We start from the raw sequence: 72089 nt of genomic DNA, 5'->3' as shown, positions 1-72089 counted from the left end.
TATTCCAGTCAACATTGTCAAAAGCTTTCTCTAAGTCTACAGATGCTAGAAACGTAGGTTTGCCTTTCCTTAATCTTTCTTCTAAGATAAGTCGTAAGGTCAGTATTGCCTCACGTGTTCCGATATTTCTACGGAATCCAAACTGATCTTCCCCGAGGTCGGCTTCTACTAGTTTTTCCATTCGTCTGTAAAGAATTCGCGTTAGTATTTTGCAGCAGTGACTTATTAAACTAAGACTCTTTAAAATTATTCGCTACACATTACACTGAAATACGCAATATAGATCTAAGTCTAAGACAAGTAGCTCAAAAAATACTTTCTCCATAACTTTCTATACCAATGCCTTCCACACAAATACATGTTCAGCCTGTTTTAGTCAAAACAGCTTCCCTGAGAAACGAAAATATTTTGGTAATCATATCCACGTCTTATAAAACTTTACGATTTATACTTCCTTCAATCAGTTTCTTGACTTACAGTTAACCATTTACTCATCTCTCATTGTCCTAGTGCATAATAGATACGTATTTAATTCTTGAAATCTGCTTTCTACTAGAAATCTTTCTTAAATGTAAGAAAATCTGTCCGTGTTTTGTCATTGATCTTTCGTTGCTACCATATTTAGCCTTCAATAATTATCTTTATTTGCGGCTTTGAGGCCTCTTCTCTCCTTCCAGTGTACTATACTATCTACCAGTCAAGTGAGTATCTTACCATTATATTTTCTGTCCTTTACTTTTTTATACTTAACAAATTGCGTATTTTTGTTACCTAATCTTTCCAAAAGAGCCTTATGACTTACTGTTGTGCATTATTCACTTAGCTATAGCGGTATATATAATTTTCTTGCAATTCTCTTGGTGTGATTGATTAGCAGTGTGCTTCCGGGTGTTGTGCCGACTAGATTGTTCCATTTTATGAACAATATTTCGACCACTAACCCAGACATCTTCTTTAGGTGCAGCGAGCTTTGATGTAACATGTACTTGCTGCCGCGACTGCAATGACATTGGTTAAGCAACGGTTATGCTTTGAAACACCGGAAGAAAGTACTTGAGGACTAAAGTAGTAGGTCAGGAGTAAGTAAAATTTTCAACACTGTCGAAGTATGTATACTGAACAGACGGGAAGACAGTTCCCGGCAGGCTATAAAGAACGTTCCAAGCATACAACATTAGATGAGCTCTTGAAGACAAGCTGTAACCTCTCCACAAAAATGTAGATAAATAAAATAATGAAAATGGAACCAAGCGTAACCTCCCCACACAATAAATTAAGGAATGAAAATTGACCAAAAACCAATAACAATAATATTAATTAGATAATGAACCATGAACTGAATGAAACATCTGAACAGAAATAATTAAACCTGTTAAACCTGACAAATTTTATAACGGCAGCAGCGCTGACCTTCGGCCCTGTATTCTGAATAAAAAAGCAAAATTCTTACCTCAATAAAAACTGCTTCTATATCTGCTCTTATCGATCGACACAGCTTCGTGCAATGCTGGCCCATATATTTAATTTAGATTCTTGGAGGAAATGCATAGGAAATATTTTTTAAAAAAATTGAATTGAATATTTTTCTTTAAAAGAGTTACTCTATAAAAAAATAATTATTGGGGCATTTTTTTGAACAAATTGATTACAATTAACGTACATTACTAGATGTGCTCAGTGCTGCTTCATTACCTTCTACAACAATACTCATCGTCCACCACAATCCTGACCAGAGTCACGGGCAGAGCACACCGCGGACGCGTGCCTACTCCCGCTAAGTACAACCGTCCACTCGCTACTACTGTCGACTGACAACTACTGCAGACGGAGTACAACTCTCCTGCCGACTCGCTACATGGTACTGACACAATACAACTGTTCCTGCCGACTCGCTACACGCAGCTACTACCGTCGTCTCGCGCGGTCAAGCGCAGACTAGCAACGATAATTACCTCTCTGGTCAGAGATTATGTCATGCCTCGCCATCGCTGGTAATGAATACGTACGTGTTTCATAACCCTCCACTGGGGGGGCAAAAATTTGGCAGCGATGGTGAGTCATTTGGACTTGCCATAAGCAACAAATTTTTGTTAACTAACTTTGCAATCACATAATATACAGATATATATATATATATAGGTATAGAACATGAAATATATATAGTGCACATGCACCGAGTACAGAACATATCAGGTAATGACAAAATATCTGTCATGCCTCGCCATCGCTGGTAATGAATACATACGTGTTTCATAACCCTCCACTGGGGGGAGCAAACATTTGGCAGTGATGGTGAGTCATTTGGACTTCCCATAAGCAACAAATTTTTGTTAACTAACTTTGCAATCACATAATATACAGATATATATAGGTAAATATATATAGTGCACATGCACCGAGTACAGAACATATCAGGTAATGACAAAATATATATACAATGAGTACAAAACAAATTAACAAATGACATAAGTGCACATGCACTGTAGTTCAGAACATATCAGCAAATCAAGAAATGTATGGGTCATGAATACAAATCATGTTAGCAAAAATGATTTTCACTATGTTACAAGAATTAGGATAGGAAAGGGAAGGATTGCCTCATGGTTGTAGCACTTTAGGTTGCACGCAGCTGCACTGGAAGTCCATATCTTTCTACAGAAGCACAACACCAAGTGAGACAATCTGAAGTTCTTTTCCCAGATGTATTAATCAGCGTAGCCAAGACACTGAAATGTCGTAGTAATATTCCATGTTGTCTTTTTGTTAGTACATTAGGTACACCAAACAGTGGGACCATAATAGCATCTCCATCGCTCACGGTGGTGGACAGCATGTCGTGTCAACACCACGTTCTTGTAAGGTACGCCAACGTAGAATTAGTCCAAAAACCAAATATAGCGCTCCATGATCATGAGGATATACAGGACAAATGGATATTGCAGTAATTCCAGATAATTAGGTCAGAAGGTGAAGGACATTAAGTCACATACTAGTCTTCATTGAGAATTACACTAGTAGTTGGTGGCACTCATTGCCCAGTTATTGAACATTTCTGTACCATGTATGTAGTATTACAGAATAGTGTTCATGTGTTGTTTTACAGAGAGCATTGGCACTCATTGCCTAATTTTAAACCATCAGAAGTCATCATTGAAAACCAGAGCTAATAAATGACATAGTATTACAGAAAAATGTTCATGAGTCGTTTTACAGAGAACATTGGCACTCATTGCCTAATTATAAACCATCAGAATCATCATTGAAAACAGGAGCTAATAAATGACATAGTGTTACAGAATAATGTACATAAATCGTTTTACAGAGGACATTGGCACTCATTGCCTAATTATAAACCATCAGAAGTCATCATTGAAAACAAGAGCTAATAAATGACATAGTATTACAGAATAATGTACATAAATTGTTTTACGGAGGACATTGGCACTCACTGCCTAATTATAAACCATCAGAAGTCATCATTGAAAACAAGTGCTAATAAATGACATCGTTTTACAGAGAACATTGGCACTCATTGCCTAATTATAAACCATCAGAAGTCATCATTAAAAACAAGAGCTAATAAATGACATAGTATTACAGAGTAATGTACATAAATCGTTTTACAGAGAACATTGGCACTCATTGCCTAATTATAAACCGTCAGAGGTCATCATTGAAAACAGGAGCTAATAAATGACATAGTATTACAGAATAATGTACATAAATTGTTTTACAGAGAACATTGGCACTCATTGCCTAATTACAAACCATCAGAAGTCATCATTGAAAACAAGAGCTAATAAATGACATAGTATTACATAAATTTTTTAAGCAATGCATTGCGTTGGGTAATTACTGAAAAATGAAAATATTTGCTTTTGAGTTGTTGCTGCAAATGAAGAAGTGTAACGTCATTCGTCATGAGTCAGCTGTAGCAAGATTATGAAACAAGTAGAGTATATGTAATCACATTCATAAATGACATAGGTTTAATGAACAACTGCTTATAGCACATTAATTTCATAAATAATTTCTCCTGCAAAATACAAAAATGGATTATTAAACTGAAAGAAGAAACGCATTTTATGCTGAAATGTAGTGAACTTCGACTTAACAGGTAGTGAAATGTGTATAAACAAAATGTGTTCCCTAGCTGTCCTTTCCAAAACCTTCAGTCATCATACTACGCAATATAACACATACTGTCAAAACGAACTGCAACAAATACTAAAATAACTACATAGCATAAATACATAACTTCAACATTATCCTCATCTGTAAAGAAAAAAAAACTTCATTATCCATCAATTCATAATCTATATTGTCATAACTCCATTATTATCATCACCTGTAAAGATAAACTTCATTATCCATAGTAGCATATTCTTCATCATTATTCATGATTATTCATTATCACCTGCAAAAAAAATCACTTCATTATTCATTATACAATTATTCCTTATTTCTATCATATTTCATCACCAAAACTAAGATGTGTAGTTCTGTCTGACAGCCTGCATCAATCGCCTTGTATTCTGAAAGAAAAAATTAGTTAAGACTGCTATTCTATGATGTGTATAGTATATTCTTGTTAATGCTTGTTAATCCTGATCCATTTACTCTTCCTTATGAGTTTTTTTTTTTTTTTTTTTTTTTTTTGCATCTTCTTTCGTTCATTCCGAACGTGAAATTTCCATTTCTGTTTAGTTTATTTCTTTTATACGTTATTTCTTTCTGAAAATGATGAACAAAGATTAATGTCTTGCATTTAATTCATATACCCATTAGATAAAAACTGGTTTATAGTAACATAATTGAGCATACAGCATGACAGAAAACGTACTATGTCAAAAACATAGATAGTGTTCAGAGGCAAAAATGTACCCAGTGTATCACAATGTAGCAGCAAAAAGAAAAAAAGAAGTAAAGTAGTCACGATGTTGAGATATCATAAGGCAAAAATGTCAAAGTCAACTGGTGTTTGCTATATCTTAACTATTTCATAGTGCTTACAAAAAAAACAGGAAAACATTCGTACATACATAAAAATGGAAAATATGCACGGTCTGATGTGTAACGACAAGAAGAGCGACCTGCTAACCTTACCTTGCCGGGCACTTGCCAAGAAAAAATACGACAATCATCAGTAAGTATTCATGAGAATATAATTGCATAAGTGGTCATAAAAATTCGCAAATGGCATTACAGCATGTTAAATCATAAAGTATCTTCATTCAATAAAAGGTTTGATATTCGATATGTGGTGGTTTCCTTTGGTTTTTCTGGTTCTCAAAGTTTCGACGTGTACAACATTGGGGTGAGGAATGCTGCGAATCCGATATGGACCTGCGTATAGAAGTTCAAATTTACTGCACCTACCTTTTCCGCTATTGGATAAATAGCGTGTACGTACTAATATCTTCTGTCCAATGTGAAAGTCACGGCGTCTACAAACCTGGTTTTGCTGTCTTCTCCGGCGCTCTGCGGCACGTTTCATGTTGTTCAGCGCAATGTCAATTATTTCATGGTGTCGTAGTCGACGAGATGTGGGAAATGTTACTAATTCTTTAATTTTGTTAGGTGGTTCAACATTTTTCAGTATAACAGACGGAGATAGCATAGTGGATTCATATGGTATGGAATTAATTACATCTTGGAATGAGAGTATGTGTGTGTCCCAATCAATATGTCCTTTGTGGCAGTATATTCTACACAGTTTACCATTTTCTTTCATTAATCGTTCACAAGGGTTCGAAGAAGCATGGTACCTGGATATATAGATCGGAGAAATGTTTCTAGCCCGTAACATACGTGTCCATATAACAGATAGAAACTGTGATCCATTGTCGGAAATTACTTTCAACACATGCCCTACATGAAATAGAAAATGTTTTACAAATGCTTTCGAAACAGTTTTAGCAGTAGCTTTGCGTAACGGAGTGAAGGTAACAAATTTTGAAGTGAGTTCAACAGCGACAAAGGTGTAGCAAAAACCTCTATTAGTTCTGGGAATCGGACCAAAAGTGTCTACAGCGGCCATATGTCTCAATTTAACAGGTACAATGGGATGTAATGGAGGAATATGTGAAGTCGTATCTGATTTAGCTTTCTGGCAGATTTTACATGACGCTAAAACTCGTCGAATACGTTTCTCCATGTTCGTAAAATAACAGTTCTGTCTCAGTATAAGAAAACATTTTCTAGCTCCGTAACTTAAATGAGTATACCAGATGAATTTGTTAACAAGTTCGTCAGGAATGCATAATAACCAATTGTTGCTGTCAGGATGAGAGGGGCGAAACAGAATGTCATTGCGTACAGTGTAATGGTTTCTAATCGTAACATTATTTCTATCTTGCCAAAGGTGTTTAATCTCTTTCCATACGTTGTCTTTACTCTGCTCTTTTGCTATGTTTTGTAATGACGACGAAATGAAATTTTCGAATTCAACTTGTTGAATGTACATGACGCTGAAATTTGCTTTGCAGAAGTTGGTTGCGATGTCTTGCTGATTGTTGCTAAGAGAACGAGATAGTGCGTCTGCTACAACATTTTGTGTGCCGGGAATGTGAACAATTGTGAAATTAAATTCCTGCAAGTAAAGTTTCCATCTGCTTAATCTGTCGTGTGTAAATTTAGCCGAAAGTAAAAATTGCATCGCTCTGTGGTCTGTGTAAACGGTGGTATGTCTTCCATAAAGAAAATGCCGAAATCTCGTAAAAGCCCATACAACACATAATGTTTCTAGTTCTGTAACGGAATAATTTCGTTCAGCAGGTGACAAAATGCGACTTGCAAATGCGATGTTTTTAATTACTGTACAACCATCTTCTTCAATCTCCTGAGAAGCATGTACGCCCAAAGCGGTGTTAGAACTGTCGGTGGCAATAGAAAAATTTCTAGTAAGATCTGGGTGCGATAAAAGTGGTGCATTCAACAAAGCATGTTTCAGGTTCATAAATTCAGAATGTGCTTGCTTATCCCAGGACCAAATAGTGTTTTTACCTGTCAATTGAGATAATCTAGGGGTGTCTAAAGCAGAGTAATGAATAAATTAACGAAAAAAGTTAATTAAACCCAAAAAGCTGGTAGTTGTTTCTTCGTCATAGGAACAGTAATGTCACGTACCGCTTGAAGTTTTTCCGGGTCAGGCGTAGTGCCCTCTGCTGAAATTACATGTCCAAGAAATTTTATAGAAGTTTTGCCAAAGTGCGATTTACTGAGATTAACTGTGAGTCCTTGTGCACGAAAAGTTTGCAACAGTTGTTCAAGAATCAGATTGTGTTCAGACCAGTTAGCTTCTGCAATAAGAAGGTCGTCTACGTACGTTGTGATTCTGTCTTTAAGTTCTGTCGGTTGTATTCAAACCGCGAATAAAAGCTGCAGAAGAAATAGTTAAACCGAATGGTAATTTACAAAATTGATAACAGTCACCAAAACAGAGAAATGCTGTGTACTTTCTGCAGTTCGGATGGAGCTGAATTTGCCAAAATCCCATTTTGAGATCTAATGTAATAGTGTCTGTGGGCGATCTGTTTCATTAATAATAATGTCATTGATGTGACGCGAATCAAGTACGAGACGAAGTGAGCCATCCTTTTTCTTAACAATATGGAGCGGGTTTATGTACGGACTAACTGCCGGTTCAATAATTCCTTTGTCAAGCATAGCTTGCAATTCTTCCTTAACCTGTTCTCTATGAATATACGGAATGGGATAATGCTTGGCTGTAAATGTGTCGTGCTGTTTGACTTGAAATTCATACATAAAACCGGACATCGTACCAGGAACATTGTCAAAAACTGGAGCTTGCTGTAAAAGAATTTTGTGTAGTTGAGTGCGTTCGTCGTCTGTATTTGCACTACTCTGTTTAACTTTATCAGAAATCGTCTGTATTACGTCATAGTCGGCTTCGTCTGAAGTATTATAGTTGTGTACGTACGTATCTGTGAACAATGTGGAATTACAATCTATGCTACGTGATACGGAAATGACCTCTGTGCGATTAATTGTTTGTTCTTCTGCAGATAATGAGTGCTGAAATTCTAAAGCCAGTTGTACATTTTCATCCTTTAACATTAAATAAGAATTTTGAAAGTCAATAATGGCATCGTGTTGTACCAGAAAATTCGTACCTAAAATAATGTCTGTCGTCAATAAGGGAACAATCCAAAAATTTGAGTGGAACGTATGACCTGCAATACAAAATGATAAATGTGTCTGTAATTTAACATCCACTCCTTTACTCGATACTGCTCCTTTCACTTTCGTTTTGCCTAATGGTAACGTAGGATAGGTATTCTCTTTGTTACACTCGTTGAAAGTTTCTTCATTTATAACTGACATAGGTGATCCAGAATCGATTACTGCCGAAAATTTCGATGATCCAATTTTAATTTCGATGACAGGGTGTGAAATGGTTTTTTGAACAATTGGTCTTTCCTGCAAAAGAGTGTCTCGGATGTCGTCAAAAGTAATAACATTTTCGTGAACAACATTCTGCGTGTCTAAAGTAGTGGTTGTGTTACTGGAAGATGCAACCTGCACAGTATCTAGTCAAATTCTATCTGACGTATTATTATTATCAGGAGCATTTCGACTATTTGAACTGTTCTGTTATTTCTGCCTGACGTATTACGTTCTGGATGATATCTACTGTCTGGTCCATTCATGAGAATATGTTCTTGCGGATGATTTTGCTGTTGGTAAGACCGACTGTTATTAAATGTACGCTGAAAATTGTGCTCATTGTTTCTACGTCTATCGTGATAGTCATTTCTATACGGTGCATTGTGATAAGAATTGAAGTAGTGTGTTTTCTGTACATACTTATTCCCTTGTTGCTGTGCGTTACTATTTGTTGGGGCCGACGCTATACGCGTACGCGGCGAAACATTAAAGCTTGGTTGACCTTGTGCATTACATTGTTGGTTAGGTATGCTAACCGGTTGGTTTTGTTGCTGTTGTTGGGAAAAACCTCTATTGTTATCAAAACGTGGTTCCTGTTGCTGATAATTCTGACGATACTGATAATTAAAATTTTGTCTGTTATTAAAGTTCTGGTAGATTTCGTTCCTGAAGCGCCTATTGGCTTTGCCATTGAAATTGCGTGGCTGGTCGTAATTGCTGTATGTTTGTTGACCTTGGTTATTATATTAAAAATTTTTGTTTATAAAGGAATAATCTGATTGCTGCACTTCCAAAAACCGTAACAGATCACTGAATGCAGAAATATTTTCCTTCTGCTGACCCGTTAAAAGTGACACTCTTAATGACCGTGGTAATTTAAAAATGCATAATTTTATAACTGCAGATTCACTGTATGGTTCACTTAGGTACTGGTTTTGTTGTACCATGTGTTCAAAAAACCAATAAAAATAATATTAATTAGATAATGAACCATGAACTGAATGAAACATCTGAACAGAAGTAATTAAACCTGTTAAACCTGATAAATTTTATAAGGGCAGCAGCGCTGACCTTCGGCCCTGTATTCTGAATAAAAAAGCAAAATTCTTACCGCAATAAAAACTGCATCTATATCTGCTCTTACTTATCGACACAGCTTCGTGCAATGCTGGCCCATATATTTAATTTTGATTCTTGGAGGAAATGCATAGGAAATATTTTTTTTTAATTGAAATGAATGTATTTCTTTAAAAGAGTTACTTTATAAAAAATAATTATTGGGGCATTTTTTGAACAAATTGATTACAATTAACATACATTACTAGATGTGCGCAGTGCTGCTTCATTACCTTCTACAACAATACCCATCGTCCACCACAATCCTGACCAGAGTCGCGGGCAGAGCACACCGCGGACGCATGCCTACTCCCGCTAAGTACAACCGTCCACTCGCTACTACTGTCGACTGACAACTACCGCAGACGGAGTACAACTCTCCTGCCGACTCGCTACATGGTACTGACAGAATACAACTGTTCCTGCCGACTCGCTACACGCAGCTACTACCGTCGTCTCGCGTGGTCAAGCGTAGACTAGCAACGATAATGAACTCTCTGGTCAGAGATTATGTCATGTCTCGCCATCGCTGGTAATGAATACATTCGTGTTTCAAAGCAACCCTCAAGCTCCAGATAAAGGCCAAACGTAGGATGCGTTGGAGGAATTAGAAACCTTGACAGAAAAGAAGAGAAACAAAAAAATATCAAACAAACAAATCGAGTTTAATACGAATAACTCTATCAGGGGTTGTACCATGATGTAGTATAGACAAGTGGCTCTGACTTAGTTGTTAGCTAAACTTGCAGTAGGCTACAGCTGAAGTAGTTATACAATGTTGTAAGAATGCATCTTGACCATCACTATGTTCAGTCCACAGTGAATGACTTTTAAATCCCTGTCATTTCAGCCATAATGTCCGACATAATACACCTTAATCTGATTTATGTCAGTACCCACATGCATCAAATGTCTATACAAGTAGACGTAGATTATATGTAAACAAAAGGAGTTTCAAAGGAACTTAAGTTTAAATTCTGTATCGTTTGCAATGCATTAATTCACAAATAGTTACATACAGTGATCACGAGGGAAGTAAGACGCTTTATTACTCTGTCACTGGTACCATGCATGTTCTTGGCACCTGCCATTCACTATTAGATACTAGATAAAGCATTTGTCTGTCAAGGACGTTCAGATTTCCACAGTATTTGATATTTCAGAACTGCGATGCTGTACAGTGTCGTTATGGGAAGTAGTTATTTCGCTTTGTGTAACTGCTATCAAACAATTATACTAGATTACATCCATGAAGAGAAAGGCTGTCAGTGAAACTATGCCTTGTAGTAACACTGGCAGTCTTGCTTGGATATCAACGTTTAACGCTGTAAGTAGGCTGTTTATGTTTTCTCTATGTAAGTAGGCTGTTTATGTTTTCTTATTGGCAACGTTACGTAGCGCTCAATATGAAAATCACTGGCTGTGCTGTGTGCAGTCTGTGGCTAGTTTGCATTGTTGTCTACCATTGTAGTGTTGGGCAGCGGCAGCTGGATGTGAACAGCACGTAGCGTTGCGCAGTTGGAGGTGAGCCGCCAGCAGTGGTGGATGTGGGGAGAGAGATGGCGGAGGTTTGTAATTTGTCATGAACTGATATATATATTATGACCTGTGATGATATTAAGGTAAATACATTGTTTGTTCTCTATTAATATCTTTCATTTGCTAACTATCCCTATCAGTAGTTAGTGCCTTCCATAGTTTGAATCTTTTATTTAGCTGGCAGTAGTGGCGCTCTCTCTATTGCAGTAGCTTGAGCAGCGAAGATTTTTGTGAGGTAAGTGATTTGTGAAAGGTATAGTTTAATGTTAGTCAGGGCCATTCTTTTGTAGGGAATTTTGAAAGTCAGATTGCGTTGCGCTAAGAAAATATTGTGTGTCAGTTTAAGCACAGTCATGTATAATTGATCAAAGGGGACGTTTCATATGTCGACCCTTAGCCGAGGATACCTCACTGGAATCTTCTGATTTTTTTCTTGTAGTTTGTGTAATTAGTGTAGCTATTGTTTATTGCTAGCGCGTAATTGTAGAGAAAATCTCCTTTGTAGTTGCAGTCTTTCATTGTTGTACAGTGAAACAGTTGTCGCATGCATGTAGATTTGCACCAAGTATTTCGCAGCTGCAATTAACTAGATATTATTTTCAGTGCTATGTTAATGTGTTCTCTTATTTTTGATCTTCAAATTGTGTTTTTCTGTGTTGTCGTGTGAAATACTGTGACAATAATGGCGTGTAAAAAACGTAATACTAGGCTCCAAAGTAAACTGAGAAATGACAGTGAAAATGAAAGCAGTGTGTTAGCGCCACCGAGTAATGAATTAACTGATGTTCAAAGTAGTAATTTGGTAATTGTGCATATGGAAATGGAGCGGGCTGCAAACAATGGTGTAGACAGTGAAACAGGTAGTGAACAGGGAAACATTATCGATCGATCGGTCGGCAACAGCTCGCCTCAGGAATCCGAAATGACAGGACACAATTTCGCAAATACTGTAGATTCAGGTTTTGGGTCATCACCGTTTTCTCAAATAAGTCAAGACACATTTTCTGCTTGTCAAAATGTGAATGTTGCCGGTGCAAATGCACTGCCGAAAAGCGTAGAGAAACAGATTCCAGACACTAATACATTATTATTGCAATTAATGCAACAAATGGAACAAAATCAGAGACAAACACAGCAAAAGCTTCAAAAGTTAGACACAATGGAACAAAATCTTAAAAAGTTAGACTCATTGGAACAAACACTTGAACAAACACGGGAAGATTTAACTACTGAGTTACATAACATTGAATCGAAATGTCAAAAAGTCTGTAATGATGTAAAAACATAAATTTGTGAGCATTTTCAACCTATTTTTTCGCGGCATGAAAATGCATTACAGAATCACGAAGCAGCCATAAAAGAACTGCAAACCATTGATCATGAAAATCATGAGACCTTGTGGGCTAGAATTGACTCAGTTGCATCTACCGATTCGGTTACCCAACTTGCAAAAACTCAGGAAAACTTAAAGGACACAGTAGATTCGATTTCAACACAAATGGACACTCTGAAACTTGGTTCAGAAAAACACACTGAGGAAATGTGTTCACTATCGGAGAAAGTAGCCGAACTTTCGGATCAGGTCACTAACTTATCTACAAAGGTAGATGATGATCTGAATGACACAAGACCTGTAGCCTTCACTGACATAGAAGAGTATGAACAAATTAGAAAATTCAAACAGAATCAAAATCAAATCAATACACAGTACAAAAGAAAAATCCGGGAAGTAGAAGATCAGCTGACACAGGTAATACAAGAATTACGTATTTCAGAGGATACTCGCGCCCCAATACGGGAAGAGGGACACAGAAATACGGAACAGCTACAAAATAATAACACAGGGCATTTCGGAAGTTATGAAAGAAATTGGCAATGTGCACCGAATTTTGAGATGGAACGGCCGACACGACCTAACAATGACCGATATGCGACTCGGCGACATGATGATTTTGACTATAAGCTGTTCATTACTACACGTAAATTCAAAACATTTAAGAATTCTGGCAACGACATTCATCCACAAGCATGGCTCCATCAATTCTCGCATTGTTTTCCTCCCAACTGGTTGTTAGAACACAGATTAGAATTTATGTGTGGCTACTTGGAGAATGGACCAGCTGTAAGAATGCGATCGGTAATTCACGATTGCCACAGTGAAGGAGAGTTTTACCATGCCTTCCTCTCAGCATATTGGTGTCAAGCCACACAAGACCGAGTAAAACATAGCATCATAATGATGAAACGTTTCGAACAATCTGAATTTTCCAGTCTTATGAAATATTTTGAAGACATGTTGCATAAGAATCAGTATCTTTCAAACCCATACAGCCCCTCAGAACTCATCCGCATTTGCTTAATCAAACTGCCTGAACATTTACGACATATTATTTTGGCAGGACGTTGCAAAGACGACATTGAAGCATTTCAGGGACTCTTACAAGAATTAGAAATTGACACTGACAATCGCGGAACGCGAAACCAGGAACACAACAATTACAGGTCATATCCGTCGCAATTCCGCGATGAAAGAAGTAATAACTTGACACGACAAGGCTATTCTCACAACACAAATCGTGACCAAAACAGACACCACCCGTATGACAACCGTTGGCAGAGTAGTAGTAACTACAGGAAAAGATCACCTCTCCGTGGTAATGACTATCACAGAGACAATAAGAGAAACAGACAATATGGGAACCAAAATTAATACTATCAAGGGAGACAGAATAACTTTAGACGCAACGGACCAGCGCGCAGTTACGATTCAGGGAGAAATTCTCCACCACTTAACCGACAAGAAAGAAACTACAGGAACTACCGACATGACGACAGACGATATATTCGTAACAACAGACCTGAATTGCATCAGAACTGGCGGGATTCAAACAGGGCAGGGCCTTCTCGTCAGAGTGAATTTGTAGAAGTTAGGTCTCCTAATCCCAATAACGGCGCGCGCCAACAAAGAGACAGACAATGACTCACACAGCAGGCACCCGCGTGCGCCCGCTGGCTCCGAGAAAAATAACATAAGACGCTAGCCTGGAGAAAAATTCTAGCATTCTTTACCGATGTATGCAACATGATAATTGCTTTGAAGTTGAAACTCTGTGCACTAGGAAGAGTAAAGGTTTACACCACATTTCACATGTAAAACCGTTTATTGAAAGATAATCTGCTTTTTAACTTTGTCTTTGCCATATAACTTTTCCCTTTACATTACTAGTATGCTGTGTTAGACTTAAGAAACTGCTAACATACAACAATGTTTGAAGTTAAATATCCAGTCTAGAACCTAGGGAACATTTTTAAACAGAAATTACGAATGCATTGTTATAGTGAACAGACGACACAGTGTTGTATTTGTACATTCTTGCTTGTTAGGTGCACGATTACGTAACGACTATCAGGCTTACATACTTAGAATATTTACCAGTACTGCTAATGAGATTTTAATGCAACATTTTGGTTTATTTGAAAATACATTCTGAATTTAAAGTGCTCTCTGAGAGATACCAGATGACACAGAGGTTAGTTTATGTGACAGCTACACGATTTTTATCACGACGCTACTAATGAGTGACAATTTACAATGTTGTTTTTGCGGTGTATCTGTTTTATATCTGCACAGGTTTTCTGAATTCTTCTGGAAAGTAAAACATGTTTTAGTAGTAACTTTTGTGGTATAGCTACAATGAGACAGCCTTTTCTGTAGCACAACAATACGTTACAGTTCAGTACTTTCTTCATCACGCCAATAAGCATAATAACTACGATATCTATACGCAAAGCATTTCACTTTTGTTTATCATGAGGTAAGTACATTGACTTCTGCAGAACTTAGCTTTCGGAGGACGATAATTACGGCACTTCCACAGAATTATCTTGCAGCAAGACGCACATTTAGCGCTACAGGACATGCATTTGAGTGATTAATTTTGTACTTAAAACATTTATTTTTAAAGATATTTGAAGTACAATGATACGAAAGTTTTCCGTGATACACTTCATTCCATTGCTGTAATTTGTAACACCTGGGAGTATAATTACATTTATCCTCAGGGGGGTACACGCTTACTTTGTGTACCATGTGTTTGGCAACCACAAGGAACCCTAGCTAATATGGTATTTGCTTATACAACTTTACACATCGGTACCATATTTCTCTAATGCACAAATTACCCAGCCATCTGATCATTTAACTGAGAGATAAACATTTTTTTACTACATCAGTGACACATGTTTACGCAATACACAGTTGGGTAACTTCACACTTATGAAACTGTATTTTGTCTGTACTTTGTAAACTGTTCATATATTTTTTTCGGAATCATTGTGATACTATGAGAGCTTTGAATGATGTATTTGGTAAGGGAGCATGATTTTAAAGTACGTTTGAGGCAGATGACACTTTTGACATGAGCAGAGAATTTTTTTAATTATTGGAGGAAGCTACGACGATTTTGAGATTTGACTGAGGTGTTATGATGTTATTTTTACGACGACGATGTGTATTATGCTGCTGAGGTATGTTTATGATTAATAGGCTGAGGCTATATGAGTTATTTGATTATGCTTCATATTTATAGTGACGAAATATTGACGAGTGTCGATGGATACGTATATGTGTAATAAGGTAAGGAGTAATGAATAGTGGGTAGGGACTCTTGACTTCTGAAACAGGATGTTGGAAACCAAGAATCGTACTTTAAGAGTTATGAAATGTGTGTAAATGCGTGAATGTATCACAATGCCGGCGAAAATTTATTTGGACACTTATATTTATAGGATTTTCTTTCTACAGATTTGCAACGCTAATTCTTGACCTGTGAAATATTTTTATGTGAGACTGTCACTGTAGCGGAAACTGCTGTCGTAAATATTTCCGTAAGAAAGTTAAGTGACCACCTGCACGTAATGCATCGCGGGCACCCACCTGGGCGACAGCCCCCCGAAAAAAAAAAGCCATTAGCCTTTCAGCGGCACAGGTAGAAAAAAAAGGGGAGGCCATTATCCTCGGAAATATTCTTACATCTGCAAACCTGATAATGACAAGTGTCTTTCTACGAGAGTTGAGAGCTACTGACTTACGAAATGCCACATAGCTATTGAATGATGTTTTTATGCTTTGGTTTGCGTAATTGCTTATTTCATTTGACATCTGTTTTCCAGCTGTGTTGCAGCATTGGTTTCATAAAATAAAATTAAATGCATTTGCTAATGTGAACACTTTCTGTCAACAGATCTATTAAATAATAATTTTGTGATCCACATTCTTCAAAAAAGGAGCACTTGGAAAGGAAAGAACAATAAGAAGGGACTAATAACAGGAACTGCATACATAATTTACTTTTCAAGTACTTGGTAACTTTTTTGGTAGAATAACTTCTTGTGGTGCTCCACTTTAATTACTTAGACATTAAGATGTGATTATACATTTCCCTTATCTGCATTGTTATCTTTAGTGTACTATTTTTTCTGCTTGAGCTTTGTCATGTTTAGGTATAAGCTATAGCATTTGCTGCTGCTGTTTGCCAGGCATAGTGCTACTCAATTTTAAATTGTGTTACTCTGTTAAGCTAGTTTTACTACTGACTTATTTTTCTTGTTACTGCACATTGGCTCATATTAGTTGTAATGTTGCATTGCTTGGTAATTTATATTTACTGTAGCTTGCTTTGCAATTTTCCATTTTTTTTGTATTGCTGTTTGTGTTAATTTGTTATGTGCTGCTGCATTGCCTCGTCCCTTAGTTTAGTATCTGAGCTCAGTAGATTTAGGTTAGCTTAAGAGGAGACTATATAAGAAACTAACTATTATAAATTTATAAGAAATGCATTGAGAAGCTATCAGAAAATGGTCTGGCAAAATAAAAAGGATACTGTACAGTGGAGAAAAACTATTATTGACAGAGGATGTGAACAGAATACAGAAAGCAGAGAGAAAAACGGTTTTTGACAGAGGATGTGAACAAAATACAGAAGGCAGGCTTAGATAGGACTTTTGGGAATAATGATGAATGAAGGGAGTTCTCCAAGAAGCAAAGAAAGTTTTGTTTGCAAAATACTGCAATGAAACAAACCCTGTCCTTTCCTTTTGTGTTATCCCACTACGTGTTTGGGTACCCTTGTGTATATATGTTCTTCCTGTCTTTATATGTTTACCTCATCAGACTTTTGTTGTAGAATTTTTCTCATACTCAGCTACATGAACTATGATGAGGAATACTGTTATCCTCAAATATAATTTGCATTAATAATATGTTATTTACTTTGTAAAGATGTTAGACATTATTAATTCTGTTTTGTTTTAATGCTCATGTGTAAAGTTGATGTTTCAAAAGTTATTCTGATCTTTTATGTATTTACTTATGTCATAATTCCTGTAACACTGATGTATATGTTTATTTCTATTCTTTTGTAAAGCCCCTATTACTACAAATGTTATCTGTATTATTATGTTTTTAATGATGTGTTTTGTACCTTTGTTATTGTATTCTTATGTTATAAAATTGTAATTGTCACCAGTTCATGATATTATTGACTTGTTAGTTACATTTCACTGCACATGTTTCTGTTGGTCATAGTATATGGACAATATGTGAGAAGTAGGGACTGATAGTGTTTGCACGTGTGTTAATGATTCAGCAAGGGACTGGATAACAGCATTGCTGGTTCTAAGGACACTTCCAAAAACTTTGTGAGTGCACAAGTGATGGTTTATGGACTTGCTATATTCTCCGCAAGACTCTTCGATGGTGACTGTGCACCTGCACAGTCGCAACAGATGGCTGCTGGCCGTCTCTACATGGACTACAGTGTGTCTGCACCTTCGGTGGCCCACCAATACCATTATTTCTACAAGGACTACAGTGGGTCTGCATCTTTGATGGCCCACCAATACCATTCTTTCTACAGGGACTACAGTGGGTCTGCATCTTTGATGGCCCACCAATACCGTAATCTCTACCAGGACTACAGTGGGTCTGCTCTGTGATGACCTACCTACCAATATTCTTCCAAACTTCGAATGACTCTGCTGTGGGTTTGCTCTGTTGTGACCCAATACTTGTCTGCATGTCGAGAGTCAGCACTGTTTTTCCGTTGGAAGGACAACACTACTTCTTCAAGACTGCATGGAAATCCACTACTTCCGTGTGCATTTTCTTCTACTGCTCAGACTTTGAGAAAAACACTATATTTTACCGTAATGAATGATCAGGACTGTCTTTATGGACTGTGACAAAATTTTAGCTTTTGACCAACGTTGTATCAATAAGTGTGTGCATTTGATATCTTTGTTATTGTAATTATGAAAAATTTTTTCAAATCTGTATTGGGCACTGCCCAAACCAAATTGTAAAATTTTTTGTGGGGAGCATGGGGGCTATGTAAGTAGGCTGTTTATGTTTTCTCTATGTAAGTAGGCTGTTTATGTTTTCTTATTGGCAACGTTACGTAGCGCTCAATATGAAAATCACTGGCTGTGCTGTGTGCAGTCTGTGGCTAGTTTGCATTGTTGTCTACCATTGTAGTGTTGGGCAGCGGCAGCTGGATGTGAACAGCACGTAGCGTTGCGCAGTTGGAGGTGAGCCGCCAGCAGTGGTGGATGTGGGGAGAGAGATGGCGGAGGTTTGTAATTTGTCATGAACTGATATATATATTATGACTTGTGATGATATTAAGGTAAATACATTGTTTGTTCTCTATTAATATCTTTCATTTGCTAACTATCCCTATCAGTAGTCAGTGCCTTCCATAGTTTGAATCTTTTATTTAGCTGGCAGTAGTGGCGCTCGCTGTATTGCAGTAGCTTGAGCAGCGAAGATTTTTGTGAGGTAAGTGATTTGTGAAAGGTATAGTTTAATGTTAGTCAGGGCCATTCTTTTGTAGGGAATTTTGAAAGTCAGATTGCGTTGCGCTAACAAAATATTGTGTGTCAGTTTAAGCACAGTCATGTATAATTGTTCAAAGGGGACGTTTCAATGCAATTAGTGTTTTACTACGTCCATGAGTGCATGAAACCATAGTTTCCTCTAAACGGAGCCGTTGTACCAGATGCCAGAACTTTAAACTTTTTTAAAAGTATTTTACAGAATATTCAAAATAGAAATAAAGCAAAGCTACAACGAAACACAAACACCTACCATGTCATATGTTGCACCCTAATGAGCCACAAGGTTACGCGAATCACGACATGTGACTGATACATCTAATTCACGCTTAGCTGCAATATAGATTAATCGTAATGGTGATAATAAGCTGTTGCAAAAATACCGTAGGTACGTTGAAGCCCATACGATTGTTGTTTGTAGTTGAAAATTCCTTTTTTTAATTTGTGAATTTACCCGTACTTTAATAATTGGCTGAGAATTTATGTATGAGTGTTCATGACTGTAAAAGTGGCTATTATTTTCCACGTTTATGACGTTTTCAGTGTGACAATGGACTGTCTTGCTGTTTGCCATTTGGCGTAGACATGAAAGCCGTACGCAATTTCTATTTTATTGCGTTCCTGAATGCATGACAACATACTCACGGTAAAACGAAGTCATTATACCAAATATACATGTTGTAAATACGTACTTCTGCAAATACAGGATAGTCAGAAACTGTCTGAAAAGCTTGTACCGCTGTTCCAGCGGTGGCTGCACTTACAAGTAATTGCTAAGAAAAAAATTCGATCCGTTGCACAATTTCGTTCAGCGATGAAGTTAGCCGATGAATTCTTTGCACGCGCAGATTCAAGCTGCGTGCCAGGGATAGTGTCGCCAATTGCGTTCTTCGATTCGCTTCCTCAAACCGAATGAACATAACTTTTGCTCACCTAACTTCAATTTACCGCTACTGAAAAAAGGCACATTGTAACTGGTAGTGAGCACCTGAACAAGTGGTAACTCACGGACACACAGACGTCTCTGCATTACCGGAATGTAGCGCGTGCAAGTGCTTGAATTTGCGCTCGCGGCGACTTGATTGTTTAACTTCAATGCTAAATAGTTCGGAAACGGCGCAATGTATCGATTTTTTTTTCTGAACAGTTGCTTCTCAGCACAACCTCCCCTTCAAAACCCTTACAAGCATTTCAGACTGTTTCTGACCATTCCGTACTGAACCTTAATGAACCATGGAGTTACGAAAAATCAAGTCGCTACGTCTGACTACTTCGTTTAACGCAGTTAATCCTAATTGTGTTGTTTCAGTACTAATGGTATTGATAACCTTTTACAAACAGGAAATATGCATTTTGATGCCCAGAGAATAGAATTTAGAAGTTCACATTGTTATTGTAGTATGTCATTTTAAATGTATTTTAAGAAATTGTTTCTAATTTTAGAACACATGTGTTAAAGTCTGTAAAAGTCTTATTTGCTACGTGTTAATGGTATCAGTGTTTTTCTTGACTTGCATTAATAAGTGTCGCGGTTCTAGGCGCGCAGTCCGGAACCGTGCGTCTGCTACGGTCGCAGGTTCGAATCCTGCCTCGGGCATGGATGTGTGTGATGTCCTTAGGTTAGTTAGGTTTAAGTAGTTCTAGGGGACTTATGACCACAGCAGTTGAGTCCCATAGTGCTCAGAGCCATTTGAACCATTTTTTGCACCAAGTGTACACCGATAGAGCTGTGGCAAGCCCAGCATAAAATAATGCGTCCTGCTGGTTTAGCTTTGAAAATACGTGACCCGTAGAGTCTACACTAGCTGTAACACAGCTAACATCCTCCATTTCAGTATACCTTAGGGACTGAATTTTAGGAACGGAAATGTCTTCAAAATGTCGTGTCAATCGATGTAGCAGAAGCCATACTGATCTTGACGTATTTAGATGTCTTGTGTTATATGCAGCGGTACACTGAAGATTTATGAAAAAAGTCATCCCTGTCAGTTCATGACACATTAACGATATAACCCTTCGAGAGAGACTGTGATAACCAACACGAAAGATTAAAATTGCATTTAATTTGCTTAGCGTACTGGATATGGTCGTGAATTATAAAGCTGAAGGAACTAGACAGTGTTCTGGTATATGTTAATTCCTTTGCTATCTTAGCGTTTGTAACACACTCTTAGACTTTTTAATGAATGTAATAAAAGATTGTTCTGCAATGTTCGATGGTATTTACATTTCAGTCTGATTATAAAACGAAGAAAAGATAAGTATTCGGCAGCTTGTTTACGAATATGTAATGATTTCTGGGTGCATTGTTAGGCAGTAACCTAAGAGAACTGCTTAAATTGTCAGGAGTGAGAGGAACAGCAATAAAATTTACATCCTCCCTTGTTTCAAATACGAGGGTTGGAACTTTAATAGTGGAAAATATTTATTTACAGCTCGTACAAAACAGATACGTGTTTCAAAGTTTTACTGGCCTTCAGAGTAGTCACCAGCATTGTTCATAACCCGTTGCCAGCGATGTGGAAGTCGTAGGATAGTCTTAGCAGTGCCAGTTGTGTTGACAGTTGGAGCGGCCCGGTCTATCGCCCGAGGAATCTGTAGCAGTTCTAAAGCAAATGCCCTGAAGTGTTTCCTTCAGTTTTGCAATAGAGTTGAATTTACGAGGTCTTAAGTCATGGGAGTGCAGTAGGTGATACAGCACTTAGCAGTCTCAACAGCCAAACAAATCAGTGACAGCTTTCACTGTACGTGCGTGAGCATTGTCCTGCAAAATGATGGTCAGGTCGTGCAGATAGTGGCTTCACTTCTGTCTCTAAACTGGTCGTAAGCTGTGTTCCAAAAATGAACAGCATAGAGACAGACGTGATGACACTTTCTGCAGGACTGAGGGACAGTTCCGGAATCTTTTGCCAGTGGAGAGATCAACATCACACATTTCCAATCAATTACAGGCCACATGTCCTGTGGATACACGGTTCTTTTTTTTTTTGGTCGTCAGCCTACTGACTGGTTTGGTTTGATGCTGCCCGCCACGAATTCCTTTCCTGCGCTAACCTCTTCATCTCAGAGTAGCACTTGCAACCTACGTCCTCAATTATTTGCTTGACGTATTCCAATCTCTGTCTTCCTCTACAGTTTTTGCACTCTACAGCTCCCTCTGGTACCATGGAAGTCATTCCCTCATGCCTTAGCAGATGTCCTATCATCCTGTCCCTTCTCCTTATCAGTGATTTCCACATATTCCTTTCCTCTCTGATTCTGCGTAGAACCTCCTCATTCCTTACCTTATCAGTCCATCTAATTTTCAACATTCGTCTATAGCACCACATCTCAAATGCTTCGATTCTCTTCTGTTCCGGTTTTCCCATAGTCCACGTTTCACTATCATACAATGCTGTACTCCAGACGTACATCCTCAGAAATTTCTTCCTCAGATTAAGGCCGGTATTTGATATTAGTAGACTTCTCTTGGCCAGAAATGCCTTTTTTGCCATAGCGAATCTGCTTTTGATGTCCTCCTTGCTCCGTCCGTCATTGGTTATTTTACTGCCTAGATAGCAGAATTCCTTAACGTCATTGACTTCGTGACCATCAATCCTGATGTTCAATGTCTCGCTTTTCTCATTTCTACTACTTCTCATTACCTTCGTCTTTCTCCGATTTACTCTCAAACCTTAGTGTGTACTCATTAGACTGTTCATTCCGTTCAGCAGATCATTTAATTCTTCTTCACTTTCATTCAGGATAGCAATGTCATCAGCGAATCGTATCATTGATATCCTTTCACCTTGTATTTCAATTCCACTCCTGAACCTTTCTTTTATTTCCATCATTGCTTCCTCGATGTACAGATTGAAGAGTAGGGGCGAAAGGCTACAGCCTTGTCTTACACCATTCTTAATACGAGCACTTCGTTCTTGATCGTCCACTCTTATTATTCCCTCTTGGTTGTTGTACATATTGTATATGACCTGTCTCTCCCTATAGCTTACCCCTACTTTTTTCAGAATCTCGAACAGCTTGCACCATTTTATATTGTCGAACGCCTTTTCCAGCTCGACAAATCGTATGAAAGTGTCTTGATTTTTCTTTAGCCTTGCTTCTATTATTAGCCATAACGTCAGAATTGCCTCTCTCGTCCCTTTACTTTTCCTAAAGCCAAACTGATCGTCACCTAGCGCATTCTCAATTTTCTTTTCCATTCTTCTGTATATTATTCTTGTAAGCAGCTTCGATGCATGAGCTGTTAAGCTGAGTGTGCGATAGTTCTCGCACTTGTCAGCTCTTGCTGTCTTCGGAATTGTGTGGATGATGCTTTTCCGAAAGTCAGATGGTATATCGCCAGACTCATATATTCTACACACCAACGTGAATAGTCGTTTTGTTGCCACTTCCCCCAATGATTTCAGAAATTCTGATGGAATATTATTCCATTTGACCGTAAGTCCCGCAAAGCTCTTTTAAATTCCGATTCTAATACTGGATCCCCTATCTCTTCTAAATCGACTACTGTTTCTTCTTCTATCACATCACACAAATCTTCACCCTCATAGAGGCTTTCAATGTATTCTTTCCACCTATCTGCTCTCTCCTCTGCATTTAACAGTGGAATTCCCGTTGCACTCTTAACGTTACCACCGTTGCTTTTAATGCCACCAAAGGTTGTTTTGACTTTCCTGTATGCTGAGTCTGTCCTTCCGACAATCATATCTTTTTCGATGTCTTCACATTTTTCCTGCAGCCATTTCGTCTTAGCTTCCCTGCGCTTCCTATTTATTTCATTCCTCAGCGACTTGTATTTCTGTATTCCTGATTTTCCCGGAACATGTTTATACTTCCTCCTTTCATCAATCAACTGAAGTATTTCTTCTGTTACCCATGGTTTCTTCGCAGCTACCTTCTTTGTACCTATGTTTCCCTTCCCAACTTCTGTGATGGCCCTTTTTAGAGATGTTCACAGTAACACACCCTCTGCCCTACCTTCCTATTCATAACGAATCCTACACCTGTTATACCATTTTCTGCTGCTGTTGACATTACCCGGCACTCATCTGACCAGAAATCCTTGTCTTCCTTCCACTTCACTTCACTGACCCCTACTATATCTAGATTGAGCCTTTGCATTTCCATTTTCAGATTTTCTAGTTTCCCTACCACGTTCAAGCTTCTGACATTCCACGCTCCGGCTCGTAGAACGTTATCCTTCCGTAGGTTATTCAATCTTTTTCTCATGGTAACCTCCCCCTTGGCAGTCCCCTCCCGGAGATCCGAATGGGGGACTATTCCGGAATCTTTTGCCAATGGAGAGAAAATCATGACACTTCGTCAATTACAGGCCACATGTTCTGTGGATACACGTTACGTGTCTTTAATGCAGTGGTTTCCATTGCCTTCTGCATCCTCATGTCGTTGATCATTGCTGATTCTTCCGCCTTTAGGGGCAATTTCCCACTCCTAGGACAAGAGAGTGCCCTGAACCTCTATCCACTCCTCCGCCCTCTTTGACAAGGCTGACTTCTTATGGCGGAAGTCTTCGGCCGCCAATGCTTATTATTTATCAAAGTTTAGGCAGTGGCGGGGTTCGAACCCGGGACCGAAGACGTTTTGATTATGAATCAAAGACGCTACTCCTTTTTTTCTTTTTTTTCATTTTGTTCGCTTTTGTTCGTTGCATCTGATCGGGGCAGACGCCGTAAGACATCCGTTTTAAGTTCGTTCTTGATCGATTAACTCATTTTTTTTATTGCAGAGGGTAGCTAAGCCTCTGACCGAACACGCTGAGCGCCGTGCCGGCGCCCCTAGACCACGGGTAGGTGTCTTAATGCAGTGGTTGTCTTTGTCTTCTGCATCCCCATGCTGTTGACCACTGCTGATTCTTCAGCCTTTAGGGGCAGTACCCCAGCTCCCCCCTCCCCCAATGACAACAGCGCCCTGAATATCTGTCATCTCCTCCAACCTCTTTGACAAGGCCGTTGGCAAGATGACGGTGACTTCTTATGCCAGAAGTGTTTAGCCGCCAATGCCCATTATTAATCTACGTTAAAGCGGTGGCGAGATTCTAACCCGGGACCGAGGACGTTCTTATTACTCATCAATGACGCTATCCCTTAGACCACGCTCTTTATTATTGAGTGATGTAACGTCATTCAAATCTGTTTTCTTTTAGGACTAAACAGGTGCTGGTTGGGTTGATTTGGGGGAAGGAGAGCAAAGTGCAGTGTCATCGGTCTCATAGGAACAGTGAAGGAAGACGGCCGCGCCCTTTCAAAGAAACCATCCCAGCATTTGCCTGAAGTAATTTAGCGAAATTACGGAAAACATAAATCAGGATGGCCGGACGAGGGATTGAACCGTCGTCCTCCCGAACGCAAGTCCAGTGTGCTTCACTGCGCCACCTCACTCGGTACAGGTGTTGGTTTTATGCATTTATCTCCACATTTTTGCAGCATATTGCCTTGTGTGTGTGTATCACGCATTTTAAACTGCGTTGTAGGTATGTTTGCTCGTACTTCGCGTGATTTTTTTTCGAATTTGATATGTTGAATAATTTAAGTGATACGAATATTTGTTTTCGTTTCGTATAAACAGTAGCTAATCTCCCAGTAAATGGGCCACTCTGTGTTAACAGTATTCGTCAGAGGAGAAATTCCACTTTACCATCCTATCACGGAAAGAGTATCCAATTGTGCTTTGAATGGTACTGCTCATGATAGAAGTTACATAGTCAGCCTTCTCCGATCCTCTCCCCCCCCCCCCCCCAATCCCCCCGTTCCCCTTCATCCCTTTATATTTTTCGTAATTTATGTAGTCCCCCCGATGAGCGATTTGTTGAATATTATGTATATGCAATGCACGTAATCTTCGAGGAATGCAAGAAATAATAGAAGGGAGATTAGAGTTGAATTTCCCATCGACGTGGAGGTCTTTAGAGGGACTCAGATTAGGCAAGGATGGGGAAGAAAACCGGATGTGCCCTTTCAAAGGAGCAATCCCACCATTGCCTTAAGTGACTTAGGGAAATCACGTGAAATCAGGACAGCAGACGGGAAATTGAACAGTCGTCCTTCTGAGTGAGCCGGCCGGTGTGGCCGTGCGGTTCTAGGCGCTACAGTCTGGAACCGCGAGACCGCTACGGTCGCAGGTTCGAATCCTGCCTCGGGAATGGATGCGTGTGATGTCCTTAGGTTAGTTAGGTTTAAGTAGTTCTAAGTTCTAGGGAACTGATGACCACAGATGTTAAGTCCCATACTGCTCAGAGCCATTTGAACCATTTTTTTCCTCCTGAGTGTGAATCCTGTGGACTAACCATTGCTACATTTCACTCAGAAATAGAAAGGGGCTACGACATAACTTTTACCCAAATTATCCCCTTCCAAACTAACGCAGACCTCTGGCTAGGCTACAAATCAGTCTGTCACCCCAACCTGTACTGAGGTCTATATATAGATGGAACTGTACAGCATACACTTAAAGTGTCTTCACTATACTGAATGCATCTGCATTTAACAAACTCTAGTTATACAGAGCTCAATAGTACGTCCAAAGATTACAGCATGACTTTCATGGGGATAAATATTCTATATCTTAAGCGTAATATTCGCTTTGATATTTCCATTGCAATGGGAGTGTAATGCTAGACCACTGATTTCTGCTAAAGTGTTTTTAGCACATGTTAATAATTTATGAAGCGAACACGTTTCAGCGTCTACTCTTGATTTTTTAGCAGGTGTAAGAAAAAATGTATCAGCACTGCTCTGTTTCACACTACAGTGCACCTTCAAGCGGGGGCTGGACTGCGCCCAATTTAATGCTTTTACATGTTATCCCTGAGTTGTTGTGTAATTTTATTGTCTTGCATTTTGTTTTTGTTGTAGTACTTTTTTTCATACGGAAAATATTTTGCACACGACTGTCTTTTTGGTTTAAAAGTGTTCGCAAATCTCGTATTCATAAAGGTTATATTCGCATATAATAAACCAGTAACATACTAGCCTCTGTTCTAAAATCACACAAAGCATATCGTTCAATTAGAATGACAGCCGCTCAAACTAGAGGCAACTAAAGTGCAGCAGAAAAGTCCTCTCATCAGAATATTGTACTACAATAGCTTCATTAGGTTTACACCATTAGTAATAATTATTTATCATAATTTGTAATGTGCTTTTGTCCTCCTCATGGCACGTAGTGGCATTTGCTTAAATGAAAGTTGAATATCACAGTAGATGCAATTAGTGACGTTACAGACACCTCTGTGTTAGTGGTCCTGTTCAGTGCAGTTGCACTATAAATACATTTTGGGAAAAAATTTCATTAATAATAAATGCTATGGAACTATGTTCAACCTGCAATTAATAGTATAATGCATAGATCTGTAGTACAAAACTCCGAAAGTTAAACTCAAATCTTCCTTTCTTTGATAATGGGATATTTTCTCTGTACGTGCAAATAGACAGTTATTTGGTAAAATATGAAGTGAGTTTGCTTAACGTCTTATAGATGGTATTGTCCATAAGTAAAGTGTTAATTTGCATAATAGTAACCAAAGCGGAACAGTAAAATTCGGCTTAACTGAGAAAAGTTGATGAAGAAAACTGAACATCATATTTTTATCATCCATGTGAACTGACTCTGACCTTTTTTTCTTGCACAATTTTTAGTTAAGAAAATGAAAAATAATTTGTAATATAGTGGAAGACAGTAATTGCTGCTATTCTTAGGTGTGTGAAAATTTTTGTCAGTCAAAATGTTTTGCCAACTCTAGGCACAGGTGAAATCCTAGAGATATTCAGGAACCTATGGTATTCGTTTTGTATTTACACAGATATTAGCAGTAGTAGCCGTCATTGTACTTTTGACAACGTTTTAACTACAAAAGCAAATGCAATACATATGTTTCCATGAGAAATAAATCTAATGTAACAAATGTGGCATTAATAAATGCTGTGAATATATCTCATTTCACTATTTAGAAGGCATGGTTGCATCCAAAAAGCCTACGTAGTTAAAGCAAAACGCTGTAAGAAATTATCACGTGGTACTTTTTTTTGCAGTATACTCAGGTAATGTGTAACTCCTCTAATTTATTCCCCTAGGATGTAAACAAATATCTTGAAGGCTTTGTAAATGTAATTTGCTTGAAAATTACAGTGAATAAGAAACATGGAGAGCGAACATACAAAAATCAGTTTAGCACCTATAACAGCACGCTATTATTTTGCACTATAAACGGTTACTTTCTCTTTTTTGGTTGCTTTTTCGGAATATATTACTTTGCAAGATAGCAAAAATCTTTCAGTTTCCAGTAACAAACATTACCGTTAAACTACGAAGTTCATCCGCGAAGTATGAATGAAAAATATTGTTAAACGAGGAACACATGAACACTGTTTATCACGCCATTTTTTGTGTTTGAAGTTAGTTCTTTGCTAGGTGCTTCTGTATCATAGAACAGACCCTGGGCTTTTTATATATTTCGTGCTCTGTGAACTGAATGTTGCACACACAGATGAAATAGTGTATGAATTACACAGGTGTTACTTACGTAGAAGATACAAGAAAGGCAACAATACTGGAAATCTTGGATATCAATAAAAGTACGACACACTAGGCCACCTGGGTTTTATGCGACAATTTCCTTTTTCCAGTCTGTTGAATTAAATTTCAGTGGCACAAATTTTTTATCACAGTTAGAAATTTTACTTCACTTTTCCTGCGTAAGTAAATGTACCGATAACCACGCAAAAAAATATTTGTCATTTTACAATGAGAGTACCAGTTATGTACTCTCAATTTCAAAACAGCGCTGTCACTAACAATAAATAACACTGTGTGAGTCAGAGTTGTCAGCACTTGTAATGACACATTACATCCGATACCTTTACATACGTTTAAGATACACACATTCGAGACGTAAAAGAACCGTTTAATTTTCTTTTTGTTATTTGTCAGTTCTGTTCAATAATTCAGTTTGAACTATCCAGACGTACACTCAGAAGTTCAGTATATGTAACAAGTAATGAAATGTGTTAGTGGTGCAGACAATTAGTTATGTAAGTGCTAACACATTATTGGTCTGTTATTTCTACGTCGATGCATTTTCTTTTATACTCAAACGACTTTCAAAATTTGGAGTGGAAACGATATATTCGTGTAAAAGATTTGGTAACATGGCGAGGAGAACTAGGCTGGGTAGCCTTATGGGTTCATTATTGTTAAAAGTGTAGAGTAGCAGGAATCTGTGGCTGATACTCTGTGACTGAAGCAGTGTTCTTACAGCTGGATACACGTCTAATATTCTGAGGAAGATATGATGCTTAGAGCTGTGGAGACAGCAATTCATCGATAAATTGAGAGAAGAGATCTCGTATAGTGGAGTGTTCAACATGTATACATGTAAAATGCCAATTTGTCATTAAATTTACAATGTCCAAGCTCCACAACACGTTGTAAGTAGCTGTTTGTCAGTGAATATTTTAGTTTTTTGCGACATTGATTCATTAATATTTCATTTAACGACCTGTTTTTTGTGTATCATATATCTATAACCTATTTTTATAGTGCAGTAGCTTTTGTTACTTGAAATGAAAGGAAAATTTATATCGTTATCAGTTTTGATGGTTGCAGTAGTTAAAGTTGTTCCTCAAAAGTTTTTCTAGTAATATATCAAAAGGCACTGAAATACCATAGACTGCACAATATCGTTCATATTAACCCAAATGTCTTTTAGTGCACGATTAGCAACGCAGTTCCTGTGAATGGATGTGTATATTCTCACTAACATTGTTATTATGCCATATAGTCACTACGTAATTGCTACCGGATTTCACATCGTTAGCAATATCTACAGTCCATCACCCATCTAGTTTTTTTTTCTCTTTTTAATATCAATTCTCGTTTTGTGCTCGTAAAAGGAAAACACTACTACGATTTGCAGAAAAAAAGTTGAATTACGGCCTTGGAGCCAGATACTCAGACACATTGTCCTTAAATGAGGACGGTAATAAAATAATAAATCCTTATGGTTGCATTACACACACTATTGGTCACCAACAATCCTGCTGCTCATCAATAACCCGTTTAGTTTTACACCGAAATAGCCCAAGCGGTGCATTAAGTAGTGGTTCTGGCACCTTGCATTGAGTACTCCAGACTAAGCGGACTGCTCTCGGCGCGTAACCATCTTAGTACATCTCCAGTCGGCACCTGAAATACATCCTTAATACACTACACAAGTATACCATCTCCTAAAACCTCTCTGATGACAAACGTTTTTCAGTAATTTGGCAACTAAATGCTGGCAACATTTTGCAGAGGTGGTACAACACAAATGTGGCAACATTCTGAAGTGGTTTAGCAACTATGTGATGACAGCAATATCCAGTAGTTTAACAAACCAATAGGCCCAGTGGAAACAGTTTGCAGCAATGAAACGATGTAGTGGTGGCCAAGTTTCACAGAGTTGTAGATATTTAGTGTTGTCCACATTTTGCACTATTGTAGCAGTTCTGAGGTGTCAGCTGTTTTATAGTTGTGTAGCAACTCAATTGTCGCAATATCCTGCAGTGATGTAGCGATTCTTTTGTAGAGGTGTAGCAGCTCAGTGGTGACGACATCTTGCAATGTTGTTGCTAGTCACAGTCAGCAAGATTTATAAATCCCTCACATTGACAACATATACACTGCTGGCCACCGTAAATGCAACACCCTGAAGGAAGCATCCGAATCAAGTGAAATTTACACCATGGGTTTGCAGCGATGAGATATGCAACTGATTAGAATTTCAGCGCAGACGCACATCACGCGCACCTGTGGCGCCACCTCATAGCGCCATTTAAGGCTTGGCGATTTCGATGAGTGTACGTTCGGCACTTGTGTTTACCTTGTGGTTGTTTCACAAGACGATCAGTTATGCCTCGTAGACAACAGCGAACATCGTTTGATCAAGTATCCGAGTTCGACAGAGGAAGGATAGTGGCTTACCGAGATTGTGGATTATCATACAGAGAAATCGCTAGTCGTGTTGGACGAAACCAAACAACTGTAATGCGGATATGTGACCGTTAGATGCAGGAGGGTACGACGGACCCACGTGGTCGATCGCATTCACCTCGGTGCACCACTGCACGTGCTGATAGGCAAATTGTGCGCATGGCAGTGACGGATCGCTCAGTGACATCCCGAACCATAGCACAGCACATAGCGTCTGTAAAGCATCATCCAGTGTCTGCGTGTACCATTCGACGCCGTTTACAGCAGAGTGGTCTGTCCGCAAGACGTCCATTGCTTCGTCTACCATTGACGCAGAACCACAGACGTCTCCGTCGCCAATGGTGTGATGACAGACGGATGTGGACAGCAGAATGGAATAACGTTGCCTTTACTGACGAGGCACGCTTCTGTCTGCAGCACCACGATGGTCGGATTCGAGTGTGGAGACACCGTGGAGAGAGGATGCTGGACAGCTGCATTATGCACCGCCACACTGGTCTTGCACCGGGTATTATGGTATGGGGCGGTATTGGATATTACTCTCGCACGCCTCTAGTACGCATTGCCGGTACTTTAAATAGCCGGCGCTACATATCCGAGGTGCTGGAGCCAGTTGTCCTTCCTTACCTTCAGGGCTCGGCCACAGCCATATTTCAACAGGATAATGCGTGACCACACGTGGCACGCATAGTCCAAAGGTTCTTCGTCAATAACCAAATTGACTTGCTTCCCTGGCCGGCTCGCTCTCCGGATCTTTCGCCGATAGAAAACATGTGGTCCATGGTTGCTCAACGACTGACCCAGATTACATCCCCAGCTGCCACACCAGATGATCTTTGGCAACGTGTGGAAGCTGCTTGGGCTGCTGTACCCCAGGAACACACCCAACGTCTCTTTGACTCAATGCCGAGACGTGTGGCAGCGGTGATCTCCAACAATGGCGGCTACTCTGGCTACTGATTCTGGCAGGAACCACATGTCACAGACGTCTGTAAACGTAATCATTTGATACTTGGTCAACATGTTATCTACAAAATAAATTTTGTTGTGCTACCTCTTGTCTTTCTTGGTGATGCATTTACGGTGGCCAGCAGTGTACTTTCTGAAGATGTTCGATGGGTGGTAGGTAATAAGAGTAATGTATTTCAAAATTAGGACACAAAGACTAGCATCTATTCATATCTACGTGGATACTCTGCAAATTACATTTAAGTGCCTGGCAGAGGGTTCATCGAACCACCTTCACAAATCTCTATTATTCCGATCTCGTATATCGTGGGGAAAGAACGAACGCCTATATCTTCCTGTACGAGCTCTGCTTTCCCTTATTTTACCGAGATGATGGTTTCTCCCTATGTAGGTTGGTGTCAACAAAATATTTTCACGTTCGGAGGAGAAAGTAGGAGATTGGAATTCCGTGAGCAGATTCTGTCGCAATGAAAAACGTCTTTCTTTTAATGATGTCCCTCCCATATCCTGTATCAATTCTGTGGCACTACCTTCCATATTTGAACTTTTTCGATGTACTCTGCGGGCTTATCAAGTAAGGATCCCACACCGCGCAGTATTCTAAAAGAGGAAGGACATGCGTAGTGTAGGCAGTCTCCTTAGTAGATCTGTTACATTTTTTAATTATCTTGCCAATAAAACAAAGTCTTTGGTTAGCCTTCCTCAAAATATTTTCTGTATGTTCCTTCCAACTGAAGTTGTTCGAAATTGTAATACCTAGGTATTTAGTTGAAATTACGTCCTTTAGATTAGATTGATTTATCATGTAGCCGAAGTTTGACAAATTCCTTTTAGCACTCATGTGGATGACCTCACACTTTTCGTTATTTCGGGTCAACTGCCAATTTTCGCATCATATAGATATCTTTCCTAAATCGTTTCGCAATTTGTTTTGACCTTATGATGACTTTATTAGTCGTTAAACGACAGCCTCATCTGCAAACAACCTATGACGGGTCTCAGATTGTCCCTCAAATAGTTTATATAGGTAAGGAAACGCATAGGCCCTATAACACTACCTTGGGGAACGCCAGAAATCACGTCTGTTTTAGTCGATGACCTGTCTGACAGGGAACCACAAATCCAGTCAGATAACTGAGACGATATTCCATAAGCACGAAATTTCACTAAAAGCCGCTTGTGTGGTACAGTGTCAAAAGCCTTCCAGAAAACGAAAAATACGGAATCGATCTGAGATCCCTTATCAATAGCACTCAACACTTCATGTGAATAAAGAGCCAGTTGTGTTTCGCCAGAACAATGTTTTCTATACGCATGTTAACTGTGTGTCAATAGACAGTTTTCTTCGAGGTAATTTGTAATGTTCGAACACAATATATGTTCAAAAATCCTGCTGCATATCGACTTTGATGATATGAGCCTGTAATTTAGTGGATTACTCCTACTACCTTTCTTGAATATTGGTGTGACTTGTGCAACTTGTCAATCTTTGGGTACGGATCTTTAGTCTAGCGAACGGTTGTATATGATTGTTAAGGGAACCTAATTGGTATACAGTCAGGATCAGAAGACTTACTTTTATTAAGTGATTTAAGTTGCTTCACTACTCCGAGGAATTTACTTCTTCGTTACTCATGTTGGTAGCTGTTCTCGATTCGAATTCTGGAATATTTACATCTACATTGTGAAGGCATTTCTAAATGCTGTGTTTGTAACTCTGAATCATGTACTTAATGATAGACAGGATAGTGGAAAAAGCTGTCCGCTTGGTTAACAATGATTAAGTATCAAACGAATGTCTTAGGATTTTAGTGTTCTGTAATTCATGTAATGTATTCAATACACAGAGTAGCACGTTGCTTTCAGCGTCCTATTAGAGACAGTGCTGCGTTACCAGAGATCGTAGGCCTGCCGAGGAAGCCAGGTTCATCCGGTTGCCGCCCGAATACGTCTATCTCTGGGCCCTCAGGCTGCGGCTGGTCACCACCAAACGGCGACACCAGTGGACTGTCAACCCCACCTGCCCCCTGCTGGATGATCGTGGGGACGTCACCCGTGTACGTGACAGTGTAGGTGATGCCCTCTGGAGACGTCCACGTGTAGCCACCCTGCAACGCCTCTGACTCCCCATCAGCTGTCAGCAATGTAGACTCGTCGTGAGGCTGACCATCGCTCTTCTTGTAGCTGAAAATGACAGTGGGTAGTTTCATGTTCAGTGTCCTGCGGACATAGACCTCGTGATTTGTGGAGTTGAACATTAACATGAGACAGGGGAATTGTAATTCAAAAAGGTACCAGGGAAAGCGGAAAAGTGGAAGGATTATATAGAAGGGTCTATACAAAGGCGATATACTTGAGGACTATTTTATGGAAATGGAAGAGGATGTAAATGAGGATGACATGGGAGATATGATACTACATGAAGAGTTTAACAGAGCACTGAAAGTCCGAAGTCGAAACAAGGTCCCAGGAGCAGACAACATTCCATTAGAACTACTGACAGCCTTGGGAGAGTCAGTGCTGACAAACCTCTACCATCTGGTGAGCAAAATGTATGAGACAGGCGAATTACCCTCAGACTTCAAGAAGAATATAATAATTCCAATCCCAAAGAAAGCAGGTGTTGACAGATGTGAAAATTAGCGAACTATCAGTTTAATAAACCACGACTGCAAAATACTAACACGATTTCTTTACAGATGAATGGAAAAACTGGTAGAAGTAGACCTCGGGGAAGATCAGTTTGGATTCCGAAGAAATGATGGAGCACGTGAGGCAATACTGACCTTACGACTTTTCTTAGAAAATAGATCAAGGAAAGACAAAACTACGTTTCCAGCATTTGAAGACTTAGAGAAAACTTTTGACAATGTTGACTGGAATACTCTCTATCAAATTCTGAAGGTGGCAGGGGTGAAATACAGGGAGCGAAAGGTTATTTACAATTTGTACAGCAACCAGTTATAAGAGTTGAGGGGCTTGAAAGGGAAGCAGTGGTTGGGAAGGGAGTAAGACAGGGTTGTAGCCTATCCCCGATGTTATTCAATCGGTATATTGAGCAAGCAGTAAAGGAAACAAAAGAAAAATTCGGAGTAGGAATTAAAATCCATGGAGAAGAAATAAAAGCTTTGATGTTCGCCGATGACATTGTAATTCTGTCAGAGACAGCAAAGGACTTGGAAGAGCAGCTGAACGGAATGGACAGTGTCTTGAAAGGAAGATAGAAGATGAATATCAAAACAATCAAAACGAGGATAGTGGAATATACTCGAATTAAGTCGGGTGATGCTGCAGGAATTAGATTAGGAAATGAGATGCTTAAAGTAGTAAAGGGGTTTTGCTATTTGGGAAGCAAAATAACTGATGATGGTCGAAGTAGAGATGATATAAGATGTAGACTGGCAATGGCAAGAAAAGCGTTTCTGAAGAAGAGATTTGTTAACATTGAGTATAGATTTAAGTGTCAGGAAGTCTTTTCTGAAAGTATTTGTATGGAGTGTAGCTGTGTATGGAAGTGAAACATGGACGATAAATAGTTTGGACAAGAAGAGAATAGAAGCTTTCGAAATGTGGTGCTACAGAAGAATGCTGAAGATTAGATGGGTAGATCACATAACTAATGAGGAAGTATTGAATAGGATTGGGGAGAAGAGAAGTTTGTGGCACAACTTGACTAGAAGAAGGGATCGGTTGGTAGGACATGTTCTGAGGCATCAAGGGATCACAAATTTAGCATTTGAGGGCAGCGTGGAGGGTAAATATCGCAGAGGGAGACCAAGAGATGGATAAACTAAGCAGATTCAGAAGGATGTAGACTGCAGTAGGTACTGGGAGATGAAGGAGCTTGCACAGGATTGAGTAGCATGGAGAGCTGCATCAAACCAGTCTCTGGACTGAAGACCACAACAACAACAACCAGTGTATCCACATGCTCCTCCAGTTTTGGAATAATGGTGGAGGGGGGGGGGGGGGGAGGGGGCGAGAGACCAGTAGTTGCAGTAGTAATGTTTTTAAGAAGTGGATCACATTTTTCACGAACTGCACATATCATGGTATCGTAATTGAAAAATAAACAAAAGCATAATTCATATATTCAGGTATTTACATAATTACAAGTATCCCTTAAAAGACCTAGGCATGTCGTCAGCTGTGGTCTTATGGAGGAACCATGCCAACATTTTTCTGGAGAATTTAGAGAAAGCACGGAAAAAACTAAATCATTACAACTGGATGGAGTTTGGAGCCTCCATTATTCAAAATAAAAAGTTAAGTCTGTTTAAAATAGCTGCTGTTCATTTCCTACACTTCCATTATCCTTAGTTTAAAATAATGTTTTGCAAAGCAGTTATTTAACAATAAAAAAGCTAGTGCTGAGGTGTTCATTCATTTTTCATCAACAATATTCTACACACTTCACACGTTTTAAATATATAAATTCGTAATCTAACGCTACACATACTATACATATATAATTTCATAATGTAGCAGTTCACATACTATAAGAGGGAGTAAGGATCGGAACGACAATATTCGGTTTCCACTTTTTGTACCGCAACTTCCTATATTCTTCACTTGAAAACTAACCCAATTTCCCTCCATAATGAACGAGATGTTGAACTCAGATAGAACATAAAGTGACAGAAGAATACATTGCGAACATATGGGATTAATGTTTTCTAGAAAGAAAGGAAACAAAAACACGGAAGTGTTGACTGATATGGCAAAGATCTTTTAAAAGGATAATATAGTTACTATTTAACTATGTTACATATTTTAATTAAATTCCCACTGTATGTCATTTACGTAATTGTTCCGTATAGAATCGACTGCTTAACAAGTACATTTTAACTGGACATATATATATATGTTCCTGTTAGTAATCTTCAGAATCTCTTTGGGATATTTATTGCAGAATTTTTTTTCTTGTTAGAAAATACTGATTTGACTTTTAAGTTTATTCCACCTCGGTAAATAAAATTACGTCAACATCGTGTTTCACAGTTAAGGACGGAGAAGACTATGCGACAGTTAACACCGTCATAATAGTATCAACTGAATTAACAGTTATATGTCACGATCACACGTGTGACAAGACACTGTGCTCGCCTGTCAGAGAACTTCAATTACATACCTGACGGTTCTTATTTACCTACTGTAGGTTTCCCTCGACTAATTAAAGTAATTTCAAAGACAATTCCTTTGAAGAGGACTTGGTTGACTTCCTTCTCCAACTTTCACCAGTTGAAATACATGCTCTAACAATCTCGCCACTGTTGGGACTCCCTTGCATTAAGATCGTACTAGTTATAACTGCAGCTGATTGTAACGTGCACATAGACATTTAGCTCACTACTGTACAGCAGTACACTATTGCTTTTTATGTAAGACTCTTTCACATACATACGTTTCTACCTTTTTATTGGATAAGTTTATAAACTACCAGCCCACAATTATTTGGCAGACACAGAAAAATATTCTTGCTTTAATTTCCCTAGATTTTATTATGCCAAGTAAGGGGTCTGATTTTATAGGTTTAGGTAAATTTTATTAGTTAGTTTTGGGCCCAGGTGCCTTTCTTGATCCCATATCGTCAAGATAACCTAACAGAGGGAAATCATGTGTCCATACGTCTTTGATTCATATGATCTTTCGTTTTGTGCACTGTCGAATTCTAACTGTGTGTGTGTCGTGTACTTTCGAGGCGGAATTGGAAAAAAGCTCAGCTCTTGCCCAAGTGAGTATGGAAAACAGCATAGGGTAGCAGTTGTTCCAGCCCACTGTTCTTACAACTCTGTGGGAATTTAACACAGGTCTGGTTCATCTCCCTGCTTCTCAAGCTGGCGCTGTAAGTGTTAGTTAGACCGGTGGGTCACACATGGACAAACATTATTATACGATAATAAACACAGCAGAAATTGACTGTTAATAACTATAGATCAACATCACTTAAAAAACTTTTAATACGAAATTTAGATCATTTATATAATTATCAGAGGCTATTACGTAATGAGATCAAAAATATAGTGGAAGATGAGCAAGTAGAAGAATACAGTCTCATTAATGGATCTTAGCCATGTATTGTGAGCTCCTGAAAGTATTACTAATTATTAGCTATTAATTTTTAGCCAGTATTAATATGTATGTGGTAAGAACCTGTCAATATTAACGCAGCTAATGGAGTTGTCAAGCTTTGGATTTATAACGTTGTCGACAGGAAATACTATTCTGCCACTATTAAGTCAAATTCCTCCTTACAATCGGACAGGTGATGATAATTGGCTGAAGGTAGCGCGATTGATGATGCCCACAAATTCTCATATTTTCTGAGACATTTTTCTGGTCTCTTTCAATATTAACAGTTATGAACAGGTGAATTTGAATTGTACTGAGACACATAATCAGTGGAATCATATTTGAAGCTGAGTAGCAGGCCAGTACACAACACATTCTGCATAGAACTGATGGCCTAATTTCAAAGGTGAGGTAATGGTCTACAAGTTATTGCCCAGTTCCCATTGATAAATAAAGCAACAGAACGAACTTTGTCTTTGGATTGTCGAACAGCGTGTGAAGAGCCTATCTGTTTATCTGATCCAGTATATGATCTGTGGATGTAGAACAACATGTGCAAGGCTATCCTAACCTTATTGCAACTGTTAGGCAACCATTTTTCCCAAACACTGCCGTAACTGAAATAAAACCTAAAATCATAAGCTCAGTCAAATATGAATATTATTTCCCATTATTAAAAGAAATATGTAGCAGTAATGGCCACTACTTCACTAACTGGGCGAGGCTACAATTTCGGATCATTTTGGATCACGCATTCACTTCAGATCCGGTACGCAGTTAGTAGTCTCTTACGACTAAACAATGTGCAAGCAGTAAGGTAAACTACTTTGCCGATTTTGAGAAAAGAGAAATTTTGCAGGTCAGTGATGTAAGAGTGCGTTTTGACCCTGAGCACCACCTGGCGGCGGTAATGTGGTTAACATTCAAGCCCCATACTCGGTGGATTGCTGTATCGAGCCCAGCTTATCAGTTTCTTTTTAATTTATATTTTCCCAACACTACTCACATTATTTTGTACATATTACGTCTGAGAGTTGTGTGAGAGGCAGCAAAGGGCTTGGAAGAGCAGTTGAACGCAATGGACAGTGTCTTGAAAGAAGGAAATAAGATGAAAATCAACAAATGCAATATGAGGATAATGGAATGTAGTCAAATTAAATTAGATGACGCTGAGCAAATTAGATTAGAAAATGAGATACACTCCTGGAAATGGAAAAAAGAACACATTGACACCGGTGTGTCAGACCCACCATACTTGCTCCGGACACTGCGAGAGGGCTGTACAAGCAATGATCACACTCACGGCGCAGCGGACACACCAGGAACCGCGGTGTTGGCCGTCGAATGGCGCTAGCTGCGCAGCATTTGTGCACCGCCGCCGTCAGTGTCAGCCAGTTTGCCGTGGCATACGGAGCTCCATCGCAGTCTTTAACACTGGTAGCATGCCGCGACAGCGTGGACGTGAACCGTATGTGCAGTTGACGGACTTTGAGCGAGGGCGTATAGTGGGCATGCGGGAGGCCGGGTGGACGTACCGCCGAATTGCTCAACACGTGGGGCGTGAGGTCTCCACAGTACATCGATGTTGTCGCCAGTGGTCGGCGGAAGGTACACGTGCCCGTCGACCTGGGACCGGACCGCAGCGACGCACGGATGCACGCCAAGACCGTAGGATCCTACGCAGTGCCGTAGGGGACCGCACCGCCACTTCCCAGCAAATTAGGGACACTGTTGCTCCTGGGGTATCGGCGAGGACCATTCGCAACCGTCTCCATGAAGCTGGGCTATGGTCCCGCACACCGTTAGGCCGTCTTCCGCTCACGCCCCAACATCGTGCAGCCCGCCTCCAGTGGTGTCGCGACAGGCGTGAATGGAGGGACGAATGGAGACGTGTCGTCTTCAGCGATGAGAGTCGCTTCTGCCTTGGTGCCAATGATGGTCGTATGCGTGTTTGGCGCCGTGCAGGTGAGCGCCACAATCAGGACTGCATACGATCGAGGCACACAGGGCCAACACCCGGCATCATGGTGTGGGGAGCGATCTCCTACACTGGCCGTACACCACTGGTGATCGTCGAGGGGACACTGAATAGTGCACGGTACATCCAAACCGTTATCGAACCCATCGTTCTACCATTCCTAGACCGGCAAGGGAACTTGCTGTTCCAACAGGACAATGCACGTCCGCATGTATCCCGTGCCACCCAACGTGCTCTAGAAGGTGTAAGTCAACTACCCTGGCCAGCAAGATCTCCGGATCTGTCCCCCATTGAGCATGTTTGGGACTGGATGAAGCGTCGTCTCACGCGGTCTGCACGTCCAGCACGAACGCTGGTCCAACTGAGGCGCCAGGTGGAAATGGCATGGCAAGCCGTTCCACAGGACTACATCCAGCATCTCTACGATCGTCTCCATGGGAGAATAGCAGCCTGCATTGCTGCGAAAGGTGGATATACACTGTACTAGTGCCGACATTGTGCATGCTGTGTTGCCTGTGTCTATGTGCCTGTGGTTCTGTCAGTGAGATCATGTGATGTATCTGACCCCAGGAATGTGTCAATAAAGTTTCCCCTTCCTGGGACAATGAATTCACGGTGTTCTTATTTCAATTTCCAGGAGTGTAGTTAATGTAGTAGATGAGTGTTGCAACTTGGGTACAAAAATAACTGATGATAGTCAAACCGGGGAGGATATAAAATGTAGACTGGCAATGGCAAGAAAAGCGTTTCTGAAGAAGAGAAATTTGTTAACATCGAATATAGATTTGTCAGAAACTCCTTTCTGAAAGTATATGTATATAGTGTAGCCATGTTTGGAAGTGAAACGTGGAGGATAAATAATTTAAACAAAAATGGAGCAGAAGTTTTGAGATGTGATGCTATAGAAGAATGCTGAAGATTAGATGGGTAGATCATGTAACTAATTAGGGATACTAAATCGAACTGGGGAGAAGAGAAATTTGCAGTACAACCTGATTAAAAGAAGGGATAGATTGACAGGTGTAATTCTGAGGCACCAAGGGATCACCAACTTAGTACTGGAGGGAAGCGTGTGGGGTAGAAATCGTAGAGGGAGACCAAGAGACACATACTCTTATCAGGTTCAGCAGGATGTAGATTGCAGTAGTTACTCGGAGATGAAAAGGCTTGCACATGATACAGTAGCACGGAGAGCCGCATGAAACCAGTCTTTGGCCTGGAGGCCACATCAACAACAACAACGCATCTGAAAGATGATATGATGAAAAGATAGGTGTACTGAACTTTTATTCAGCTTCCAATGTTGTTTTGCCGTTTGCTAGGTTTTATAACTACATCGAATATTATGCGACTTTCAATTCTGTAGGGATGTGAAAAACTTTATGGGCGGCATGTAGAGAATAGATGAGCGTAGTGCAGAACAAGAAAATACACCCGTGTTCGGCAACCGTCGAAAACAGCAGTAGCGGAACACTGTGTTCCATAGGACACTCAATGGAATACAATGGAACAAAAATATCAGCTCCAGTTTCCAGTATTTGGGACTCAGTAATCAAAGAATCGGTGGAAATACGTCTTGGGCGATAACCTTATGTACCGTGACAACGGCATTTAAGTAGATAAAAATTGGAATACTGTTATTAAAATTATCTAGTTGCAGCAGAAACAGCGGAATCATTCGATACTCAATGATTAGATCATCTCTCACTTCGACCAAGGATGGCTTGCTGCCATCGGTAGCGGTGGCTCGGCCGTCCCGCCCATGTCATCATATGATGCATGCACCGAAAGACGCCAGAACATTTCGCATGCGCGAGATTCGGCATAAATATCGTGAATACACCTGGGTTCTTCAGAAGTTGCCTACCCACCTGAAGATGGCCGGACGTCTGTCGGCCGAAATATCGTGACAGCATGTTTACGGGATCTGGCTGCCCACAAAATGGCTCGGAACACTATGAGACTTAATATCCGAAGTTATCAGACCCCTAGAACTTAGAACTACTTAAACCTAACTAACCTAAGTACATCACACACATCCATACCCGAGGCAGGATTCGAACCTGCGACCGTAGCGGTCGCGCGGTTCCGGACTAAAGCTCCCAGAACCGCTCGGCGACAATGGCCGGCTGGCTGCACACACGCCGGGAAAATTTCACAAAGTATCACATATTTCTAGTGTATGTACGAAAAATAACATCCTGCAACTTTTAATGAAGAAAGGAAATCCGATGATTAATTGTACATTATCCTCATATGTTTGCATATTGTAACTCATTGTATTGTTGAATAAGGTTATTTGCACCTTGATTTATCGATGTTTGACTTAGCCTTTCCAATGCTATCCTTCGTTCTTGAAATCTGTGTCTGCAGATCGAAGCGTCCAGGAGCAAGGCAGTTCTCTGTACCATACTTGACTGCGAGGATAAGGGATTTAGGAAATTGTGACAGGCATTTATATTCTGAGCAAGTTTATGCACTTGATCTAAATTTGTCGATAGCTGAAAATATAACAATAAAATTAGTAAATAACCAAATAAGAGTATATTGGAAATTCTATAAGAATTCCTCCAAATACGTCTATACATCATATTACTTTTAAAATGTACTATATATCAAATAATATGACTAGTACTGCAAAAAATATGAATTAGAAACAAAACCCGTGCGTGACTTCACCGTGAACTCCATCGATTACGGAACGTGAACGCTGGCCACACAACCGCAGCCACCTCGTACTGAGAGGTGGCGGCGGTACTGAGAGGCGTAACGCCCCAGTACATCATTAACAAGTAAAACTTATCTTGCGATTTTCTCGAAATCGTCTTACAAGTACGCCTTACATTTGCACATTACGTTGTCCTAATCGACTACAAAAAATGGCACGAAGTTCTAAGTAAATCCATGATCCGAAATCCGTGGCCATCCCCTTGCAAGATAGATGACAGTTTCTAATACTGAACTGCATGCTCATCTAAATAAGAAGCTTGTATGGAAGCAAGTTGTCCTTTGCAACAAACGAGAGGACGCTTTAGGTCATAAAAGCCGGCAAGGGAAACAGCGTTTGCTGTTAACAAAGTGTTAGTGGAACGGGGTATGGTCCGTTTATGGCAGCATCCTGAGAGAGCACCGTTGTGGACAGATTGGTAGAATGACAGAACGAGAGGCAGCAAATATTTGGACGCCTTCGAAGAGTGTGGGACACCAACGTCTCCCAGCTCAGACCCTGTGAGACAAAATATTTAACGCAATGTGAAAACTGAAAGACAGGGAATGGACACAGTGTTTCAGCACCAAATGTTACCGAAACTTGTTACTTGTTAACCATCTGAGACAGGGGTAAGGGAAGGACGCCACCGTCTTTTAAGGCAATTTCTTACCGTTCGGTACTCTGAACATATATCTTTAAGCCAAAGTTAAGCGATGACAGAAAAAGGCAGAGACTCCGGCCTTCCTTATACGAAGTCGACGATACAATATCACTCTGTAGCCAGAATCCATCAGGGCGCAATCTCTTTGGTCGAGCATCTCCCCATTCCTGTACCTCCTCGAGCAGACTTGACGAGCAGGCGACTTTGGCACGGAGGCGGTTTAGACACATATCCAACTGCCTTGAACTTAGACGCCAGAGCAAGTTGTTGGCACGAAATCAATGACTGATTCTGCGGACAATTCAGCTGCCATCTGCAGTCTAATGCGGTGATATTCAGCCGCCACAGCTAGACGAACTTTTCGGAAAGTAGACTCACTTCTGCTCTGATTCAGTAATTTCCAGCTTCATTCTAAACACTAGTTTCCGGTTTTACGTTCAGTACGCTTCCAACTCAAGCCAAAAAGGCAAAGTGTAGCCTCCTGTTGTGCTTTGTGTCTTTAAACGCCGCACTGAGTGGCAGCGCGGTTAGAGGCACCATGCCACGGATTGCGCGGCCCCTCCGGCCGGAGGTTCGAGTCCTCCCTCTGGCGTGGGTGTGGGTGTTGTTCTTAGCATAGTTTAAATTACTTTAAGCAGCAGTTTGGTCTCCTAGGAATTCACACAAATTTGAACATATTTTTGTCTTTAAACGTTTTGGAATGATGGTACAACTTACGCGAATATGATCGTCTATCCAGATATGCGTTCTTTTGTGGTACACTCAAAATCCTAAACCTTGACTTACGAAGGAATTACTTATCAGTGTCTAAGCTTGCCAAACCTCGTACTATGCATTTTAATGTATTAACAGAGTTAATTAGACTTCTTCTTTAGTTTCTTAGGCAACGAATTCCATGCCCAATATTTTGGAGGGCAACAACTTAATTCTGTCAGATAAAGAGAGCGATTTTCATATATGTAAAGGCGAGAAGGCCAACGCCCTCTTCAGTAAGGATGCATACCAGGCTCGTACGGGAATAGGCGGAACGCCGCGTGTAATGAGGATAATGGGCAAGGGGTATTGTATTAGTTGTGTGTGGATAAGCTGAGAACTTGGGTGTGACGGAAGGCGTGCTATGGTAGTCCGTGCAGTTGCGAAGATCACTGTGTCTGGTTGACGGAATGGTCAGAGCATCTGCCCAATGAGAAGGACTCCCAGGTTCTAACCCAGATCAGCACAAATTTTCAACTTTCCCCTCTAATTTCAAGCAACAGCCTTTCGCATCCAATGTCTATAAAATCTTTGCGGATAATTATTTTGGCCACTTTCATGGATCTGTTTAAAAATCCAAGCATCCTTCAACACTCGCCCCCTCCCCTCTCCCCCATGGTCCCTTGCACAGTACAGAATGTTCGCATCGCCAGTTTATTGACAATGGGGAATATTTTGGTTATTATGGGCCGTAAATAGTAACATAGTCACAGAAATGATACAGAATTTGCGATGGACATCTCAGAAATGATACAGAATTTGCGATGGACAGCACTGAAACAAAGGCGTTTTTCACTGCGGAGAAAGCTTCTCACGAAACTCCTATCACTACCTTTCTACTCTGAATGCGAAAATATTTTACCGACACCGACCAGCATAGGGAGAAACGATCACTGTGATGAAATGAGGGAAATCAGACTTCACACGGAAAGATATAATTGTTCGTCATTTCTGCTTGCTAAATGAGATTTGGATAATAGAGAACTGTTAACATGCTTCGATGACCCTCCTGCACTTGCTTCGATGATCCCTCTGCCATGCACTTAAATGTATCGCAGTAGATGTAGATGCACATGTAGCACTTAGGGATGTGGAGTCTGTGTGCACCATCGTAATACGATACACTGACTTATTTTCAGACTCCCATCAGACTGCAAAGAAGTGGGAGATGGAAGACATTAAAATCGACTGTACTAGAAAAAATTGAAGAGAAGACTGATACTGCTTGAAAACAGTGTGCCACCAGACTCCCTCAGCTATAGATCTCTGCTATTTAGCACTGACATGCCATTTCAAGTGATCCACGCTAATAGGCAGATCACTTAAGCTTGCTTTATCAGTGTAAACTACCAAGAGGTAATTTAAGTTTTGACGATTACATTTAGTAGCTGCAATTTCCAGTTAATGATTCTGAAGTCTCATGTAATTCGCTTCTTCTAGCAAAGAAAAGGGTTCCGCGCAATTACGAGCACTATCTTAAAAATACATGTCTTCCATGTAGCATCTTCTTGTGTCCTGGACCTTATAAAGTCATGTACTGCTATGGAATAAGTTGCTTTTTCCAAGAGAATCCACACAATAGAAAATGAACTGCCGAAATGCTCTTTTTATCAGGGATCGTAAAATAGGCGATCGAAGTTATGTGATATCACGTTGAAAGATAATGGCTGCTGTGGACAGGAGTATAGGCTTAAGAATAATGGTACTTGAGGGATGCAAAATATCTGCTGCTGTCATATCTTTTATTAAACTGTTGTTCATAAAACAAAAGTTTGCTAAGTAACAAGAAAAATAAGTAATACAGTGAATTTGTTAAACAGTTATAACTAACAAACAGGAACATGTCTATACACTAGCATTCAAATGGTGTGTATGACAAACATGAAAGAAATTTACATGTAGATCACATGATAAAATCTTGTAAGGTGATGCACTATGTATCTGTTCTTAAAACAGCATTGGGATCCTTCGTAGTGAAAGATACATCTGAAAAACGTGCCCTTCTACAACCTCACACGTCAATAAATTTAATAGTAACCTATATATTTGACAACCACGATGATGCATATAATTTTAAAGAGACCTGTCCAACTAGCAAACTAATAACTTCTTCGAGTTACATGCTAAAGATTTGCAAAACACCTTCAACTTAACGGTGCCATCAAGCGACTTTGACAGCCCACTTTACCAGAGTAGATATGTGTGTGTCCTTGATGCTACCGTTCCCAAATATTACTTAACAAAAGAGCACAAAATATAAGAACCTGTGCTAAAAGAGTCTTATCATTGTCATGGATTCAGTATATGAAATGAAGGAAATAAAGCAAAAGCATAACCCTAAAAAATCAGGTGTAAAACTGATCATATTATCAAAAATTAAATCGTCAAAATAACTGATTCTGATCAGGACACTGTGGTGCAAGAAGTTAAGGTAAGCATATGTGGATTTTCTGAGCAATGCAACGCATGAAGAAATATCAGCGACCATTAAATTATTCAGATAAAGATTATGTCATGAAAACAGATTTCATATTTCCCAAAGATGGCTGAAAAATTACCTTGTGAGTTGTTTATTGTAGTTTTAACATGAATAAAGAGATTGAATCTGAATTAGAACACTCTCTTTAATAAATATTTTTGTATGAAGACATGATAGTGTGCTTAAACACTAATTTGATATGAACACATTATTTGAGTTTGTCTGTATCATCTTTCCATTTCTTGTTGTGATTGTAGGTATATAAAATGTGTTACAAGACACTAAAGCTAACATGCTCTTTAGAATATGTTCTATTCAGAAGCACACGAACTGAGGCAATCAGGGAGAGAAAGTCTGGTTCAGGTTACAAACAGATGTATTCCTTTATGTACTTGAAATACAGAGAGATATGGGGAGCATCAACTGTGCTAAGTAAAATGGGACTATAATTTACGAACAAGAAAATATGCTACATTTTCAGTAAAGAAAAAGAAAGAGCATAGGAGGAACTTAGTTGAAGACAGATTAATAACTGTTGGGACAGTGTGGAATTTCCCAGTACTGGTGATTGTTAGGTTAACTGCACACTTGAAGGTAGTTTCATAAAAGAGAATTTTTCAAGTTAGGGCACAGTCTTTTATTATTCCTTGAAAGCTGACAATATTTCCACCAAAACTGTGATCTACATAAAACGTTGTTTACTTGAACCACCATTGGCTAAATTAGTAGTATAGGCATTCAATGACAATGTTCACTATATGGTCCTTTAACCTATACCTATTAATTTGTGCACTTATAAACAGACACATAGGTAATTATTTGCCCTGGCTGTATTTTGGACACCATATTAAGTTAAACTTGTAGATATATTACTTGAAATTCTTCAATAGCAGCTTAAGTAATCTTCACATCAGGCAAATACAGAGTCTCACTTAAAGTAATGTCATCTTTAAAGTAGTTTATCGAAAATACCTACACATATTGAAAAGAAGACGGTTATGGGAGAAAATGACACTGCCTAGACGATTATTAAAAATAATTTCAGAGAAGAATGGTATCAACCTGAGTGGTGACAGGAATATATATTCTTTTCTTTTTGCAACAGTGAAATGAAATAGAAAGCAGCAGTGCTTCAACCAAATATATCCTTACGAGGGACCAAATTAGATGATGCAATATAAAAGTTTACAAGGAGTAATATTAGATGATGTAGTAATACTGTTTTGATTGAAACAGCAAGGAGTGATTTCAGTTCAGATAGTGGGTCCAATGTCTTTAATTGTATTATAGGAAGACAGTCGTTCAATAGGGTCCCAAATGCATTGAAGGATAATGCACTATCAAGTATTCACCAAAAATAAAATTCCATCTCACTACTGAAGATCGTACAATACAGTTAATATCGTATTGAACTCTTAGTATTAATTTAGTTTATTAATTGCACAGGCCAACAATGGTAAAACTTTTTTTGCTGAATGTACCTTATTCTTACGATTTTTAGGGTGGGAAATCCAAATATGATTCTTAAAAAACTGTATCACCCACCATTTCTTCACATTCCACAGTTTATTAAATTAAGCGATATTTTGAAGAATTTAACAGCTTCTATGTAGTTTAAATAATTTAAAAACATTTTCTAGCAAAAAAGGTCGATTCTATTTTTGTTTTAACAGATAGTGTTCGGTTTACTGTCAGCCAAACGTCGCTTTAACGTTTTCTGTGCATGTGCTCAGTACAATGTCTAATCGTGGTTGTAAAAACTCTGCTGTCTGTCTTTGTTGTATTTGTGTTGAATTTGTGATTCAAAAACGCCAAAGAAACATTACAGACTTCGTGGAAACGGTTTATCTATCATAATTTGGATCTAAGCTTGGTGATCAAGATAAATCTTGGGTGCCGCATATGGTATGTTATGTGTGTGTTGAAGATCTGAGAAAATTGTCCAAAAAGGAAAAAAAAACTTTTGGATTTAGTGTTCCTATGATATGGAGGGAGCCTAGAAATCATTCCAATGATTGCTACTTTTGCAGTGTTGAAATATCTGGTCATAATTCGGAAACCAAGAAGGTAATAAGCTACCCTAACCTTCAGTCCACCATCTGATCAATAGAGCATGGTGTAGATTATCAATTTCCTGAACTACCAGATGATTTAAATTTTATTCCAACAGAAGTATTTTCTGGTGTGTGATTCGATTTAGATGAACCAGATGATGACGAATTCCATTGTACTACAGAAAGTCTAGAGCACAAATTGTTTACTCTGACCGAGCTTAATGATTTGGTTAGGGACCTGATCTTAACGAAAGAGAAAGCTGAACTGCTTCGCTCTAGATTAAAAGAAAAGAACTTATTGCCTGTTGGAACCAGCATATACATGTATAGAAAGTGAGAGCAGCAATTTTCCAACTTTTTTCAACAAGAAGGTGATTTAGTGTGCTGCTCAGACATTCCCAGTCTGATGAATGAATGGAGGCTGTTTATTGATTCATCCAAAACTAGTTTAAAGGCTGTTTTTCTACACAATGGTGACATGTATGCATCTATACCTGTTGGACATTCTGTACATATGAAAGAAAGCTACGAAAACCTAGAAATAGTGCTAAATAAAATAAGCTATTCTTCTCATGGTTGGATGATGTGTGGCGATCTAAAAGTAATATCCATACTCCTTGGTCAGCAAGGTGGCTTTACCAAATTTCCATGTTTCTTGTGTGAATGGGCCAGTACGGCTAGGGACCAACACTGGTGCAGAAAGAACTGGCCTGTGAGGGAGTCTTTAAAACTTGGTGAGAAGAACATTCTATGCGGAAACCTTGTAGATCCAAAAAAACGTACTCTTACCACCTCTACATATAAAGTTATGCCTAATGAAACAGTTTGTAAAGGCTTAGCCTAAAGATGGGCCATGTTTTAAGCATCTCTGCCAAAAGTTTCCACACCTTTCAGAAGCTAAACTAAAAGAAGGCGTCATTGTCGGATTTGACATTAGAAAATTGATGTTTGTTGTTAACTTTGAATTCACAATGAGCTTATATGAGAAAGAAGCATGGGTATCATTCAAGCAGGTCGTTACAAAGTTCTTAGGACATGAAAAAGACCCAGAATTTGTTTCTGTTATAGCAACAATTTTAAAGAAGTCTAGAACTTCAGGGTGGTTAATGAGCATGAAAGTTCACTTTTGGAACAATCACCTTGATTACTTCCTGGACAATATGGGAGACGTTAGTGAAGAGCAGGGAGAGCGTTTTCACCAGGACATTAAAGTAATGCGAGAACGCTACCAAGGCCACTGCAACACCAACATGATGGGGGACTACTGTTGGTCACTTCGCCAAAAAGTTCAGCAAGCAATACATCATATAAAAAGCTACACAAGAAGCGCCAAAGGAAAAAGAAAAACAAAATGCAAACCAATTCCAGCTGACAAGTGATACCTCTATTAACCCATATCATTGTTTTAAGTAGCTTACTGTAAATACAAAGCTGGCTTATGTTGTAACAAACCGTTTCATTAATTTCCCCATTTACTGTATAGCATAGGATTTTATACTATATCATAAAAAGCGTATTGCTCGAAAACTATGGGTGATACAAAAAACCTAAGGCTGGATTTGGATTCAGCTCATAAAAATCTATAAAGATCAGCTATCAAAGTTAAAAAAAGTTTTCGGATCAAATTTTTCGTTGGCCTGTGTTATTGATAAGGAGTGTTTACTAAGAAGCGTGCACAAAAAATTATAAGAATTTTATGAAGATAGATACAGGACAGAGAGAACAATATTTTGCATTATAATGGAGGAATGAACATGGAAATAAAACGAAACTCTTCCGTAGTACTCGTGGTCCTTATACAAACAATTTTTGTAGATGAAAATAAGTTCTACATCTGTAGAAACGGTGGAGAAGTCAAGAATATTTTTGTAAAGACTGTGGTGTTAATAGAAATGTGAAAACCATTCAGGCTTTATTTCTCAGAATAGGTTTTAGAGGAAACTGTAATTTATGAGTGTTGTTGATTTACGGTAATCTGTATGTCAAAAATTTGTGGAAGAAGTGGAAAATCTCTGAACAAAAATGAAAATTGTAAGTGCATTTGAAGAATAAAATGCCCGATCTTCGTAACAGAAAAGCCATGTTCGTAACAGAAATTGGTCACACAGTGTAGGCTTTGTTGGTATTAACTTCACTTAAAACTTCTGGGCTGACAGTCCATGATCGATCTGTGGAACTTTACTTCACATTTCAACTCTGAGTGCGGAAGACGTGTTCTTACTCATAAAGTGTAATAGAAATGCCAGGCATACCTATTGTTGGTTTCATAAAGATTCTAATCATCACCCCAGAACAGAACGAGGTGTTATAAAAACTTTGGGGGAGATAGGGAGACAAATTTATGACCCGTTTTATTTACAAGAGAGGTTAACCACTTACAGTCGACCGTTAAGAAGAATGTTTATGCAAAATAGGAGATAGTTCCAGCTCTTAGCCCTGGGGAGAAAATCAGGATGAACGAGGAACAGCAGCCACGCATCGGCAAGCTTTTCTTCAGTTTATTAATAAGATTACAGATCGCATTTGTAATATGTTAGGAATTTATGGGCTTGAAACTACTTTCACACCAACCAGGAAGATAAAAGAACATTTAAGAACAGCAAAAGCTATGTGACATTCGTTGGATGCATGCGGTGTATACAACTTTACTTTTAACTGTGGGCTAGTGCATATTGGTACCACGAAAAGAAATTCTTTCAATTAAACATAAGGTAAACACACGTGAAGATCGCCACAGGATAAAAGGATATGTAGAACATTAAATCAGTGTAGGGACTGGCAACTACGCGATATAAAGCAACAAGAGCAGAGCAATCTACTATTTGCCGTGCTTTATTTAAGTGTTTTATATTACTGTAATGCCTTAATACACCTTATAAGTCCACTATAGACTTTTCTGATTGTACCCCCACTTTTATTTTATATCGTACAATTATCATTGAAGAATGTGTGTACTCCTACAACAGCGACATCTGGCGAATTTGCAACACAAACATTTTGCGGCTACTGTAAGGCAGTTTGTTTTGAACAGTAGTGCTGCTGACAAGATGACTCTTGTGTATATTAGTATTTATAGATGTTTGACAATGCTGGCGATGATTTTGTGTTCAGAATTTGACGATACCACTATGGCTCCAGTATATTCGGACAAGTTTTTATAAGACAGTTAGGCCTCGTCATGTTTAAAGCGCAAGAATGCACAGGTCAGTAACGCTTTTCATTATGGTCTATTTTATTGTTTTAAGCTGTAGGCAATCTGCTAGTTTCATTTGTGTTTTCCCATATTTTTCTGCAGATCAGAAGATGGTCATTTCTGACTAAACCGGTAGTCTCAGGACCTAAGAATTTGTAACCATAGACGTGAAATAAAGGAAAAGAACAGAGGCATTGTTTTTAAAGAAATAATCATCTTTGGGTCCCCAACACATTCAAAACTGTACTGCAAATGTATGTCTCATATGCCTAATGAAATGGAGAATGGATTAACTCCAAGGTAAGCTTTCCATAAAGCTGTAAATGAAATGAGAAAAACGAACAAATTCATCCGCTGTTATCCTAAAGGCAAATCTGACAACAAAAACAAGGTTATTTCTATTATTTTGATGGTATTATGGCTATTTAGAAATTTATATCAGTTTGATGATGTTTAAGTGAACAGTTTGTAGGCGGTGGCAAAAATTATGTGCAGAAAATCAGCATTAATTTTAAACGACATTATTTTCCCATTACCCAATATTTACATCGGGTAGATACTGATCTGCGATGCCAAAACGGAAACAGACATGGTACTGCGTTCAAGTTCAATAAATAATAAGAACGACAATACAACCTCATGTACAAGGAAAATGTTTAGGTTAGTTTTGGGTAGTGGATCACTTGATCTATTCACTGTATCCTTCCTTCGTGAAGTATTCTGTTTCGAAGTCAAATGAGGATATACAGAGTAAACACAATTAATTCAATTTTCAAAACTCTGTAGAAAGAGAGTCGCTGCTAAGGAAGACGTCAACCGGATGGGAAAAATCGGCCTTTAATTGTTCTGAGGCCAAGAACCACATAAAAATCAAAATAAAAAATGACATTGATTTCTAATCTTCGTGAGACAGGCGCAAGACTTGTTGATATGGTGTCCAACCTTTTTAGGAAGAAACAGCATTTTCCACATCTGATCGGAATGTCTCGGGGTTACTGTGAATATGCATTGCGCAATGCGTGCCTTCTATTCGGCTACGTTCGTGATTGGAGCACTGAACTCAGCACCTTTCAGGTTGCCCCACAGCGAAACGTCACACAGGTCACACGGATTAAGAATAGCTGGTATGGACGGCCACGTCCTAGGGAAATGACAACAGATAATTACAGCATTTCCGAAATTCCTCTACAGCAACCAGTTCACTGCCTGTGCAATGTCCGAAGGAGCGCCATCTTCCACGCTGTTGAAAGGTTGGGATGACATTTTTCCACGAAAGACTCTCATAGCGTCTATCAGTGGCGGTACAGATAACAGGACCTTCGGTATTTATCTCCTAGAAAATACACTGTACGACGTGAAACAACGCCGCCCACCTGCGCCACAGTCAACTTTGCAGGATGAAGTGGCGCCGGTTGATGTGCGTGCAGATTTTCCGTAGACCATATACTGCAATTTTGCATACTGAAATGCCGTTGGACATAGAAATGGGCTTAGTCTCTCCACAGAATGTTCCACGGCCATTTATTGTCCACATTCCACGTGAGGAATAAATGCCAGAGCGAAATTTTGTCACTAGGAAGCAACTCCTTTACATGGGAGATTTCGTACGGACTGGAATTCAAGGTGTTTCGTAGGATTTTATGCACCGTGCTCGCAGGCCTGTCCAACCCTCCTGAATTCACCAGTCCACTGCGTTTCTGCACACTACCGATCGACGCTTCTGCAATGCTGTTTCCACCTCTTTGACGAACATCGAATCCACTGCATTCCTCCCTCTGCCAAGTTGCACTTCAGAAGAATCTGTGTTTTCGAATTTTATGATCGTTTTCTCTAGACCCTTAGTAGACATCGGACCAACGTTTTTTTTTTTTTGTTTTTTTTTTCATAACCTTGCCGGTCCGGAACTTCTACAGCCTTCGTTTCAGACGTACACTGAAGAACAGCCGTGTGCCACACGTCTGTGTGATATGCCCATTCTGGCACTTACAACGCCATCATAGGTGTAAGTTTTGATTATTGTTACCCGCGTCAATAATACGCTTTCAGATTTGGCGTAATTTTGAGCAGTGGTTCTATCAAGTGAGATTTGAAAATGGAACTTTAACTACTGACACATTGTATCTGATCATTACAGATTGATTGCTGCTAGAAAGATAGGGAGCCTTAGAACCTCATGCTTCTCGTAAATTCTAGAATTATTATTTATAGATGAAATTAAGCTGTTTTCCATGTTTTCACCTTTTACTGTATTGCCCGAATGTATAAAACCGTAGACATACAGTTAGTTTAAATGAAAGCAATTGCACTACCACATATCAGGAAAATACGGTAATCAGATCAATGCACGATAATTTTTAATCACTGTTAGTAATTTAGGTATGAAGACGTAGGTATACGTAACTGAAGATATCCAAAGACGTTTACACGTGTAGGCTTTCGTACTATGTGAGGAACACAACAGCCTAGTGTGTTTCAATAGCAAAGATAAGATCCAGTTATTAGCCAACAGTCGGGTATACAAAATCACCTGTTCCGATTGTGACAAATTTTACATAGGTCAGTCAGGCAGAGACATAGCAACTAGGCTGGTTGAACATGAACGCAGCTGGAGGTTGCAGAATTCTGACTCCGTATTTCCTGAGCATGTACTGAGTGAGAGTCACAGCTACCAGCCAGTGTTCAGTGTAGTTCACCTAGCAAACAAAGGTAACACCTCTTGTACTTGTCTCATCAAATATTGTTCATATTTCACTTTGTTCATTTATTTAATGCATACTGTTACATAGCCACTATTTTGAATATAAAGTTAATGTTAGAATGTAGTACCAGCACACTCTCAAAGATTGCATTAACTGTAGGTTCCCTCAAACGCCTCCATTTTCCTGCATTTATTTATTTTTGTTTATCTTGCTGACATTGCTTAAGTTCCATACGTATTCTATAGTTACAGTGATGTCTCTTCTTTTAATTGGTTGGTGTATCACTATCCATGTTTCATATCTCCTGATGTAGGCTTGTCTAGTACTAATTTTATTTTATTTTATTAGTTTTGTTTATTAATAGAAACTGTTATGTGGGCATGCTGTTCCTTTTTGGTGTTAAAGATTTTCCTGTCTACACCATTGTTATTTATTTACTGTTTAATTTTTACTTTTTCGTTGCATTACCACCAAACTGTCAAAGATGTTACTTACTGTATGTCTCTACTTCAGTCTAGACATGTTACTTCTCTTCCAACATTGTTTGCGAACATTGTAACTTCTTTGGTGACAATACTCAGTAAATATCTGAAGATGGCCTTGTAAGCCTAAGACCGGTTAACATAATAAAAGTGATATTGTAGAACAAAAGCAAACTGGTGCTTTTCATTTATAATAATCTAAAACATGTGAAGCAGAGTCATACTAGCTACACAGGCAAGTCATAGTCCTCATATTCGGTGACGCATTATGCTTTGTCGAAGTCTTTTATGAATGCATCAACAGCGAGTATAAGTATCTTGATGCTAACATTTAGGAAAAATCAACAATTGTATATCAGTATCGGTGGAGATAGGTGTAAAACAATGTCAAGTGCAACGCCTTTATCCTTATAATCTGCATACTTTGATAATACTGTGAAGGTGGTGAGCTATGCTGTGTGTACATCACTATAAAATTAGGATGTACGTGAATACGTGAATAGAGCTGTGTAAGTACGAGCGTATATACACTCCTGGAAATTGAAATAAGAACACCGTGAATTCATTGTCCCAGGAAGGGGAAACTTTATTGACACATTCCTGGGGTCAGATACATCACATGATCACACTGACAGAACCACAGGCACATAGACACAGGCAACAGAGCATGCACAATGTCGGCACTAGTACAGTGTATATACACCTTTCGCAGCAATGCAGGCTGCTATTCTCTCATGGAGACGATCGTAGAGATGCTGGATGTAGTCCTGTGGAACGGCTTGCCATGCCATTTCCACCTGGCGCCTCAGTTGGACCAGCGTTCGTGCTGGACGTGCAGACCGCGTGAGACGACGCTTCATCCAGTCCCAAACATGCTCAATGGGGGACAGATCCGGAGATCTTGCTGGCCAGGGTAGTTGACTTACACCTTCTAGAGCACGTTGGGTGGCACGGGATACATGCGGACGTGCATTGTCCTGTTGGAACAGCAAGTTCCCTTGCCGGTCTAGGAATGGTAGAAAGATGGGTTCGATGACGGTTTGGATGTACCGTGCACTATTCAGTGTCCCCTCGACGATCACCAGTGGTGTACGGCCAGTGTAGGAGATCGCTCCCCACACCATGATGCCGGGTGTTGGCCCTGTGTGCCTCGGTCGTATGCAGTCCTGATTGAGGCGCTCACCTGCACGGCGCCAAACACGCATACGACCATCATTGGCACCAAGGCAGAAGCGACTCTCATCGCTGAAGACGACACGTCTCCATTCGTCCCTCCATTCACGCCTGTCGCGACACCACTGGAGGCGGGCTGCACGATGTTGGGGCGTGAGCGGAAGACGGCCTAACGGTGTGCGGGACCGTAGCCCAGCTTCATGGAGACGGTTGCGAATGGTCCTCGCCGATACCCCAGGAGCAACAGTGTCCCTAATTTGCTGGGAAGTGGCGGTGCGGTCCCCTACGGCACTGCGTAGGATCCTACGGTCTTGGCGTGCATCCGTGCGTCGCTGCGGTCCGGTCCCAGGTCGCCGGGCACGTGCACCTTCCGCCGACCACTGGCGACAACATCGATGTACTGTGTAGACCTCACGCCCCACGTGTTGAGCAATTCGGCGGTACGTCCACCCGGCCTCCCGCATGCCCACTATACGCCCTCGCTCAAAGTCCGTCAACTGCACATACGGTTCACGTCCACGCTGTCGCGGCATGCTACCAGTGTTAAAGACTGCGATGGAGCTCCGTATGCCACGGCAAACTGGCTGACACTGACGGCGGCGGTGCACAAATGCTGCGCAGCTAGCGCCATTCGACGGCCAACACCGCGGTTCCTGGTGTGTCCGCTGTGCCGTGCGTGTGATCATTGCTTGTACAGCCCTCTCGCAGTGTCCGGAGCAAGTATGGTGGGTCTGACACACCGGTGTCAATGTGTTCTTTTTTCCATTTCCAGGAGTGTATTTGAAGCGACAATTTGCTGGAAGGCTTGTGCGAGCAGCAAATAGGACATTATTGTATTCGTATGACATAGCTCCTGAGAGAACTGAACAGTTATTGGGTGACATAACAGAGGAGAGCCCTTAGTAAACTCCAAAATATTGTCTGCACTTTATAACATTTGTGGGTTATGTGCTATGATGACTATTTTATTTAAATTTTATACTCCCAGTGTGTAGAATGTCATATTGACCAAATACGACAGCAGTTAGCTGAGTATGTTTTCTTTAAAGCAATGCCAACTGAAGAATTATGCACATAATTTCGAGTTCTGATGTACCGTACTAAATTGGTTGGAAGATGTAGATATTGACCCTAAGAAGATTCTTATCATTCAAATTACACATCAGTTCACTGAAACGATTTCATTTTTTGTAAAATATATATAGAATCTTTCAGTTACTGTATCATTTGCATGAAAGACATTAAATTTGGATCACAATAATGGATTCACATGTTTTAACCAGGAACATATTAAGATTCTTATTAAAAGCCCTAAAAACTTACGTAGGGTAGAAGTTTGATTTCGTAACTCATTGAAATATGGTGTCTGTTACGTCATTGGAGGATTGGGCTTTGGTCTGTAGGTAGGTACCTTCTGTGTTGACCTGAATTAAAATGTTACGTGTTGCTATATTCTCACAAGCGGAAATTAAGGAAATCAGTTTTGGGGTCCGAGATCTCGATGAAGTCAGCTAGAAAAATGGACCTTGGATTGACTGGTTTAACAAGCCTATTCAGATTGCAACGTAATTATGAGACTCGCTTCTTTGGTCATATATTCCCAGTCAGACTGCAGGATGATTTTCGGATGAAAACTCTTGTAGCTGAAACTAAGTGGAAAGTCAGTTTTTTAAAGCATTGTGTTATATTATGGACGTTGTAAACTCTCACAGACTCAAGAGTGTGAGTTTTCGGTCGTGAACTATTGAGCAACGTGGTTTTATAGAACTAAAATGTACACCAGAATTATTGTTAGACACTTTGGAGCTATTCGAAGCGACTGCACACAATAGAGAGACCTCTAATGAACCTCAGTTACAATGTTGTTCTTATATTTTCGTCAAGAGAGTTTTTCTGCATGACGTGAGAGAAATCCGTGTGGCACTAACAAGACTTCTGATATTATCTTTTCTTCAAATGTGCTATGAAGCCACATTTTCTTGGCGACTATCATCGGGAAATGGGTGATTTAAGTGAGTTTTTAACGTAAGCTTAGTACACTGAATAATTTGTATGTGACGAGGCAGCAGACGATCTTTTATTGACCACTCACAGACTTTTTACAGTGTGAGTATGCTGCACTAGAATAAAAATATTCGATATTGAGGGCTTAGTCCTCAATAATGATTTTCTGTGAACTTGGAATAAGGGCACACCTATTTCATTCTACCATTAGAATTTCAATCTAGTAGGTAACCCTGCCTAAACTTTTTCAGTGATATCGATGCAGTACATGTGATACATGAGCACTGGCATGAATGCTGTATGGCAGAAGAGACTGACAAGTTAGTTAAAATCAGTTGTCTGTTCATATTTTTCAGATGGAAGGACCAGTAGCGCATCTAATTAAGTACAAGTTATCTTGTTTGACCCTGTTCCACTGTACAAAGCTTAATTAGCTGAACTGAGTGACAGTAAGCACTGTTGTTGTTGTTGTGGTCTTCAGTCCTGAGACTGGTTTGATGCAGCTCTCCATGCTACTTTATCCTGGGCAAGCTCTTTCATCTCCCAGTACCTACTGCAGTCTACATCCTTCTGAATCTGCTTAGTGTATCCATCTCTTGGTCTCCCTCTGCGATTTTTACCCTCCACGCTGCCCTCCAATGCTAAATTTGTGATCCCTTGATGCCTCAGAACATGTCCTACCAACCGATCCCTTCTTCTAGTCAAGTTGTGCCATAAACTTCTCTTCACCCCAGTACTATTCAATACCTCCTCATTAGTTACGTGATCTACCCACTAAATCTTCAACATTCTTCTGTAGCACCACATTACGAAAGCTTCTATTCTCTTCTTGTCCAAACTATTTATCGTCCATGTTTTACTTCCATACATGGCTACGCTCCATACAAATACTTTCAGAAACGACTTCCTGACACTTAAATCTATATTCGATGTTAACAAATTTCTCTTCTTCAAAAACGCTTTCCTTGCCATTGCTAGTCTACATTTTATATCCACTCTACTTCGACCATCATCAGTTATTTTGCTCCCCAAATAGCAAAACTCCTTTACTACTTTAAGTGTCTCATTTCCTAATGTAATTCCCTCAGCATCACCCGACTTAATTCGACTACATTCCACTATCCTCGTTTTGCTTTTGTTGATGTTCATCTTATATCCTCCTTTCAAGACACTCTCCATTCCGTTCAAATGCTCTTCCAAGTCCTTTGCTGTCTCTGACAGAATTACAATGTCATCGGCGAACCTCAAAGTTTTTATTTCTTGTCCATGGATATTAATACCTACTCCGAACATTTCTTTTGTTTCCTTTACTGCTTGCTCAATATACAGATTGAATAACGTCGGGGAGAGGCTACAACCCTGTCTCACTAACATAAGTAAAAACATATTGCATCAACAGCCACATTACCCTAAAAATTCTCTAAGTTGACACAGTGCAGCGTCCATGAAATGAGACAAAAGAAATATTACCTTTCTCACAGGTGAGATCATGAATAATCGACAGCAAAGTGAATAAAAATACCTGATAACATAAAAATTATGAAGACCTCGAGAAAGCAATAATAACAATTCTTCATGTATTGTGAGGGGTTAAAACAAGCTAGAGAACTACTGCTTAATGTTTATACATGCATCACACATGATATTTATGGAGTAAACTACGTCTAGAAATAAAACACGGAACTTATGAACAGTAAATTACTGTAAGTTACAGTGCATGTAAGACATTAGTTATGTTCGGCCTTTGATGACGAAAGATTTAACACAGTAATGTGATGGTTCAAAAATGAAATTCATGAATGAATTAATTTTTCCATGTCATATTGTTTCTGTACTTTGAAATATGAACTTGCTCCATTATTAGCAATTAACATTGTAAAGCTATATCACATATATACTATTTTTCCTTACAGCACGTCAGAATCGTTGGTGCAGCGGGGAAAGACTCATATATAATGGCGGTCCTAATGTACGAAGTGGCTGGCCAGTCTAGAGATATTTAGGATTTCTTCAAACATTTTATTTCAAACTTAGTTTTCCATTGATTGTTTCAATTACTCCCCCAGTATTAGTTTGCCAGCGCCAATGTGCCACCACAGCATACCTATGTGGACAGATGAAGTTCCGTCCAGTATAAGCTGTTGAATTCAACATCATGCCACTTACTTTTCTGGAATCTCTGCTGAAGAGACTTGTTTGTCCATGCCACCATGTTAACCAGAATGGAACCTGGGAGACACATAACATGTCTGGTCGCTGGAGGGTCTTAGAGTACAGAGCACAATGGCTTCACTCTGTTGGTGTCCAGCATTTTGACAGAGCAGATACAATCTCCTGTTGTAGCCTTCATACAGAGCGGATGGCTTCGTGACATAAACATCCGTTTCCGCCTATCAAGACAGGCCAACAGCTCCACAAACATTAACCATTACCTCACCCATTTTCCCTTTTTATCAATATCGTCAGCCAGTCTCTTACACTGGCAGTCAACGTTTACTGGCTGGCCAGGGTGAGACCTTTCTTATTTCGCCCTTGAGTTTATATAATAAATTTTGTTTCGTTAAGTTACTTATTTCACCGCCACCCTTGTAATGATCACAAATGCTACCCGTCATCCTACACATATTTTTGTCAGAAGTGGTAGCTAATCTAATTTTCAGTTCATAGGGTGGTTGCAAATTTTGGTTCATGTTCAACAACGTGTGGCCAGTTAAGAGGCACATGAGCTGTGGCTCAAATTTGCTTTTCTCCTCGGACGTAAAGTGCCATGATTAATGTCCAGCACACCACTCTATGTCTACCGCTAGCAGGATCACTGTCTCGACACGAGTGCTCTGAGCTGTGCCATACTGCATGCGTCATGCACGTGCACACAGCGTGTGAGCCTGCCCAGTATGACGGTCGTGGTCCACTAGCCAGAGGCAGCTGCATGTCACTATGCGCTACTCGTCTTCTGCAGCATGGGCGACAGTGACCAGTGATGAGCCGTCTTCACCTGGATAACGTTGTCTCGCTACCACCTACAGACATGACGTCCATTTTAAATTTCTTCAGTGACGCAGCCCACCTGCTTTACCTGAGGGTCGTGTTGTCTTCGTGGGTCGCGTTGTCTGCCCAGGTTGTGTTGTCTACCCGTGTCGTGTTGTCAACCTGGGTCGTGTTGTCTACCCTCGTGCCACAGAGTGCCTCACTCCCGTTGCAGCATCCAGCACCAGGCGCACAGTCTGTCACAGATGGTGTGTGCGTCTGGTTCACACCGTCACCATGCGTTTGGCCCACACCATCATCGTGCGTTGTGCCGCCATCACCTGCCACACCATGCAGTGTTGACCTAAAATTGAACAAGTATCCTTAAACTCTCAGATCAGGATGTTGTAGCTTTAAATGGACAGTCTCCAACTAGAATTTTCATTTGTGTTTTTTTCAAGAAGATTGAAGTGTTCAACTAGAACACATACACAGTACACCTACAATTATAGAGGAGAGATTGGCACATAGCTTTATTTTGTGGGAGCAGTAAGTGCACTGAGTGTTTCACAACATTGTCATTAGGAATACGTAATGTGATAAACAGTAAGATCAGCAATATTTACAAACGAAATTTTTATTGTTATTTTTAAGTTTATTTCTCGTATCAGCTTTTCATTCTTAGTTGATGGTTGAGGCGTGGAAAGTAAGGAGACTCAATAGATCTATATTTATAGATCTTATTTTTTAAGATAAAGCTATATGGTAAAGCTTTCTACTTATCTTTTGGAACTTTTGACTAACAAAAGGCGCACGGCACCCATATTATATCCAAGCTTCTGTTTCGCCTCATTCGAGTTCTTGATTTTTTCTAATTAACAGTAAATATGTAGACCCTAATGAGAGTGGATTTCCCCCGTTTTAAACAGGCGTGAGGGGCGTAGGGCTTGGTACCTCCTTATTCTCACTATACTGACTCTGTGAAATGAAAACCGTCCGTATGCCTGGGAAATGGCGTGGAAGTGTAAACCTTCTTGGAGTGAGTTTTTCTTTCAGGGTCAGGTACAGACGGTATTCTGTTGTATAGATTCTGAGAGAAACAACATATACCTCTACGTTTCTCAATTTCGACTGCGTGGATCTTACTGATAGTGGAATTAGGTGACATTAGATTTAACGATGCTAACAAAGTTAAACGTGATTAGCAGTTGCTGTCGCCAAAACTGCTACGACTCTTTATGACCTGCTCTCTCCCTTACCTTCTGTGTCTTGGATACGTTTTTCATTTTAGCTTTATCACGGTAAGTAGTGGTTAAGTTGTTTCCTTCTCCTTCTCGGCCTCTAGCAAAGTTAGTCCTCTAGCAATTTAATTTGTGGTCGTGTCAAGGCTGTCATATACACGATAGGCACTGCATTGCAGGAAAACATTATGTTCTTCTATTATGTTTTGATTACCGGTTCAAATGGTTCAAATGGCTCTGAGCACTATGGGACTTAACAGCTATGGTCATCAGTCCCCTAGAACTTAGAACTACTTAAACCTAACTAACCTAAGGACAGCACACAACACCCAGCCATCACGAGGCAGAGAAAATCCCTGACCCCGCCGGGAATCGAACCCGGGAACCCGAGCGTGGGAAGCGAGAACGCTACCGCACGACCACGAGATGCGGGCTTTTGATTACCCTCTCCGTTTCAGTCCATAGTTTTAAGAAGTAATTAATAAAACTGGAAATCAGCACACATGTTGATAATGCGCGTAGCAGCACCTCACAGTGTCTAATCCCATTGTTGTCTTCCCACTCCTCCCCATGCTTTATGCAACGTCGAGTAAGCTTTCCATACCACCCGGTGTCAAAGCCGCCATTATATGCTTGGCGACTCATACGTCTAAAACTTCTCCACCGCGTCACCCATGTGGCTACTTTCTATCAAACTGGCATTTGTAAACATGTCACATAAGCGCCGGTTCCGTCCTAAGCCATGTCTTAAACATAACTTTTCAGTATTTTACAGAAAGCTTGGAGCATTCTTTCCCTCTCGCCTACAATCAATTTTCAAAGTTTATTGACCTGATAATTATGGATTTCTTGCATAAAATGTTCAACTAAAGACAATATAAGAACTTGGCCTATTACGTAGATCATGCATTTAGAAATCGTTTCAAAAAAATTTATGAATGCTAATCTTGAATTTCATCTGTGTGGGTTCTGCATCTTTGGCATGTAAATACTGCACTTTTGAGCATATGCTATTGAGAAGTTTGTGATATACGAGTATATTCTGTCAGAAACTTCAGCATAAAATGCCTACACTGTGAGTAAATGCATGTCTTATGTTTCGTTACATATGTGGGGAATATATAGTGAAAATCCAAAAGCACTATGTTTCTCCTGTAGCTAAGAGGGCATGTGAGATGTATTTTGGCTGCAGAGCTGAATAACGAGATAAGCCTTTCGTTGCTCATCTTTGTTGTGACACATGTATGTGTAACTTGCATAAACAGCTGCAGGTTTCTCGAGCATCAATGCTATTTATGGTAACAATGGTGTGGCACTAACAGGAGGGTCAAACCACTGACTGCTATCTTTGCTTGACCAAAGTGTAGGTTATTCTGAAAAAAATTAGGACTTGCTATTCAATTTCCAAATCTTTCTTAAGCCATGCGGACAGTTCCTTTTTATGCGTTTCCGCCTCCTAAGTCACTAACAAATAGGGTCACTGATGAACAGTTTTTCAGAGATGTTATCTGAAAGCAGTAAGAACGAAACAGCAGCAGTAATCAGCACAGCATGTGTTGGTCCGGCCCCGAATATCTGCAACAACAATCTATATCTTCTCATCGTTTTAAGCAAGGATACGTCACGAACTTTGTCGGGACTTGGATCTGTCACAGGCATAATCTGAGTCACTGGCTTCGCGATTACAACGATGGAGTCTCTCCCTCAGTTTGTTACAGTTACTTCGTGTAGGAAGAGCCAGAGTGAATTTGAAACGTTTTTCTCTTGCACCAACGAGTCTGAGCAATTGTTTTCTAGGAACGCTGGGTAATGTTAACAACAGTTAGGTATGGACACTCCTTTGCGATTCCTCTAAACCAAGTGTGAATGCAGTCCTCCTTCTTAACAGTAATAAAGGTCCCTCACGTTCAACCAGATAGTCAGTTAGCAAGAAAGAGACTCTTGAAATTGTGCGGGACTGGCACAGTTACTTAGAATATGATATATGACACACAACTTAAAACAGTGTGGAGATCTGAGAGTAGTAGTACCGCTATGACAGGTATGCAACCAGCTCACGCGAGGTACTGCTGCTTTCTGTGTTAGTGAGACAGTTGTAACAAGAAAGAACATTACATACGTAATGAGTATGTCGTCTTCATATATTGTTTCCATATCGTAGGATCGGATGCAGGCTACTAACCAGAATGCACAGAACTAGTGCATGTACTTGTGCTGTTGTTTAGTGTATGAACTCCATTTCCACGGGCAGTCTACAAACGACGGTCTAGGAGCTTTTCAAAATACATCTCGTAAACGAATCCTACAACAAACACACCGTACATTCTAATATGCCCTACGTTTATCTTGTTAAAAGCAATAGGCACTGCTCCATTTAAAAAAGTGTATGCTTGTACAAAAAAAATAGACTAAAAATATTGTTAAGATCTGACAATATCAGCCTCAGACTAGCAATCCATTCCGTGAAAACCACACATCAATAGCCCTCTCCACTTGCACTGTATTTGCCGTGCCAGTTTTAGGTGATTCGTCCTGTGTAGGAATCACTGATTAAATTAATTACCTTTAACCATAATTTTAATTAACTGTTTAACTGCTGTATCTGGGAAAGAATCATGGTCCCACAATATGTAATTTTTTGTTTCAGTTTTAACTTATGTGTTAGCCAATGATGCAGAACCTAAATATATGCACTAATTGTTCAACTAATATCGAAATTGAAATAAAGCATTGTTAGGAAGAAATCTAAAAATAGCTGTAACTATAAATCCCGGAACTTCATGAGATGAATAAACAACGACAATTACTTGTTTTCTGTGGTATGCAGAAGAATGGATGTAAGTATTATCTAGTTCCTTATGTCCTTCTTAATACGTACAGTATCTCCACTCCACTGTATATAGCAGCCTTGCTACATAAGATTGCTCTATAGCCTGGCCACTGTCTGTAAAGTAATAATGACAAAATACGGAATTTTGCAACGTAAAGTCGCTGTTACGCAAATATACAACTCCTTTTTTATAAGATTTATTTGTTCTAAATAGAGAGAGAGACAGAGAGAGAGAGATAGATAGAGAGAGAGAGAGAGAGAGAGAGAGAGAATCTGAAACTTTCCCAGCTGATAACGTGTCCATTGGAAAATTTTAATTTCGTGGAAAATAGTCTCTTGGCTGTATTTGCATATAAATAAAAGACAGTTTTACCTCGTTTAGGGGACCACAGTGAGAATCGAAATGTGAACTATCATAATTTTATTTTCTGAAAATATTATGTTTGTATATGAAATTCTAATTGTACTGTTATTATTTTTACGAGTAAATTTTCACGTTAGTGAAATACATAAATACCTCCAGCGCCAGGGGTTGATGCCATTGAAATCGTTCTCTTGTTCAAGAATGGCAACTTTATCTGGCTTTATCTGCGATGTTGGTGCTGAGCAGACTCCTTTCAGCACCAGAATTGCAAAGATGTACTAGAACACATGTATGGTTCACCAGAATTATACACACATAAGTACTGTTTTAGAGAGATTTACGAAAACAATGACACCAATTTGATAACACCAACAGCGAAATTTTTGGCGGTAGAGGTTCAGAATAAGGTCACACTTAGATGGATTAAAGTTTCAAATTAGTAGGTAACTAACTGTACTTTGTTTTATATTTTTACCCTCAGAGTCTTTAATATGAATCGCATTTGCTATGTGTAACACCACCAATTGGCATTTCTTTATACTAGAACTACTGTTCTTGTTCAACCTAGGAAAGGTGATCTGCTGGGATTTATGTTAAAGATGGTAAAACATAGGAAAAAACTCAGACACGACGATGAGATGTGTGCATTCCAGAAAATTTTTTAAGCCTGACACGAGCTACGCACAGTCTTATGCAGTGTAGTCTGCCACTCGATTAAGGTCGAAAATGCTATAGCGAAAATGAACGTTTTCTTGAGTCAATGATCAGTATGAAGTCTTTTAAGACTGTGTGCCGCCACCCTAAGAAGTTAACCAGAGGAAACATTATTTGGGCTGTACTATTTTTTGCCTTTGAAGGTATTTGCAATTCAGTAATTGTGCCAGTACGGGGCTCATTTATTCACTCTATAGAATAGCATTCATATCTATTGCATTTCACATATCGTCGGCCATAAGTGTAGTTCAACATGAATGTCGCTGGAAGAGACGACTCAGTACCAGCAGCTATACCACAATCTATAGTGGTCAACTGATTGTAGCTGGAGAAGCGTTTGGCCATAGGTGTTTGAAGTCGGTGCACTCAGTGCAAATGTAGCAGACCTTGATATCCCTGCAACAGCACTCAAATAGAATGACAACATGGAATTTGTACCACCCACACTGAAGCAACAGCTTATCCTGGCATTAAATACAGAGAATTTACAGCTAAAAGTCATTCATGTAATTACAGTTAAATCAATACAATGATATGAATACCCTTAGCTGCATACAGGCGTTGATATACGTCAACAGGGAAAGTTGAAAATGGTGCCCCGACCGGTACTCGAGCCCGGGATCTCCTGCTTACATGGAAGACGCGCTATCCATCGTTTTTTTCCTCTCATTCCATTTTGTTCGAGATTGTTCGTTGCGTTTAGTCTGGTCGGACGTCACAAGACATCCGTTCAAGTTGATCGTTGATTCCATTACTCAGCTTTTTTATTACGGAGGGCGAGCGGCCCTCTTTTCATTTCTTTTTTTTCCTTCTTTCACCGTTGTGTTTGGTCGTTGCGGACGTCACATGACATCCGTTCAAGTTCGTTGTTGATCCTTTCACTCAGTTTTTTTATTACAGAGGCCAACCAGCCATTTCTCTGACCGAACACGCTGAGCTACCGTGCCGGTATCCATCTGAGCCACCGAGGACACAGAGGATAGTGCGACTGAAGGGACTTATCTCTGGCACGCCTCCCGTGAGACCCACATTCGCAACTTATTGTCCCGTACTATATTCGTAGTGCCCCTGCCCCTGACACTCATTACTCGCTGCTTTACCGATTCCCGGAAGAGTTCGGGCAATGTGTGTGCATCCGCACAGAAGATTTTTAAATGGCCGGTGAGCCTTACCAATATGTATGAAGATGGTATCTGTTCATTCAGACAACAAACCCAAGGCTCATCACAATCGGTTATTAACAGGTCTTACGGACCACTTGTAAGATATTGTTTTGTAAAATGTGGAATTGTTCAATACAGTTCCTGCTAGGTTCTTAGATCACGAAACTATGAGTTCGAATTTTTAATTACAGCTGATAGGAGTACAGTCAAAAATAAAATTTAGGTAATAGATGATCTCTTCAAGGTTTGGACAAAATATATGTCCACCCAGTGAAATGCTGTGTAGCCGGAGAGCTCGAGGAAGGTTTTGTTGTGTGAGTTATGAAATATTCGTGTTAAGAGCTGTAGTTTCCTCCTGGAGAGAACACAAGTCTCATTAAATTAAAGTAGTCACACAGAACAGTTACATAAACTTTGCTATTTATAATGACTGTGAGGAGATTACTCACGGAAAAAGTATGGCACATCCGTCACTAAGCTTCACAGTTCATAGCAGTAAGTCTGCACTGTTCACTTCGACTAACATTTTCTCAGTGAAAGAACGTCGTACCACCCTATAATATCTTTCCTTCTATGTTGCGAAGTCGCTTGTTGCCATTCTTATGGTTTACAACGTTTGTCAATAGCAGCTCAGTTAGGTATTGTTTGCTTATTCCGTTACCTTTGTTAATTAACTGACGTTGCTGACACTCTGATCCACAGTTACCAGTCTTGACATAATCCCCAGCAGCTTATACGTTTAAGAGATACAAATTAGCTGCCTACATTGCTAGATCGTAAAGTAAAATCGGTGTCAAGCGATTTCATTTCTTCCTTTGGACAACAGTTTCGCCGCACACTTCTCACAGCAGATTGGTCAGCAACGCAAAAGCACTTCGTTACAGACCTAAACAAGAGCAACAGGAGGACATAACACACCATTTTCGTTGTATCCCCGCAGCAGTAGTCGAGTATCAAAAGCAACAGTGATCATAATTTCCAGGCTTTTCTCAGGATCTGCTAACTTCAACAGTATTTTAATCACCTCATTGAACGTCGTATTTACTCTTAGATGACGAGTTAAAGGAAGAACGTAGGACCAAAAGGCAACCACTTGGAGAAATATGAGTGCGTTACAATTGAATGTATTAACATCTTATTTCAAGTAAATTTTTGTAGGCTAGTAATGCCTAATTTATCATCCATGTGCATCTTCTTGGTATAATTCTCAGTTAGATGATAATGTTTCTTTAATGACGTGTTCTTCTATTAATCTGTAGTTTCGTTGCCTTTCAAACATAGAAACTACACAAATTCAGAGTTTAACAGATAGATTTTCATTTAACAGATAGATTTTAAATCAATAAATTTCAAATCGTTTTGATGTCATAGCTGAAGTGCTTTCCTTGCAAGTATTGTAAATTTCTGTGGATTTGACCGCTGAGGGATGTGGAACCTGTTGATGACACGGATCTTTTTAATGGAATTCCATCAGACGTAACGGCCTACGGGCAGAAACATTTCTTCGCGACGTCGAGACTGCAGTGAGAGTGGGGGAGGGGGGGGGTCTGTTGTTGAAGATAACGATAACAAGTTATTGTACAAAACTGATGGCAAAAATGGATATACGAAGGCAAATAATTTGATAGAAAGGTTTAACATGTTCTACGTCGTTGTTGTAACAACCACTGACCAGAGACAACACTTTATTTTAACATCATTGTTTTTCGATTGAAGTCGTTAGAGTAAAGATATTTCCCACAGAACAATTATAACAAAGAAAACATTAATATATGTAGCATATATAGCTTTATTCCTCACTCGGTGTCACGAGCTGATGTCAAGTACATCTTACTCACGCGGGACTAACGTGATATGAAGCCCTGCCCGTGTGAGTGTGTGTGTGTGTGTGTGTGTGTGTGTGTGTGTGTGTGTGTGTGTGTGTGTGTGCGTGTATGTGTATGTGTGTGCGGCTGTGTGGAGAAATAGAGAGAGTAAGAAAGTGAGGGAGAGAGAAATAGAGGAAGGATATGACGCGTTTGACAAGTTTGAAGTTTCACAGTGAAGGTGAGTGAGTAGCCTGGCGACTTACCGTACTTGAGCTCATCTCTGCGGCTATCGAGCACTGTGGACGCAACCAGACGACTTCGCCAAGTTATAATCTGCCGGCGACCCTGCAGGCGGACCCCACTCCCGGCAGACCGGTCTGAAGGTGAGGGGCACACACGCGGTACTGCCAGAGTCGCTGCGGAAACAATCACGCTGAATACCAGAAATGAATTTTGCCCGATGACTGTACTGTCTCAAAACTGTACAGTGCAACCTATGATTTTTCTGGCCTAAAGTATCCACCAAAACAAGGTACCTACCGACGGCTTTGATTTACGAGAAATATTATTATTACTTTCTTTGAAGTCGCTTAAAATCAAGTGATCTTAGTGCGGTTATAATGTTTAAAATTAATAATTAATATTTCCAAAATTTACTACACATGTATTTAAATGGTATGAAGCACACGTTTGTGATCTGTCTCTCTGCCTGTCTGTCTATCTCTCTCTTCTTTCTCTCACAAACACACACACGCACGCACGCACACACACGCGTTCACGCTTTACCGTTATATATACATTGCCATGGCTCATAGACTGTAACAATTGTTATTTTACAAAATTTTTGATCTACCGGAGCCTTCTGCCGAGAAGAGACTGTCGTATGATTGCCGGCGGTATTTTGGTATAATTTTTTATTGCTTGTATAATCTCTCTTGCCCAGTTCACTAATAATGATCGTTGTACAAGGCATTCATCGTAGTGATAGAAAGGCTTTATAAAAAGAAGATCACTAACCACAAGACTGCACGTGCCAAGCAAGTTGTCCATTGGGCTCTTCTGAGACGAATGCAAACGCACACAGACTAGGCATACATAAGTGTTACTGGGAAACTAATGTTCTAGTTCTGTATGTGTTAGCATATGTTATATTAATCAAATTTCTGTAACCTAATAATGGCTAATTTATTTATCATCATCCGACGTCGTTCAGTCGTATATGACAGGTCAACAAACGAAGCTTCTCCACCAGTTATGGTCCATAAGCTTCTCTCCTCCTTCGATGGCATCCCAGGTACGTACTCTCGGCTCGATGTCACATTTCACCGTGTCCCTGTATCTGAGATCTAGTATTGCTGTTGGTCTTTTATTTCCGAGTTTAAAATCATAGATTAGACCTGGTAGCCTGTTAGCATGCATATATCGTACATCATCATTAAATATCTGCCGCTGAGATGTTATTTTATCCTGTAGTCTTACAATAAGAGACTGTTTTCGGATTTCATCATTTCTTACTCTGTCCCTCCTTCCTCTTCTTCTCTTCTCGACCATATGGCGAACAAGCCCCATCTCAGTCTCCTGGATTCCGTTCATATCTTTACATCTCTTGTTCCATGTTTCACGACCATGGGCATGAAATAGGTTTCATTTGTTACTCTTTTACAATTTAGAGATACTTTCTTCTATCGTACTAGATAATCAGCTATCTTGTAGAATCCACTGTCTGCTTGAATCTGTGAGTGATTTCATCATTTATGGAAACTGTGTCGGAGATAACACTGCCAAGATATTTGATGGGTCATCTGAAAGCTGTTTCCCCTCCATTTCGAAATGACCAATTGGTTACTCAAACCCTTTCATGATCATCACCTTTCTCCTGGCCGAAAACGATAAAATACACATTCACCGCTTCCTATCACGTGTTTATTTGACGTCAAAGATCTTCCGCAGCGTCGTTCATTTTGGGGTTCGTTAATAAACACAACAGATACACATAACAGAGACTTTAGTCACCAGTAATATACCTTCCGTCTCTATCTACAATGCTGGAGTAACTTTTAGATTCCTCGAATGTTGAAATCACTTGATTTAGAGATGAAGAACTTGCCGAGCCGTGTCCTCAGCTAATTTCCATCCGGAAAGAAATTCTTTGAAGGTTGCTCGATAGAGAGAGGAAAAAGTGAAAAACTGAGGGCGTAACATCTGGTGAGTAAGGTGGGTGCTGAATGACTTCCCAACAGAGCTCTCATACAGTGTTTTTTGTCATTCTAGTAGAATGCGAGCGGCTTCATCAAGGAGTGTCACGACTTCACGCAGTCTTCATGGTGGTTGTTTTTGGATTACGTCTGCAGGACTCCCCAGTTGTTTGCAATAAAGGTCAGCAGTGATGGCTACAACTCGGGAAAGCAATTCGTAGTATACTCCACCGTCGTTGTTCCACCAGATGCATAACATTATGATATGTGAATGAGCGCAGGTCTTTAAACAGGTTGTTGCTGCTTTGTTGGGGCTAAACCACTCCTTTTTCTTCCTACTGTTCACATAAAGACACCATTCACCGTCACCAATAACGATACAGGATGGGAATCGGTATTCTTCACGAGTCTAGCAGAGGTGCACATAGGTTCATCCGCTGATACTTGTCTTAAAGCATGCCGCACCTGTACAACCAATTTATGAACTTTTCCCATTCCATGCGAATATCCCACGAGGGTGGAATGACCACAGTTCATTGCATATGCCATCTCTCGAGTACACTGAGGTGAGTTTATATGATTTTCATCGAACCCCGACGGTTTTAATGAAGGTGGAAAGCCACTAATCACAAAAA

General features: G+C 39.7%; 1 protein-coding gene across 1 annotated transcript; it reads right to left on the bottom strand.

Moving 5' to 3' along the window:
• Positions 1-33714: 33714 nt before the first annotated feature.
• Positions 33715-69653, bottom strand: LOC124544990. Its single transcript, XM_047123747.1, has 4 exons — positions 69523-69653; positions 65728-65852; positions 61249-61503; positions 33715-34098 (listed from the first exon to the last, which is right to left on the bottom strand). The coding sequence occupies exons 1-4, from the start codon at positions 69535-69537 to the stop codon at positions 33777-33779; spliced, it is 717 nt and encodes a 238-aa protein (XP_046979703.1). The 5' UTR covers positions 69538-69653; the 3' UTR covers positions 33715-33776.
• Positions 69654-72089: the final 2436 nt, after the last annotated feature.

This window comes from Schistocerca americana, chromosome 8, assembly GCF_021461395.2.
Source record: "Schistocerca americana isolate TAMUIC-IGC-003095 chromosome 8, iqSchAmer2.1, whole genome shotgun sequence".
NCBI lineage: Eukaryota > Metazoa > Arthropoda > Insecta > Orthoptera > Acrididae > Schistocerca > Schistocerca americana.
This window is presented reverse-complemented; position numbering and strand designations above follow the sequence as displayed.

Coding starts and splice junctions, on each gene's coding strand:
- LOC124544990 (XM_047123747.1), bottom strand. Junction 61,504..65,727: donor ATCAACCCCTGGCGCTGGAG/GTATTTATGTAT, acceptor GTTCAATTTTAG/GTCAACACTGCATGGTGTGG. Junction 34,099..61,248: donor GAAGACAACACGACCCTCAG/GTAAAGCAGGTG, acceptor TGTCATTTTCAG/CTACAAGAAGAGCGATGGTC.